The sequence below is a fragment of the Physcomitrium patens genome, chromosome 16, assembly GCF_059467195.1.
Source record: "Physcomitrium patens ecotype Gransden chromosome 16, ASM5946719v1, whole genome shotgun sequence".
Lineage (NCBI taxonomy): Eukaryota > Viridiplantae > Streptophyta > Bryopsida > Funariales > Funariaceae > Physcomitrium > Physcomitrium patens.
In genome coordinates this window covers 3,346,983-3,411,457 of record NC_143425.1, presented here as the reverse complement: position 1 = coordinate 3,411,457, position 64,475 = coordinate 3,346,983, and the positions used below count along the sequence as shown (strand labels likewise).

General features: G+C 36.6%; 7 protein-coding genes across 11 annotated transcripts in view; 2 read left to right on the top strand and 5 right to left on the bottom strand.

The window, feature by feature from the left end:
• LOC112293161 (THO complex subunit 4A) overlaps nucleotides 1-1,207 on the bottom strand; it is a 3,017-nt gene extending 1,810 nt beyond the window's left edge. Inside the window, exons 1-2 of one of the 3 annotated variants that reach the window (XM_024542315.3) lie at nucleotides 724-1,207; nucleotides 323-573 (exon numbers count right to left, since the gene is read on the bottom strand). In XM_024542315.3, coding sequence (XP_024398083.1) covers nucleotides 323-568 — 246 coding nt within the window. In that variant the 5' untranslated portion in view covers nucleotides 569-573; nucleotides 724-1,207. Of the gene's footprint in view, nucleotides 1-322; nucleotides 597-723 lie in introns of all 3 variants that reach the window. The other 2 variants (XM_024542316.3, XM_024542314.3) reach the window with 2 other exon arrangements.
• A 7,494-nt stretch (nucleotides 1,208-8,701) lies between these two features.
• On the top strand, nucleotides 8,702-11,967 carry LOC112293263 (uncharacterized). 2 transcript variants are annotated; one of them, XM_090256727.1, is made up of 4 exons: nucleotides 8,702-9,027; nucleotides 9,752-9,890; nucleotides 10,273-10,673; nucleotides 11,065-11,967. In XM_090256727.1, the coding sequence occupies exons 2-4, from the start codon at nucleotides 9,773-9,775 to the stop codon at nucleotides 11,569-11,571; spliced, it is 1,026 nt and encodes a 341-aa protein (XP_090112853.1). In that variant the 5' UTR covers nucleotides 8,702-9,027; nucleotides 9,752-9,772; the 3' UTR covers nucleotides 11,572-11,967. The 2 variants fall into 2 exon arrangements, with proteins under 2 accessions (XP_090112853.1, XP_090112852.1); XM_090256726.1 differs by lacking the exon at nucleotides 8,702-9,027 and having other exon boundaries at nucleotides 9,038-9,890.
• A 2,702-nt stretch (nucleotides 11,968-14,669) lies between these two features.
• On the bottom strand, nucleotides 14,670-19,109 carry LOC112293616 (ruvB-like protein 1). Its single transcript, XM_024543263.3, has 13 exons — nucleotides 19,013-19,109; nucleotides 18,635-18,770; nucleotides 18,228-18,416; nucleotides 17,838-17,969; nucleotides 17,328-17,477; nucleotides 17,040-17,195; nucleotides 16,787-16,921; nucleotides 16,576-16,641; nucleotides 16,111-16,217; nucleotides 15,782-15,881; nucleotides 15,424-15,515; nucleotides 15,172-15,241; nucleotides 14,670-15,003 (listed from the first exon to the last, which is right to left on the bottom strand). The coding sequence occupies exons 2-13, from the start codon at nucleotides 18,713-18,715 to the stop codon at nucleotides 14,911-14,913; spliced, it is 1,371 nt and encodes a 456-aa protein (XP_024399031.1). The 5' UTR covers nucleotides 18,716-18,770; nucleotides 19,013-19,109; the 3' UTR covers nucleotides 14,670-14,910.
• A 290-nt stretch (nucleotides 19,110-19,399) lies between these two features.
• On the top strand, nucleotides 19,400-21,307 carry LOC112293617 (putative pterin-4-alpha-carbinolamine dehydratase, chloroplastic). The gene is made up of 4 exons (XM_024543264.3): nucleotides 19,400-19,666; nucleotides 19,975-20,144; nucleotides 20,566-20,770; nucleotides 20,959-21,307. Exons 1-4 carry the CDS (start codon nucleotides 19,468-19,470, stop codon nucleotides 21,048-21,050), a joined length of 666 nt encoding a protein of 221 aa, XP_024399032.1. The 5' UTR covers nucleotides 19,400-19,467; the 3' UTR covers nucleotides 21,051-21,307.
• A 5,241-nt stretch (nucleotides 21,308-26,548) lies between these two features.
• Nucleotides 26,549-27,653, bottom strand: LOC112293798 (uncharacterized). The gene is made up of 2 exons (XM_024543644.3): nucleotides 27,010-27,653; nucleotides 26,549-26,795 (listed from the first exon to the last, which is right to left on the bottom strand). The coding sequence occupies exon 1, from the start codon at nucleotides 27,519-27,521 to the stop codon at nucleotides 27,024-27,026; it is 498 nt and encodes a 165-aa protein (XP_024399412.1). The 5' UTR covers nucleotides 27,522-27,653; the 3' UTR covers nucleotides 26,549-26,795; nucleotides 27,010-27,023.
• A 1,316-nt stretch (nucleotides 27,654-28,969) lies between these two features.
• Nucleotides 28,970-32,610, bottom strand: LOC112293350 (uncharacterized). 2 transcript variants are annotated; one of them, XM_073539562.2, is made up of 5 exons: nucleotides 31,608-32,610; nucleotides 31,039-31,233; nucleotides 30,453-30,763; nucleotides 30,204-30,311; nucleotides 28,970-30,080 (listed from the first exon to the last, which is right to left on the bottom strand). In XM_073539562.2, the coding sequence occupies exons 1-5, from the start codon at nucleotides 31,725-31,727 to the stop codon at nucleotides 30,008-30,010; spliced, it is 807 nt and encodes a 268-aa protein (XP_073395663.1). In that variant the 5' UTR covers nucleotides 31,728-32,610; the 3' UTR covers nucleotides 28,970-30,007. The 2 variants fall into 2 exon arrangements, with proteins under 2 accessions (XP_073395663.1, XP_024398414.1); XM_024542646.3 differs by having other exon boundaries at nucleotides 30,174-30,311; nucleotides 31,608-32,608.
• Nucleotides 32,611-37,028: 4,418 nt separating this feature from the next.
• Nucleotides 37,029-39,913, bottom strand: LOC112293917 (phosphatidylinositol transfer protein CSR1). The gene is made up of 7 exons (XM_024543895.3): nucleotides 39,636-39,913; nucleotides 38,987-39,087; nucleotides 38,487-38,639; nucleotides 38,110-38,256; nucleotides 37,740-37,892; nucleotides 37,471-37,593; nucleotides 37,029-37,351 (listed from the first exon to the last, which is right to left on the bottom strand). Exons 1-7 carry the CDS (start codon nucleotides 39,835-39,837, stop codon nucleotides 37,274-37,276), a joined length of 957 nt encoding a protein of 318 aa, XP_024399663.1. The 5' UTR covers nucleotides 39,838-39,913; the 3' UTR covers nucleotides 37,029-37,273.
• Nucleotides 39,914-64,475: the final 24,562 nt, after the last annotated feature.

Sequence of the window (64,475 nt, the reverse complement as noted above, 5' to 3'; positions counted from 1 at the left end):
AGCGTTGATTGAACGAAATTCATCAGAGGAGGCCCCCCCCCCAGCATTGCAGCCGAAGATGAACAGGCACTGCACGTCCGTACGATCTCCACCCTTCATTTTGACATCCAAAATACCAAACCCTGCTCCCTTGAAACGGCATATGTCTTCCTTATGAAACCCCGGTCTGTTGATTATATCAAACTAAAACGCTTCCTCACTCAACAGTGTTTTGTACCTGATAAATCTTTTGTCCTCTTTTTTCCCCTTATCCCTACTGACTCTCTCGATGTCTGCCATTTCCACTAAAGAGAAGTAAATATGGGATTGCCGCTTTGCTTGCCTTTGCGCTCGCGTAAGGCGTTGGCCGGACGGCGGGCCGGCTCACTTGTCTGCGGGTTGGCCCTGACGTTTTACTCCCAGGGTAACCCCCATCTGCAGCAGCGGTCGCTCCCCCTCGTCGAGACGCAGGAGCTGCACCTCGACCACCACCACCGCCACCGCCACCGCCACCGCCCCTCCCACCGCGAGTAGCGGTCTTGTTCGTCTTAATAAGGTCGTCCAATGACATATCCAACGCACTCGTCATGGCTCCTGTGACAGGACCGCCTCAAAACCTTCACAAACCCTCCAATACGCCGAGACACAACTCCTCAAAAAAAAAAAAAAAAAACAAACAAACAAACAAACAAACAAACAAACAAACAAAACAAAACAAAACCCTATTCTTCGTTGCCGTCGCACCAGTTCCCTTCCGCACTCTTCAATACTCTCCGTAACCAACGAACACCGTCAAAAACACCAATACAAGTAACCTTCCCGAAATAATCCAACCACCGTAACGAACCTCGACCACCGACGCCCGCGCACCAAACTCCAGATACCGTCCGCCAATAGCACTCGCCTGCAATACTCTGGCGTCGAAATCCTCCCAGCCGCAAAAACCTGACCCGCCACACTACGCCCTAATTCCAAAATACGTTGTCGATAGCTGATGGCTCACGCAGTCGAAAGCAACAAGTAAGCTCGCAGATGAAACGCGCAGGGAGGATTAAAAAAAAAAAAGGCACGCACGCTCACTCGGAGAATAAAACAAGACGCGGCAGAGCACCACGCTTGCAACAACGCCTCCGGAGAAACAAAGGGGAGTGTTAGATGAGATGAGACGAGGCGAAGCTCAACAACACAGAGTGTGAAGCGCAGGAGCTATGGCGAGACGGAAAGCTTCACACGGCGAGGAGAGTGGAGCGGGGCATCGGAGCCGAGGAAGCGCAAACCCCGGGATTAGGTCCCCTTCTCCTCTCTCCGCGGCGACGGGGTCTCCTCTAGTCCTTGGATGACGACAACGCGGCCCTACCTCCGCCTTTCATTCATCCATCAATGTGTGGATGGATGGTGAATCGCCCCCTTTAATATCTATCCGCATAGGGCGGGGGTATGTTCATTTTTCTAAATATAAAGTGGACTATATACCACATGGTGGACTCCAAATTGAACTTTTCTTGTGAATAGTGTTTGTGGGGTCTTGGTTAGTGATTTTGGTTTCATTACTTGCATTTATGGTAGTTCCTTGTGGATCTTCATTGGTCTTATTCAATATATCTCGACAAACATGAGATAGTCTGCTCGTGTTTTTATGTGATAAAGTTTACGTCTTTTGTTTAGGACAGTATCTGTATTTCAATATCTTAAAATAAGAAAATATGTATATATATACACACAATTTTTTTTGTGTTTTATTTATTTCTTCTTAAAAAACTGAGGCTTTCCGGGAATGCTTCTCTGTTGACAGGATTTGCATTGGAATAAAGTTCAACAATTTAAAAGGAAAAAAATAAATTCTAAAATGATATGAAGAAGTTATTATTATTATTATTATTATTTATGGAATAGAAAAAAGGAAACAAGAGACTGTGACATCCAAAAACAATTACCATGAAATCCCTCTGCGACCTTTTTAAATATTTAGTATCACATACTCTGCATAATTAAAGAGATCCTTGTAAAATACTTCATAACTTGATTCTTATATGGTTTTACATAAATGCAGTTTAAAACAATGAATTAAATTAATCTAGAAACTCTCGTAATTTCAATTAAATATATTTTTTAAAATTATCATATGGAATAAGTGTATTTAATTTGTATTCTTTATTAAAATGATGTGTTTAGCCTTTCCACTGAAGCAATATATCTGGCATGCAATGTACATTATTTACACTATCTTGTCTATATGTAATTGCAAAAAACCATGTATGTATGTATGTATGTATGTTCATATATATGAATACTCATGCATGTGTATATATACATATATACATATATATATACAACTATGTATATAGTTATTAATTTATTATATTGTTAACTATATTACAATATCTATGTGTACATAAATCTTGGATATTGCTAACACCATCACAAAATTTCCTATTAATATCACATCTCAACACCTATTGGATATGTATCTTTAGTTTCTTTTATTCCAATCCATTAAATTGTTCAATCAAATGATTTGAAAAATATTTAATAAATATGGCATAAGGTGGATTGAAGGTTGTGTTGGCAGTAGCAAAAGTTATGTACATTTTTACTTTTTACTTTTTACTTTTTTTTGTTTCTTCATGGATATGCTAAAGAATGCAAGAAACTTTGTGCAAAAATAATGCTTACAGTGGTTTATAACTTTATTTTTTTCTTTCTTCTATTCTGTTTCTCTTTTTCTCTATTTTTACTTTGTGTATGAGTCTTAGCTATACATCATGTCAACTAACGTAATCCTAGTGTCTACAACCATATTACCACTTTAAGCTACTTCACAGAAAGCAGTTAGCTTGTACAAAGTTACAACTATTTACAAAGCTAAGATCATAATCTTATTTATTATTCAACTTCTAAGACTCAATACATCTATCTAAAAGATTCAGTCTATATTATGATTTCCAAAGATAAATAAAAAATACTTATTATTTCTTTTATTTTTAGAATTTATAAAAAAAATCATAACTAAAAACAACAAATCCTTGCATGAAATACATATTTTTTAAATTTTGAATCAAATTCATCCATATCTAGTGTAGAGGCCATTTTTTTGCAATTCTTTTCAGTGTTCTGTGTATGTGTGCATACAGTTTAGAAAGACCTTTGAAAAAAGGATCTGTAATGACGAGTGGGCTATTGAGACTATCACATAAGGCTGCACAACTGAACTTATTGCTGACCTGCCAAAGGAGCCCCAGGCATTGTGTGCTCCAAAGCTTGAAAATGAATCTGGAGGTCATGGGAGATAGCTTTGTATCTGACAAGCATCAAAATGATGGATATTCAATGATAGAATAAAGCTCATAAATATAAATAGTACTCACTGCATTGAGTAGAATTACTAGTCTCATCGCTTGGCAAATGTCTATTAAAAGAGATTATTACTTATCACGCGGGGAAAATATACATATATATATATATATATATATATACACACACAGAGTCACACACATGCAAGAACACACACTTGTTTTTCAATTGGGATACGAAGAATATAGTCACCGATAAGTAATCGGTGTCGTGAGAATAACCAACTCGGGATGAAGATCTTGAATGAACTCTTGTGATTTGTGCTAATTTACTTCAATGGAGAGAGGGATGAAAAGTATTAAACAGAATTGGAAACACATAGGGGCAAAAAAAAAAAAAAAAAAAAAAAATCTTGTAATAGAAAGTTAATTCTGAATATAATAAATAAGAAATAAAAAAGAGACGCTTTGAAATAATAATTACCATTATAGAAAATAATGAGTAAATAGATCATTTAACATAGATATGTAGTTTTTGTGTTGCGGTCTGTAAGCTTCTTAAACCAGTTGTTGTGACACAACACAAACCCGGGTTAAAACCGAATCTGATCGTTCAAACAAAACAAGATCCAGGCGCTGGCAGACGGGTCGAGCGAAGTTGACAGACTGGTTTAAAAGATAGCATGTGTCCAGCGCTGGCGAGAGAGGTATTGGAACAAATCAGTCGATCTCGTGGCTACATGGAATCTCACGATCTGCAAGCTCCAACAACTCTGCAGGAAAGATCGACACTAATCTCGCTCTCAGAAACGTATCCAACACATCATCAACAAGACTAAGGGGGCAGCCTCGCAACGTGGCTTCGTCGATGCGCTTGCTTAATCCACAGCGCCGCTCATCAAAAGAGCTCCAAATTCCAGCAGCACACTGGCGTGTTGTACTCCGGTGAACTGAACCTCCTCAGTGCGACCGAGGCTGGAAGAAGAAGAAGCCATTGTGAGGATGAAGTGTTGGCTTGGCCTGTTGAATTGCAACCAGTCTCGGAGCATCGATGCCATAGCCGCCCGCTCAACACAAGCTCAACACAAGCACGCAGAATCTAAACTCAAAAACAGGCTTACTCTCTGGCGCCACGCACTCATTCACCGCTGACATGTACGGCTGACACTGAGTGCGTCCTTTTGTGTAGTATGAAAATTGAATATGAAGTATTCAAGTGAATAGAAGAAGGGTTCACACTATAATCACATCCCAAATTGTTATACACACAACCATTATGTCCACACATCCAAGGCTTCTAATTGCATGTTTTAGACCCTTCTTACTTGTCCCAACCCAGGTCATGGACCTCCTCCCTCTCTTCCTTGTGTTGGCATGGGTCCCCAACTTCTTTACTCTCTTCCTTGTCCTAGCATAGGTCTTGGGATTCTTCCACATTTTTTAGTCCTGCCATTGGGACAAAGAAGATGGAGAGGAGGGGATTTGGACTCATGCTTGGACAAGGAAGATGATGTCTAGAGCAACCAATGGGAGGTCTTGAGTGTGTCTGTAAACATAATATGTTTGCATATAGCAATTTGAAATGAGCTTGAAAAAAGTTCATGTTTGAATGTATTAATTTTAGAATTTTTTATTTGGTATTATTTTGAAACAATTGGAGAAATTCTTGTGTTTAGGTCTATCATCCATGGTTGAGATTTCATAACCAAGGTTTGAACTATTGATCTTGTTAATATTTTTTTGTGTTTTTTTTGTGCAATCTGCTATTCTTCAATAATTTAAGATAAAATTTTGTATTGAATATCATATTTCAAAGTTGTGGATGAAAAGAATTGGGTTAATACTAGTCATTTGATTGGTTGTGAATTTGTGTGGTAAGTGGATGATAACTTGATAGCTATGTTTTGTTGTTGGCATATCTATATTCATATATAAAAATATACACATTCATACATTAGATATATATTTAGTTAAAATAATGTAGATCACTTAATATTTATCAAAAAAAATAAATTAGATTATCAATACTAAAATGTAACTATTTTAACTTATTTTAGATTTAAAATTATTATAAAATAATTTCGTTTGCTTTATTTTTAAAAAAATAATATAATTTAATTCTTTAATTTGAAAAAATTCTTAATATTTATAAATAAATATGTATATACAAATATATTATTATTATTATTTAAATGCATATTATATATATTTTTAAAAAAATTAGTATTAAAACTATACATATATATATATATATATAGAGAGAGAGAGAGAGAGAGAGAAAGAGAGAGAGAGTTGTTTAAGCCACATCTCATATTACCATCATATGATCAATTTCGTCCATCTTCATCCCTGTCCTTTGTTCCATATCTCCCATCCCCTATTCCCATCATTTGTTCCCTATCCTTATCTCTTGTTTCCAATCCTCCAAAAATAATCATTGCATGGTTCAGGAGGTGTGGCTTTAATAACATTGGGATGTGGCTTCAACAACTCCGTATATATATATATATATATATATACCAACAATAATGAAAATATCTTTCAGATTTCAAATAGATCATATGTTAATTAATTAGATTTGTGTTTTTTTAGGTTTATGTTAATATATTATTTTATTTTATTTTTATAGTTGTTTCATTAAAATACAAATTACCATATAACATTAAAGTATTAAGTCTATCTTAGGAGGTCTTTATGCCTAAAAGCTTGCTTTGAAAGCCATAATACAAAGCTTAGAAGCTTTGCATATCAAATAAAGTGTATAGAAGTCATAAAAATATGCCAAATTATTTTTAATTATAAAACTAAGTATGGCACCCTAATTATTACTTTTTATTTTAATTACAAATATAAAAAATAAAAATGATTTAGTTATTAATTATTAATCTTTTTACCAGTTTTTAAGTTTTTATAAAGACAGTTTTTTTGACATAAATTTTCTTCAAATTTTAAGAAACAATATTATTTATGCTATCTAGAAGAAGAAAAAGAAAATATTGTATCTCATCTTTTTCTATCATAACCTCCTCATTGTTTTTTCTAAATATAAGACCTCTTATATAAAATGTTGTCAAAATATATATATATATTTTATTGTTTATACACAATCCGAAAATAAAATAAAATAAAAATTGGATTTCAAAAACATGATTTCAATATATATATATCATTAATAGCATCAGATGTCTTTAAAGTATTTCACTATATATATTTAACTAAAAATTAATACGTTATTGCTAGAACTCATTATCTATAACAGTAAAAATAAGGTCTTGCAACAAAACTCAAAATGTCAAGGTTTACTACAACCTTCTTAATTGACCCACCACTACCACGCTCTTAAAGCTTATAGTGGATGAAATGAGGTTTCTCAAACCGGCATATCCAACAGTTACATTCATCCAGAATAATATTTAAATAATTGGCATGGTAGAAGAACCAGTTAGTCAATGAATCAGTCCACAATAAAAATCCAGAACCTGAACTCGAAAAATTATTGTTGGAAAAGCTCATGAATTGTTTTAATAAGCCTCTGCAAGGTATATTACTTGCACCTGGGGAGCTGCCACGTGTCCAATGAAATAAAGACACATTTATGGATGATAATCATCCACTTAATTGGAATGTACCAAAATCAGCTTTGCAAATTTCCTCGAGGCTATTTCAATTCGAGGCTCTGCAATACTTTTACTTTTTGCACAGGGAGAGTGTGGCCTGTCGCAAACTGATTGGTTGTTGGCCCTTGTTGAAAAACTGACACTATTCCTGGCAATATTATTTGGTGGATAATGGATGAATGAAATACGGATGCACGGATAGATAAGAACGATGATTCTAGAACAAGCTTAATGAACCAAATTGTGTGTGATATTTGTTTTTCTGCTTATATTGGATGAAAAGAATTGGATGAGATTGTTGAAACCAGCTTTTAGATAACAAACAATATCTAAATTTCTTAAAAATCAGAAATTCACATTTTGATATTTGAAATTTTTTTATCAAATTTTGTGGAATTAATTAAATAAATAAATAATCAACTCAAAAGTTATCTTTAAACATAAAGATTCTAACTTTTGAATAGAAAAAAACCTTTGATTTATACACATAAAAACATTATAAATAAATAACTAATTTCAATTTAAAATTTAAAGTTTTACTTTTGGCTTTATATCTTGCCTTTATTTTTTGATTTTATGTCTTTATATAATAAATGTGTGCATAGAATTAAATTAGATCACAAGCTTATTAATCTCGTAAATATAATGTTGTTTATTTATATATTTTTAAATATTACATGTAAAGGAATATTTAAAAGTAATTTTTACATTCACAAAAATTGATAAATATGATTTTAATCTCTTTTTAATATTTATAATTGATATAATTTATTGTCAAATATGCATTTAATTTCTTAGTCTACCAATTTTGATAATTCCATTAAAAGAGATCATGGAATTTTTTATTATATGATCATTTGTTTATAATATTATACAAAATAATACCATATATATATATATATATATATACATAGCAAAAACTATTGAAAATCCATCTAACGATAACATCTTTTAGATCATAATTATTATAAAGGATGTTCCATCAAAGTGCATAGCTAAGGCAAGTTGGAACATGTTGTTTACTATCATAAGCAAATTTTATATTTGTACACTTAAAAATAAAAAATTAGTGAAATATATTTAAATCATATAAAATAGAGAATTGCTAAAGCTACATCCCCACATTGTTAAAGTTACATTCCAAAAGTTGTTGTGCTTGCTTGCATTATGATTTCATTTGAAATTGTACTTTACAATTCCTTTTGGGATACTTTGGAGAAGATTGACAAGTGAAGCAACTCACATTTGGATAAAGGAAGCATTAGAAGTGAGATAATAATATATATGTATAAGTAGAGAGCAACAGAAGAAAGTACAATTAGACACAAGTAAAGACTTGCAGCGGAGAACTAGACTAGACACAAGTAGAAAACGATATGAAAGAGCTGGAGTAGATACAAATAGAGAGCAACAATAGAGGAGAGTGGCAAGGGAGAATACTCAAAGACAAAGAGTTGAGGAAAGAGCAAGAGTTGAAGGGGGAGCAGTAGTGTACCCTCGTGAGGTGTGGCTTTAACAATGTGGGGGTGTCCCTTTAACAACTCCCTATAAAATATGACAGAAAAAAAGTACTAAGTGAAATTCTTTGTTGTACTTGTTGCTTTTTCCTAATATAATGACAAGACGGATGAACTTCACGGAAACTCAGAAAACTACCAACCAATCCTATCTACAAAAAACGCATAGAATGTATAGACTTCGAAGGAGCGCATGGGCGTAAGTGAAATATGACTTGAATAGGCCGGGTATCAATCTGCAAGGGACTGGCGGGATTCGGCCCTGAGTTGCGAGTGCATGGCCGGCGACGATCGGAGGCCTTAATGCAGATATGGAAACTATTCGAAGCGAATCGTCGGCTCGAAGTTTGCGATGTCGCTCACGACAACGGCCGTGCGGCACCACGCGGGGGTGAATGGCAGCATTGCATTGGTGGTCCCCCCCCCCCCCCCCCCCCAGCTACAAAGTGCCCAGCGGCGTGAGGTACGAGGGGGCAGGCGGAGGGTGCAGTAATGGCGCACGGGATTTGGTCAAAGCGCTCTGTTAGCTAGTGTCGGTGGTAATACGAAGGATTGTGGAGTGGATTAGAGGGAGACTATGGATGTCAGAATGGGTATCGCACTCACAGCTGCGTTTAATCGCGGGTAAGGTGACAAAGAGGGGCATCAATGATGAAATTTGTTTGTACGTGTATGTTTGTGTGTGTTTTTTTCCCTTTTTCTTTTTCTTTTTTTTGGCTGAGTGGGGGATTATGACGGAAGAGAGAAGCTGCAGTCGGGTGAGGGGGGTAGTGAGGGATGGAATGAGCATTGCAAGGAGGAGAGCGCGGTCCACCTTGAAGGACACGAAATCAAGTGATGGTGGCGATTGTCTTTTTCTTGAGACAGTGCTATAGTGAAGCTTTGATAACATAAAGAGAGACGATTGTCTTGTCTGGATGGCATATTTGAGTTCAGCACTGCAATTAAGGCAGTTGATTTCAGGGACGAACGTCGTGTACTTTCGCTTTGTGCTCGCCATGTTTGAGGCGATTAGATTTTCCACTTCGAGTTTCTGTGTGTCTTTTCATGGAAGGAAGGGGAGGAGAGAGCGGTGGAGAGTTTCAAAGATTGTTCAAGGGGACATTGTAGAGGGAGAAACCGAGAGAGGAGGATCGGGAGGGTGACGAGTGTGTTGGTAGAGGTTTTCGGTTGAGAGGTGGATAGAAAACGGAGATGAGATCTGAGGATTGGAGTGTGGAGGTGGAGTGGTGTAGCTAAGGCAAGTTTAATGGGGGGAGCTGAGACGGTATTTTTTGGGATAACTGGACGTGTTGATCACTGTTAGACAACTGAAATCCGTGCGTGAGCTTGGCTGGTGTATCTCCAGAGTGGCACTGCTTGGTTTGAGATGACCAATACTGGCAGAGGTTGTGTCCTTGGTTCCAATGTCATGTTTGTGCGAAACGATACCGCGAGCGACAGCGGAATTGCAATGGTGGCCTCATGCTCTCCTGCCGCATTTCAAGGTTCGTTGATGAGCGCATAATCCTGTGTTGATTTATACCATTTTGTTCTCGTCGCAAGTGTCATTTTCGAAGAAACTTGCGAAGATGGGCTTTGAGAAATCTAAATACAGTACTAGCTTGTCACGCTCCGTGAAACAGATTCTAACATTCATCATACAGCATGGATTTGCCAGTTCATTAAGAGCGTTAATTAGCTGGAAATGTCACTGGCGTCAGAGCAAGTGTTTGCTTCATTATACTCAAAATTTGTTCTTTCGTCGAGATCGAGTGCTTATGATTATCCAAAAAAATTGTGCCAGATGATGTGGCTATTGCAGATCATGCAGGCTTGAAATGTCGTGTGTCTCTCATCTAACTCTTTTTCTGGTAATGCATTGTGCAGTAAAGCATGGAGCTGTAGGCTTGGAGGATACTTCTGTTAGTTGTGGGAAAAATCGCTCCCACTATCCTACGTTTGACGCGTCGGGTGAAGATCTAGGAGAAGAAGATCACGGTGACGACTGCAGTCAGCCATCCAAGAAGAGAAGGCTAACCTTTGATCAAGTCAGGTTCCTAGAGAAAAACTTCGACATTGAGAACAAACTGGAGCCTGAGAGAAAATTACTGCTTGCCAAAGAACTTGGACTTCGGCCTAGGCAAGTGGCAGTATGGTTCCAAAATCGTCGTGCACGTTGGAGAACAAAGCAGTTAGAGCGGGATTACGAGTCTCTCACCTCTGGTTACAAACAGCTTAAAAGCGAATTCGAGGCTATGCTTCAAGAAAAGCAAGATCTGCAGGGCGAGGTGAATCTTCAATCTAAACTTGTCTATCCACCTTGAACCACTGAGAAGTGGAAATATCTCCTAATCTTCATAGTTTAGTATTTTTTCGAATTTAAAATTACTCCCTTTTAAAAGAGTGCTATTGACCAGTCGATTTCCGTCTTCAGTTCTTTTTAAAAATTCTGTTACGACATGGCGATTTTTAGCTGATTCTAGCAGCAAATGTATCATTTTATGTATTCTGAGAATTCTTGGTCGCACTGACATTTATATCTCTTTCTCTCTCTCTCTCTCTCTCTCTCTCTCTCTCTCTCTCTCTCTCTATATATATATATATATATATCTATATATATTAATATGCGATGTTTAAACAATTAGAACTGTTTGTTTGCTTACTTGGTTTTCGTGTCAGGTGGAGCGTTTAACGGAAAAGTTGCAGACCGTGCAACCGGGTCCCGCGGATCCATCTTTGGAGAAAAGCAAAAAACATATTTCAATGTCTCATCCTTCTCCTCAATGGGCTTGCGAAGGTTCCGTAAAGTCGGAAAGAATACCCGAGATTGAAGCCAACAACGATGGCCTGTCTCCATGCAAGGAGGAGGGTTCGAAGGAAACATTCTCCGACAGCTTCTCCAGTGAATTATTTAACTCAGACAGCCCATGCACTATGAACAGCGGCTCACTTCTCCCAGTGCCGGATGATACCAACATGTGCTCGCTTGTTTCTACAGAGCTCGTGGGATCCAGCATCGTTCACATGACTGATGGCCTCTACGAACAAATGCTTTCTCCCAAGGCGTGCCAACGTATTTCGGTGAAGTCTGAGCATGATTCATGTCAAAATAATTCTTGTAATTACATACTGGCACAATTGGATTTAATCGAGGAAAAGGGCTTACCATGGTGGGACTGGCCTTAACCCCTGCTATGTTAAAGCGTCAGGAGGAGATTTTTTTTGAAATGGCACCCATTTCCATCGACCCAACTTTGATGTGTTAAGATCTGCAACTCTCGCTGTCTAATCTGTAGAGCACACTTTCTCTGCGAGCGTTCCCCACTTTTTGTTTTGATTACGATCTTCCCAATGAGAGAGTACCGATGTAGACAATAATTTTTTTCTAAACCACCAGCCTTACATTTAGAAATGAAATACGTGGACTATAGCTGCAAGATGCGAGCTCAGATATGATCGATGGTAGTATCGATTTATGACGAGCTCATTTATTCGAGCTAAGATGGACTCGACTGACGTTCATCACTGTAAGTAACTTGTGGAACAAGCTATTCGTCTGTGAGCCTTAAAAAGACCCACGTACTTGTTCATTGCATGTGCTCTGTGCGTCGGTGCAGCTTTCTTTAGCTTTTCACATTTTGCAAGACGGTAATCGAAGGAAGGTCAACATTTGTCGGCATGGTTACTGATTTGGCGTTGTTGGGAAGATATTGCGTTATTTATTGCCACTGCATATTTGAGATTGCGAGAGGTAGATGTGCATGCACGAGCTCTACCACTTGGTCGTGCTTAATTACGTAAAAACCATCGAGATTTTTGACGCAAGAAAGAGAATGAAGACTGCAAAGTTTGAGGAGCTACTCTTTGAACCCTGTCTGCTGTGCTATCTTCACACACGAAGCTACACTAGTTAGAAGTTTGTCTACACACCGCATACTTGACTGTGATTTGTAAAGGTTAATAAGAGCACAGAAGCTCTAAATACTTTGACGTCAGTAAGAAGTTCCAAGAAAAGTCAGGGAAACGGTTCCAAAGCTTTATGAGGTGATGTTTTAATATCCAAGGCATCACGAGCCATGGCAGGGTCGGAAGGGAACTGGACAAGGACCATCTGCAATTCCTGTTCATCTCAGTAAAAGAAACTGTAAATGTTCCTGTGGTTGCTTACGAGCTTTTAGGAGAGAATCCGTCTCGTTGCGGCTGTCTGACGCGTTTTTTTTTGTGCGTTTGCCAGCTGCATAAACATCTTACCAGTTTTCTTTTCACCTCCAACTGATGATCCGGACCTATATCATCCAGATACGCGACAAAGATTGGCAGACAGATAAGTACCTGGTTAGAAGCTTCTCTACTAGTATCTAATTCTCAAGAAAAAATCGACGATGACGGCTGTTGCCTGTACTCCTAACCACGTTTTCTTGAACGGAGGACAAGCCGCCTTGGAACCGACTACACACTGAGACAGTTATTGCCGAGAAAGAACTCGTTTTCATCGTCCAACCATAAGCCCCAGCGTCTGAACTCGCGTACCTATTTCGTATGGTTGATGATGACAAAAATTTCCCATATGTGCCACACCTTTGACTAACCCACGAGTTTCTACAAACCTTCATCGTTTTCCGTTTCCCTGTCCCTCTGCCTGTCCGTCTGTACCGAGTTACAGCAAACGACCTGCCTGTCAACACAGCCGGCTCTCACCACTTCTGCATCCCTCCTGACAATCACAGTCTCTGAATCTCGGTTTCTGCGCGTTAATCGGTCTCAGATTTCATCATCATGATGTGGAAGGCCCGGGGAATGGGGGCTTGGTCCTTACTAACCAGGGCCATCTCGCCGACCACAAAAGTAACCAGCCAGTTCATGTTTCTTCTTGTTGTTTCCTTTTGTCTTTAATGCACAAACTTCGAGAATTATATGCAGATGCCAGTCCGCAGCTCCACGCTACCCACCCACAACCTGGCCAACTCCGCACGTAAAAACTGTCCTGGAAGCGACGCTGAACATTACCTGGCATTGCCCAGACACAAATCACGCACCACCCCACAAACAATGCGCACTTGAATTGAATCCTTCGCAACCAGCAGAAGAAGAGGTCTGTGTTTGTGTGTCGTTCAAACAGGACGATGCATGAGCTCTCTCACGCGGATAATTGGAGGATCAGTGTAATGCTCGTACCCATTTCCCTGGTAGTATGCAATCGTGCGTGATCCATTCTTCTCCAGGCACGCCACTGTGGATATCCCTGCCCTGGCTACGAAAGATTGTGGACCAGTGAAGATTGCTTCTCAAACAGAAGAAAGAGAGCGAACCTTCGCTGCGCCTTCCTGTCCCTTTCCGAGACTCCACATGAGTCACGTGCAATTTCTAACGTGCTACCGCGAGTGAGCAATCCACGTCTCAGTCCAGCTCATTGAACTCATGCGCCTAGGCACTTTCCCGCCATCTGCTTCCCGCTTTGTACCCCAGCTCCACGTTTTTCCCGCCACAATGAACTCAATTGCTGTTACTTTATTCTTTATTTTCGAACTTTAAAGTTGCGTGGTTTTGCTTTGGCTTTTAATTATAATTGAAGTGGGTTTTACATTATTAACTAAATTGAATGTTGATAACGTTTGTTCACTCTCAAGAATTAGATGTTTGCATTGATGGCAAGTTTTCGGTTTCAGGCTTTGGAAATTATTCTTTTGATTATGTGTTTCTAGTTTAGCTTTAAGTGATAATTTATCAAAGCACTGAACAGTAAACCTCCATTTACTATCCTATTCCATATTCCCGCATGATATTGAAGTCTATGGAAAGCTCTTGAATGCACACATGAATGAATCATATACTCTTTAATCATGCAAATTGAGTTAATATACTTATTTTTTTCATTTTCAAAGCTTCGATTATTGCCAACAAAAACCACGTATGATTATCAACCCATGGCACTCCCTAAATTCAGACCAGGTTGAAGCAGACGTGACTAGGTTCTGCTACCTTTTGGCAGCTAAAAGCTTCTGCAGTGCAACAAGTAGAATCGCCATGAGGGTGAAACTGGCCAACCTAGTCCTAATGGACGATCTGTAAGCATCCTCTGGGCGGCCTCAGTCATAAAGGGAGTCAGGTTTCAATCACAGAAGACACCCTTCCACGAACTAATCAGAGAGCAACACACTTAAACCCTGTGAACATGTTCTATGGTAGTGTTGAAATAGTAAAAGCAGCAATTTTTGTCTAAAACCCAGTGAGCACTTACAGATAAGCATTCAAACCATCCATATGCATCCAACGTCTAGAGTCGGTTATGAGATGAAATTAATTCACATGGAAACATAATAGCGAACAAAATTGTAGAACCCAGTTCATTTACTTCCTCTCAAATCTAGGTAGAACATCTCCGTGATGAAAATATATGGACCTTGAATACCCGTCTGCTTGATGAAGAGAGTTGAAAATCAGGTACTGCTCAGAACGTTTAATATGAAATAAAAATCATACAATTACGCTCTTTACTGTATTGATTAGCAGGACTATGCTTTCAACCTATTGTGAAACGTATTTATCAGGCTGCTCTTGCAAAAGTCGAGCAGAGGCTTTGGCGTCCAGGAAAAGCGTTGCAATATCCTCCAAATCTCCCTGCAAGAAAGAAGTTTGGTTCAGAATAAAATAACGGAACTCTCTATCAGAGACTGTGTGATGCCAGCTCTCTATCAGAAATCGGGGATTCTTAGCAGCGAGCCAATGGTAAAACACCAAGCAATATAACAAATTCATTTTTACTCTGCGGCAGGAATAGAAGCAAACCTTGCTAATCTGCTCGCGGCCATTAGTTTTCGCCACAATACTTGCTGGTGTTAACAGCTGAACAGCGTGCCTGAAAAGTCAAACAAAACATTGTAAGTTAGCTACACTACTTGAGCCATACCCCTACCTATGATTCTCAAGAGACAGCACCATTCGCCTTCGACTTGAATTGACCAATCTAATACGGCCTCAATCACAAATATCTTTCCAAATTAAAAACTATCTGAAATAGAGGTAAGAATGGAGATTCACCTAAGTGATGTACGCTCTCCTATTTCTCCCAGATAAGCAAGAGACTCTTCATCCACAGACAAGCTTTCCACAGTAGCTCGAATAGCTAAAATCTGCAATGCAAAATCGACGGACGTTAGTAACCTCAAACTTTGTTAAGGAGGTGATTGGGAATTACATGTTGTGAAAGGCAATAACCAAACAAAGTTCTGCTGAACTACGCTACACATGAATTGATAAAAGATCAACTCGTGTCAGAAATCAATGCATACTAATCGATCATAGATAAGCAGTGGCGAAGGAACAAAACATATGCTGCGAAGAAGTAATAGCTCATGCATGTGCTTGATTAGAATAAATGAAATACATAACAGCATACCTGAATCATTTCTGCTGGGGTATAAGGTAGTGTTCTGATAATAACTAGGCGATCTAACAAGTCAACAGGAATACCATGTGGACTGCTAATATCAGTTCCCCTGCATATTTTAAGACGAAAAATCCTTTAGTAGAGCATGACAGCAGATTATCAACTTGCGTGCATCGTTCAATACTATTGTTTACAAAGGAGGTCACCCATGAAAAGAAGGTAAAGAAACAATCCCAACCTATACATCAAGCGTGAAAAATCTTTCTCACCAATGAGCACTACTAAGTTGAGACATGGTGAAGTTAGAAAGAACAGAAGTCTACAACATTAGGACATACTTTATGTGGCAAATGCCTCGATTAGTGGCAAATACGACAATGGGTGCCAATGAACTTTCGAGAGCACGATTCAAATACGTGAAACATTCCATGTCTAGCATATGCACCTGCAGTACGCCATAAATCCACGTCAGTATTTTTCCAGCCGTTAGTTTGAGGAGAACATACAAATGGCCAACGAAGCAGGCACTTCTTGAAATAAATCAAAATCAAGCATCATTTAAATCGGTGGTTTATCTCTCTCAATGCAATGTTCACTTCAAACAACTCACACAAAGAAGTTAAACAACAAATAAGAGAATTCAGGACACTGTCTCCACGGTTTGAGGCTAAGTCAATTAATTTGGTCTACTCATCCAATATTCAGCATTAAATTGAATGGCATGGTTTCCCATCAATAAAGTTTACGAATTAAGGAAACACGTCATGCAAGCCCAGCTAACTAGACTGAAAGAATTGGTTTACCTCATCCACGAAAAGAACACCTGGAACAAGCTCTGCCACACCTTGATCAATATATCTGTTAACAACCTGCACCACAAATGAACGAGAAACCATCTCAAACTCGTTGCCCTTCTGACTCAGCATTACCTCTTGATTAATAATATAATGTTACAACACGACTTTGTACGAGGTTTCTTGTCCATACTCACAGCACAGCGTCAAGAAAAATTACCTTGTTAATCTCTTGTCGTAATTTATCAGTAATTTCAGTCTTACGAGGTTTCATCATCTGGCCCATCATGGACAATATATCTTGGCCTCCTTGAGGGCGAGCATTTGCAGCATCTAGATCATGGAGCGTGACATCCTATGTACCATAACACATAGAAATGGGCATAAGATTACAAGCATAAAATATACAAAGGATACTGTATAAAGAATCAAGAGGGCTACACTGCAACGAGCATAATAATCATAGCACTAACCTGAACAATCTCTTTCTTTTTGTGAACTTCTCCTTTTGGTAAAGGCACATACTCCTCTGCTTCCAAGTCAAACTCTGTGGCAAAGGCATCACTTCTCCCAACCCTCTTCACTGCTCCGCTGTTGGCTTCAATGTAAATCACATCACCAACCAGCACCTTCACAACCATGCGTTACATTAGAATGTTTGGGATTGAAACGTGAAGAAAAACCGTTCTTGAAAGCATGTCAATATTTCTCGATAAGTTTCCTACTCATTCAGTTCTGACTGTGAACAGAACAACGCTTACCTTCTCTTTCATGAGAGCGTCGTAAATAGTTGGGTCCAGTTTCAACTGCTTGGTTCCTTTCACAGTCTTCAGCCCTATTACAACGTGGCTAATGCTCTTACCATACCCTCCTGTAGTGCTTTCTGTTTCTTCAGGGGAGAGCTCTGTCACCTGCATAGGTTTCAGACATAAATTACACACAAAAAATGAATAAATTGTATCCAGGAGATTGCAATCAAATTGCTTAAAAAGAGACGGACCATGACCTTGAAGAGGCTGTCAACACATAGTAAGCATTTGAACCCAACTCACATTCGATTTTGACATTCGACATCACTTTATCTTATTCGAAAAATATCAGCATTAGACTATCTTAGTCGATTACCTCATGATATTAAGTCAATCTAATTTCGTCAATTGTTTGAGATTTGTCGCAAGAATCTTTTATTGATTTCATGGCTATTGCTACAAAAATCTACCATTAAATATGAATCGTAATATCCTATAGAGCCGGAAAACTTGTTGCCTTACCTCGCCCTCGTAAACCTCTTTGTTCTCTTTAATACGAAGCCCAATTGCACGGCGGAAATTCTCCATAAGAACTTCCGTCTTCTTAACTTCTGATGAGTAAACTTCGGACCCTACCATTGGGCAGAATGGAACCTGAAAAGGGAATACAAACCATGGCTCGATGAAACAATAGGAATGCCCAGAGAAGGAGGCTTTCAAATCATTTTCAAAGCATTCAATCAATACTTTCAAAGACTTAACAATTGAATTAGGAGTTCGAAATACAGCTCAAAATGTCCTATACTCGCAGGATATGTGCTCCAAAAGTTCTAATATCCCATAAATGCAGAACTCGTAGGAGCATTGACATGAGCCTTGACACGTTTTCAATTGAAGAAGCATTGCCGTTACCTTACTACCGAGTTCCTGGGCAATTCCAAGAGCCAGAGCAGTCTTCCCCGTTCCAGGAGCCCCGGCGAGGAGAAGTGCGCGGCCGGCCATCTTCTTCTGCCGGATCATGTCCACAACCAGCCCAGCAGCTTCTCGAGCTTGTTCCTGGCCAACGAATCCAGCGGCCACATCCATCGCTGTGCCATCCTCCTGGAACCCGAAATGTGAAAAAAAAGAGAATGCACATCATTCAAACCGTGCGATAGTCAGACATCCCTCCGCCAACATATCGATGCTCTCATGCTCCTTCGCACCCAATACACGATTTAACCCCTCAATCCGAACATAAAACCACAATTCCAACAACAGGTCCTAATAAAATACCACTCAAAACACGATAAACTTCAAAACTGGCGGGAAATACTAACCTTGAGGCCCAAGCCTTTGATGTGCGTGTGAGAAGCAACTCTCTGCTTTTTCGTAGTGGATTGCACCTCCTCGATCTTCATCCTAACCAAACCCTATTCCAATATTCTCCCTATACTCGCGTCTCCAGACGGATTCCTTCGCACAACCAAAATACACAAACCAATAGCGCGAATTCGCTTAAACAAAGAAACAAATAATAACAAAACAAGGAATGAGGAAAAAAATAAACAAACACACAGTCAAAAGCAACCGTCCATGTCCATTTGCGATGACAAAACTGACGAACCCGACTCAAAAATACGCTCACAGTTCATAACCTCGCCAAGCCACTCCGAAACCCTAACTTATTTTCGCCACAGCAATGTTCATAGCCTCACCTTACAATCACTTGCAGAAGCAAAACGATGAAGAATTCGAAGGATCGTGACCACCTTCGACGTCCACTCACGCCAATCTGAAGTCCTCTCGCAATTCAAGCTTCGATACAACGCCGAAGAATCGAGCCGCCAGAAACAAATTCGGGTGTTCGTTACAGTTGGCGATGGCTGATACCCGTTAAAGTTGAGACCCTAGTCTCATAACTGGGCGGAGCTTTGGGAAGCGGATCCTTGGATGGTTCTCTGGCGGTTGTCAAGCAAACTCCAGAGCATTTCACTGGTGAGAACTGTTCTGGAACGTTCTGGCCGAGGCGCCAGTTACGCATAGAAACAACCTCCAGGATAGATAAGGTGTGGTGCTGGAGCTTCTTCTTGCGGGTGATGAGCTGCTGAAGGAAACAGTTCATGAGGCGGAGGATTTGGTGAAGATTGCTGCAGATTCAGATCCAGCGACCATGGCGATGGCGTTCTCCACCACGCACCGCGCGCTTGTTAACGTAGGTCAGCTCCAGCTCCTCGCAGGCCCCTGTAGCAGCTGCAAGTTTGGCGTAGTCGCTGTTGCTGTTGGGAGGAAGAGATGCGCTGGGGAGAGGTTGATGGTGCGAGCCAACGGCGACATGTTGGGTGATTTCGGAGCTCGTGACCCTACCGCAGGTCAGAAATCGAGGAGGATTCTGTGGTGACTGTGGTTTATTTCTAGGAAGGATTGAGCTAGCGCTACAGGGTTTTGTGGGATTGGTTCTCGGTTCGAAGTGCGTAGGATATCATGCAGATTTTGTCGACATCTTTCGTGAATTGGGGTATCGAAGGTGGCTTGTGTGTTATGAGAGTTTATATTTGAAACCGCTTGTTGTACGCCATGTAATTGGATTTTTCTCCTATTTCGAGTGATCTCACTGATTGAGAAAGATGTGAAGGGGGTAAGCATTGTTGACAATTGTGACTTGTTTTCAAATCCTCAGGAGAACTAGGAAGCAACTTTGGGGAGAAGACGTTAGGTAATGCGTCTACCGAGCACCAAATTTTAGTTCCGACATTGTCTGTCCTGAAACTTTCTGAGAGGACAATTAAACCTCTCGCAGAGAATACAGCTCCCATGACTGAGGGTGAGGCGAAGGCTTTACTCCGCAAGGTAGTTTGATCATACTTCTCCGAACCCTCCCAGTGTATCTCCATGATTGCATATAGAATAGAATCCATGAAAATTCCAGTAGAATTTCTCTTTCGCTCTCACTTGTGTAATTTTACATCTATCGTGTAGCTTGATACTCAACCCACATACTTTACCTCAAAATGCTAGTTCATGGGGACTGAGAACGGCGAAAGGGAACTTAGTCTCCCGAATGGAGATTGATCAGTATCTTCTTAAAGAGCTACAGTAAGGGAGAATTGCAATGCTTTTGATGTCGGAATAATTCCTCCACTTCTCCATTTTAGTAATTCCATCAGTAACAGTGTGTATTGAATATTCCAAGACAAAAAAAATATCGCGTTCTTGAACCCTTGAACTTAAGAGTGCAGAATAACAGCCATTGTCTGTGTGATTTGAACAGGTTGTAGGTTGGAGGCTTGTGAATCTGGGCTCAAGCGAAGCAGGGCTTAAGCTCCAGTGCGATTGGCTTTTGAAAGATGCGGTTTCCGTGACTGAATTGAGCGCCCGCATTAGTAAGGTAGCAGAAGAGGCTGAGAACTACCCTTACGAGATTCAAACGCTGGATAGCAACAAAGTTAGGGTCGAGATCTGGACTGCTTCGATAGGTGAGCCCTTCTTTCCTTTTGCTCTTTGCTAACTAAGACATACTCCAGCTCAAATATTGGATTCTGTTTCAGATGAACTCTCGACTGAGGGTCTCTCAGCTTTCTTTTCTAGTCCCACTGTCAGGATTGCCTTTCCTTGCCACTGTAGTTAGATGTCATAAACCTAATGATCTGTAATTGGGTAACAGGAGGCTTGAGCGAGAATGACTTCATCTTCGCGTCAAAGATAGATCAAGTTGAAACTAAAGATCTGACCAGAAGGCTTCGGACATGGTTCTAGAAGTGTACGCGTGCTAGGTATACAATTCTTAATGATCTATAGCATAAATAGGACTGTTGACAAGACCTTTACCTTGTTCCCGATTTTAATCATTCTATTAGCATATCCGAAACAGTGAAGGCAGACAATGGGCCTTGATTACACCCAGTCTAGTCTCATACAGAAGATTGAACATTCCTTGCTCATCGATAGTTGCAATACCAAGCTATGTGTGTCGCATTCTCTCTTTTCAATCAGAAGCTGTTGTTGCTAAGACCTATCGTGATTCATCCCATCTAAGAAACTCGTAAATGTATCTGTCCTTCTCCACACATGCAACAAATTATGCATAGGTTGGCACAGATCCTTAAACAAGTTGGAACGCATTATGATACTAGTTATCACTGGTATTCTTTAAGGATTATTCTCCACTTCAGGTGAAGGCTGTTAAATTTTTCAACAAATGTGACGTTATTTTCTAGAAAAATATTAGACCTTTGTTAAGATGAAGCTCAATTCATTGCTCTGTGAAGAATGATTAGGGTAGAGTGTTGTAATCTTCATCAACGACTCTAAATTCTGAGAGGCCATGCAAGTTTCTGAGTTTGTTAAATAGAGGATCTCAGCAAATGTAACTCACAGTCTATCATACAACAGTCTCCAAGGAGTGCATGGATGTGTAGTCATTGTAAGTCTTCACACCTTGAACTCAACACAAGTGATAATATACAAGAAATCAACCAAAATGTTAATCTTTTGCACTGACAACAGTAGGATGAAATGTGAAAGAATATTTGGCGTTAACAGAAAAGGCTTCAAATCATGATAAGAATATCAATTATAATAATAATAAAACAGAAGATACCTCTAGACATGAATATCTTGAATAATCTTTCCTCATTTATTCGCTCACGTATGTAATAGGTACATGTATGCCTTCTAGAAAATGAAATGTATGTAATCATGAGAAATATGTTGTCCTCTACTCTTGTTTTAAGAGCATTTTTGTTTGTGTTGTGTCTCTTTTCAATGGTAATGCTTAATTTGGAGTTGTAGACTCTTTAATTTTTTAATGATGGTTTAAAAAAATGTTCCATCAATTATTTGATAATATTTTTGCATTATTTTTCAAATTTTTGTTAAGGCATAAATTTGTATTTCAAGTGATGTTGATATGTGTCTTTATGTTATTGTCAATAGATCAAGAAATTAAGTTTTTATTGGACACATGACTTTTGAATTCTCAAATCAACCAACTATTTCTTTGTCTTTTTAAAATAAGTTTTAAAAAAGACTAGCATATTGACCCATCAAATTAATGGGAGGAGTGAACTTTGTTTTGTATTTTAAATCAATAGCTCTTAAAGAAATGCAAATCCAAAAACAATATGAAAAAACGAAAAAAATCAAATCACATTAGAATCTTTTTTGATTGTTTGATATTATTAGCAAAGATAATTCTTATGTACTGCAACAGATAAAATAGCTAGATTAAATATTTTTAGAAAAGACTGTGGAAATTGTGGTTTTTTTGCCTTGCTGTTTTTGAGATAAATAATCTTAATTGTATTTGGAGAAGTATATTATAAAAGTGTAACAAACACAAAAAAGCAACATATGTAAAAGTGCAACATATTTCTTTACATTGTAAAACAACATAATATTATTACCCTTTAGTGTATTGAATAATAGAAATATCATTGTATATGTGGAAATATCAAAATTAATTTTTATTATAAAATATTATTTGTATATTATCATATTAAATATTTGATTTCAAATTTAAACAAAAATTTAAATACACATCAAATATAAAAATCATTATCTTTGAATGTTATTTAGATGTTTTAAGTAAGAGAATATATATATATATATATAACATATTTTCTAATATTTTTTATTTTATTTTATTTTATAATATTTTATAAAATTTAAATATTAATCTAACTACACATATAAATAAAAGTAATTACACATACAAATTTTGCTAACTTAAAATTAATATTATGTTTTTTTAAATCAAGAACATAATTTTCATGGACATATATATTTGCATAGATTAAAAGAGTTAAATAGTAGTAAATAAAAATAAATAGAAATAAATAGATTTGATGATATTTTATAGATAAACTTCTTGGAAGCTTTATAGATGTGGATGTGACTTTATATATGTTTGCAGATGATTGATATGTTAAAAACTTGGCCAACAAGTTGGCCATGTGGCAAACATATAAGAAACTTATCTTGTAAGCTAGACATGTATCTTGTAAGTTGGACATGTATTGAAGGTCTTATAGATCATTGTTGCATAGCTACCAGTTAGATAACATATATGAAGGAGAGAGTGAAGCCTTCTTCACTATTGTCAAAGCCTTTTTTTGTTCTTAGTCTTGTTTTAATAGTCTCTAGTCTTCTTAACTTTGGCAATAGGTATTCTAGTTCTAATATTAAAATATCTTTGAATAAATATCTAGTCTTTTCTAGTCACACAAGGATGTATTGAAGTTTTTATTATCTATAATTTAATCCTTCACAATAATTTATTATAAATAATCATAATTGGACAAGAAACAAAAGATTTAAAATGTGAATAAAATGAAATAAAATTACCAACTTAATAACAAACTTTTAAAATATTTGAAATATTTTTGAAATATTTATTAAAATAAAAGCTTGTAACAATATCTAAAAAAATAAAATGCAATAATATATAATTTTTAATATTATATAATATAATTATATTATATATTAAAATCTAATAAATGTAATTTTTAATATTATAGAATATAATTATATTATATATTAAAATCTAATATATATAATTTTTAATATTTTTTATATTTTAAAAATAAATGAAAAAAAATTATAAGATTTTTATATAAATTTAAGATAACATAATAAATATTTAAAGCTATAAAAAATACTAAATTTATATTTTAAAAAATTATAACTTATTAAATTTTTATTTTTATCATATCTTGAGATTTATTGTATCTCTTGCACATTTAATTATTTAATTATTTTTTAATTAAATATATGATTTTGATACATCTAAAGAATGTGAAACAAAACACAACTATGTACATATGGCTTTAAATTATAATTTATTTTATATTTTTATTTAATCTTATTTAAATTTTTTAAATAATTGAAGATAAATAATAATTTTGAAAATTAGATGAGATTGATTGTCTTAAAATTCTTTTGGTTAATAAATAACCACTATTATATTATATATTCAAATTGGATCAATGTTAATATGTAAAAATATTATTTCTTAAATATACAAAAATATTAATAAAGATGAATTAATATGTATGTTTAAGAAAATACGATATTTATATTTCTTGTGAAGTAATGTATAAAATGGTATTACACATCTTCAATGTAGGAAACAAAAAATTAAAACAAAATTAATTTTTAGTAGAAAATTTTGGCTATTCCATTCTTAAATGTTTTAAACAATCAATTTGAATATACATTTTTAGTATTTTGGTCATAATATTGAAGATTTTTAAAGAAATAATTTATGGATTTTAAAATAAAATCATTTAAACTTTGTATTGAAGATAAGAAAGATTTTTTTTTTTTTTTTTCGATTGTATTCAAAAAAAGCCTTTTTGTTACATTGATTTTAATTAAATATTATAATTTATTACATTTAAATTATATATATATATATATAATCAAGAAATTTATAAAACTTACATAGTGAACAAAAATAACTTTTGTACTTAAAAATGAATGTAATTTAAACTTACAAAAAAAATACAAAATATTGTAAAGAATTTGTAAATTTTCTACATGCCTACAGTGTGCAACTCCAGATCTAATATTAGAAATTTATATAAAATAAAAATTTTATCCAAAGCCACTACAATAAGATAGTATAACTTTTTTATATTTAATATAAGCATCCAAAATTCTTATTTAATAAATTCTAAAGAGGCTTACAATTATAATATGTTTAAAATGTATAACTCTTTGCAATAATATAATAAGAAAAATGTTTTGACAAAATTTACTACCATGTCACACAAAACTCTTATTATGAAATTTTCACATCCCATATTAGATATTAATATCTACATAAATTGTATTAGTTTTTTAAAAATATTAAATTTATCTTTTCTTATTCTTTAAATTTATCTTTAGCTTGATATCATTGCATCCAAAAAGTAAACAAAGAAATTAATCACTCAATCTAATTGAAAATATTATATTTAAAAAATCATAAAACAATTGAATCTACTTTAATATATATATATATATATATATATGTGCGTGTGTGTGTGTGAGAAAATATTTAAAAAATCATAAAAAAATTGATTTTACATGGTTAATATGTCTTTAATACTAAAATTACACATATTATATAGTTGACTTTTGAGATAGATTGATGCTTGAAAATGTGTATTTTTAAATATTTTCATATTAAATAATATGTAAATTACATTACATGTTTTACAATACTAGTGTCAATTTAAATTATTGCATGTTTCTATTAAAATTCGAGCTATTCAGATAATTATCTAGCATATTGTTCATAAGTTCTGAAAAACAAATACCAATTTATTGTACATCCTCTTGAAAACCACAGTTTTGCTTACACAATGATAGTATGTTACATTGCTACTTCAACTATCTTTATTATTTCATACAAACACAATTGGACCATCTTGGTTTTGAAATATGATTTACTATTTTAAATTCACATTGATGAATTAAAAAGAGAAAATGAAGTAAAAATAATAATTGCATCTACAAATTAGTAATATATTAATGATTTAAGAACAAATAAGATACAAATGATAAATTTGTTTTCACATATTCGAATATGCATTATCCATGTGTGAATATGCATTACCTTTGTGTGAACCAAAATAAATAAATAAATAAAAAAATAAAAATTGCAAACAGTCATAAGGGAAAAGCTGTAATCCAAAACTCCAAATGTATACAAAACTATACTCACAATTATTTTAGTCTATGTATGTGTTTTTGAATGAATGAACTAATGAATGAATATATATATATATATATATATCACAATTCACCAACTCCAGCTCTGCCAAGCACAAACTGTGAACACGCGGGAGGGGTGCTCACAGGATTGCCTGTGCAATTGGTGATCCAGTTCACACAATGAACGACGTCTAGCACCTTCACATTTCTACGCAAAGGTTTGATGAGGAGGCAGGCACATCAGTCACAAAGATGCACATAGTGCGCTTGGTGTTTCTACACTCAAAGAGTATAATGGAACTAGAAGCATGAGATTAAGGCCCCACCCTGCTTCACGTACAATACCTGCAGAAATGATAATGTTAGTCATATGAAGATGATTCTAGTTGCAAGCAATTTTCTGTTCAAATGTTTGCGATTCACCATCGACTGACAGAGAAAAGATTGATTCCTGGTAGTGCATGCCAACGAATAAGTAGAATAGAAACAACACGATTGTAGACACCAAATGCAGTTCTGGATCATTTGATTAAAAATGCAGTAGAAACCGTGTCTGCCTTGAAGGTCGGGACCCGCTTAAGGTAGGATTTTTTTTTTTTTTTTTTTTTTTTTTTTCTTGTTTTTTATGTCATGGAAACTTCTGGTTTTTTATTCAATAATAAGTGGTAAAACAATCGACCAGCCAATCATGCTGGGTAAGCATCAAGTCGCCCTCAAACAATACTAGTTGGATTCCACACAATGCAGAGTTCTTCACCCGATTGCGCATCCCTCTAAAAAAACCTCGCGATTCAGAAATCCCTGCGACAAATAGACAAAAATAAATAATTAATTAAATAAGTAGGATTTCAACTCGTGTATGTTGGTGGAAAACAAAGTATTATCAACTGCGAAGGACGATCGGCAAGTGTGGGTTTTTTTATCAGCAGATACGAAGACATACGCAGTGTGAGTAAATCGATAACAGTCCGGACTAAACTTTATTGGAATAAAATGGGAGGGTTTCGTGTCGCACCTGGGATTGTGAGTTTAGAGCTTGATCGACAGGATGACCACTTCACCAATGGTGACGAGGAGGTACTTGGACTTCCAGCTCCAGCTCTCCACAGCGGTGAGCACCAAAAACTTGTCACCCTTGAGCTCCTTGTGCCCGAAGTGCTGCAGCAAGTTGATCTTTAAGTTCTTGGTCACAGTCTTGTAGGTCTTATTCTCCACGATGACGACGACTTCAATGCTGGGGTACTTGGGGGTGAAGGGCGCGATCGAGCTCCATTTGTGGGGCGGGACAACCACCGCCCTCGAGATCAGGGGCTTCACCAACTTGAAGGTCACGGCCCGCTTGGCGACGTTGTGGAGGATAAGCTTCAGGGAGAAGTCATGGTCGTGGTGGTAGTGGTGGTGAGGAGCAGGTGCCGGAGCTGGTGAAGTAACTGGTGTAGTAGCTGGTGGAGGAGCTGGTAAAGAATTGGCTTGAGCCGCAACAGCCAAAGTCACCAGAAGCGCGACGAAAAGCAGCGACTTAGCCATGGTCTTAGGTGCTGAGAAGCACTGTGATCGTTGCACAAGCAAACGGCAGTAAGTACAATCTGATCGGACTCGGGTGCTCGTCAGTACTGATCAAGGAGGAAGCGGCTAGCAACGCATGTTTCGAGCGGAGGACTGAGGAAATATATACAGTTTGCATGAGCATATGTTGCGGCGACGATTCTCCTCTCCCTACCAACTCGCTTATTATTATTAGACCTAGTGCATGCAACCTACAGTTTACGTAACCAAGTGCTGCCATATCCAGATGTGTATTTTAAACTAGTGGGAATGGGTATCATTCGATATCCGTAGTAATGGGTTCAATGGTGTTACGGTTCGCGGCACCCGTGACACCGCGAGTTACGTCATGCACTTGCAGCTGCTTGTTTGCCGTGCCAGCACATGAACTTACACAAGAATATGCATAAAACTAGGCTTCCGCCAAAAATTAGTCGGCACTGAAGGCGCTGTCTGGTACCGGCAATAGTGCCTGGTCGTAAGCCCGGGAAGGCTGATCCACCTGCTTAGTTTAGAGCACGTAGGCGGGAACCCCCGGCGCAGACGACTGCCTGCGCAACTGACACCGCACAGCGAGAATCTCTCTTCCCGGAAAGTCTGAATTGATCCAGTTGCTTCTGACGCCGTTCGTTGAAACCATTCGTCGATTTTCAAAATTGAAGCACCAGAGCAAGAAATCGAACTCAAGCTCAATGTGTCAGAAATTGTGATTCAAGCTCAAGCTCGATGAATGCTTTTGAGAGTAAGCAAATTCAGTATGATTAGCCGAGTCACACCGTGGCTCGGTCGCATAGTATTAAGTCCTTGTGCTTGGTGGGCATGTGAAAAGCCACTGCGTGTTCCACTCGGTAAAAACGTCCGCCGCATCGGTGCGGTGGAAAAACATAGTACATCTTCGTCAAGCTCAACGGCGACGTCGTTCTACCCATCAAACTGTGGGCTAGTGTGTGTTTGATAGGCCTCCAGATCTTCTCACTCATCATTCCAATGTAGAGTAATTCATTCAAAGTTTTGCAATCGCATTTCGTTTTATCCTTGTTGCAACATGCCTGCAGCACTGACAGTAAAAGCACATTCGTAAGACAGGCAGCTGCCTGTATAATACAAGTTTGTTGTTAATATCCCCCCCCCCCTCCTCTTCAGCGCTTCGAGTACTCGCACCTAAGAGCATCGACCGCCAAAATATTTACTAAAATTACGCTACACCGAACTTGTCGCTAGGCGCGCAATGCAGAGCTGAGAATCCAGTTCCCTAAACGATGCAGTTCTAGCGCTGACAAGGATTTACAACAGCCACAACCATCATTCGTTGTGAACGACATGTTCAGAACTCATATTTATGGATCTACCAATCAGAATTTAGCTTCCAAAACCTAAGGGATTCGAAACACGCGGCGAAATGAAAACTATTTGAGAAAGACAGAAAGAAAGAAAGCAAGAAGATTACCATTCAAGACTGCAAGGCGCAGTCAGAAAGTAAAATGGCTCACCCATATCGTAATCACATGAAATATGATAGCGAAAGACAAGCCAAAGATAGCATGGTGAAGTGAGCACAGACAGGATAAGTTGAGTTCACTCAGCTCCACAAACGCACTTCAAGAGCTCTGCTTGTATGCACAGACCTAAATAGGAATTCATTACAGACCTTCTGGAGAAGCAGATCACAAAGCCAACGTGGCTATAAAATGAATTCCTAATCCTAACTAGAGTACATCTGATCCTTACACTCGTCTACCGACCAATTATTACAGCGCAATGGCACAGAGTAGATTACTGTACGCCCCGACCATCTTTGCAGAACGACAAAATTTTCATTAAGGCTTATTGGGGTTCCTCCAATTTGGCTTGGCCGCACATTCCTTCCGCAGACGGATCTGTCTCCTTCACACGGTCTCTGTCTCTCGGATACGTGTAGTACAAGAAAGTGATGACCAGGAAGCTTATGAAGAATGGGCATGCAATCAGCACACACAAGCCGTGAGCTAGGGCCTTCGCATTATGAAAATCTGGAGTAAAGTTTCCCTTCTGTGAATGATAATGGAATAAACTTTGCGCTAGTATTCCCACTAATGGTGCCCCAGCAGCTGCCAATGATTTCTCAATAGCCTGATCGATCGAGTACACTGTGGTGTGGAGTTCAGTTGGGACAATTTCAGCAAATAGCGGTCAGTTTGTTGCTGGCGAATTCCACGACATCAAAAAGCTCATGAAGAAGAAAATCAAGCCATATGCCCACGCAAACCTGACGATCAGCGGTAGTCCCAACAAGAGGATCGCTGAGAGAGGTATACCGACAAAAGTTGAAAATTGAGAACACATGATACGCCAAACATTTGGGAATCGTCTGGCGGCTGTGTCACCTAACCAACCACCAAAAATAGACCCAAGCATGTTGCCGATTGAGAGGAGAGCCACCAGAAAAGCAGCCCGAGTGTGACCAAATCCAAGTAGCTCTAGCCACAGTGTCATGAAAGACATGGCTTGCCACGGGACTTGTCCTGCCAGGCCCTGAGCCAAAATAACTTGGAAAGTAGGAACCTGCAGTCGGAATCAGTTTCTTAGAGATGTAAGGCATAAATAGGAAATAGGTGTTCATGAAAGGTGTTATTGAAGTAATGCAGAGAGCAACACCTCATGGGAGAGAACCATAGAGCAGATAACCTCATCTTCAACACTTTCTTTGTCCCTTTCCAGAGCGTTTTGACCCGCCTTTCCTTCTGTGGACATGTTGGAATTGTTGCGTTGCCATTTTGATCAAGTGACCCATGACTGAACAAGGGAAATGCCACTAATCAGAAATGATTTGGTATGTAAATAACTATCTTGTCGGAGTTTTATCATAAAATAAGGATAGAAAATGGAGAATTTCATACACAAACGCCATCTGACATGACGAAAGCGTTTACTAACCTGGGTATCCCTGCTGTCCGAGAAGGCGGTTTTGAATCTTCGGCAAATAGATAAATTGCAACTGCTAGGATCAAGATTACGATCGCAATAAAAAAGAATGCAAAACGCCATCCAGCTAAAACCCCTACAGTCCTCGCAGCCAAAAATGTCGCAAAAACACCACCCAAGAGTGTTCCAACTTGGCCGGCTCCATGAAGCCAGCCGAACCCCATTCCTCGTTGGCTCTCTTCATGCATGTCAGCAACAAGCGATTGTATTGCAGGAACCACCATCGCCAGACCAATGCCATTGAAAGCTTTCACAATAGCCACCTGCAATACATGGATCTCAACCTTAAAAAAAATTCAATCAATAGCTTTGATATTCAAAAACCAAGTCGTTCAGGCATAAAAACTGAGATCTTCCAGCAAATCAAACCCGCTTGCACACTTGCACATGACCGATCATTAGAAACTTGCTTGTCATGAATTCAGGGCTGTACTCTACATGTTATGTGTTCATCAGTAGCACGTTGTTCTGGAAACAGGACAACGTATTTCAAGCAGGAGAACTGCACACAAGATTAGTAAGATGGTTTCATCGTTACCTGCCAATAAGCAGTGCACACCCCAACAGCTGCATTGGCAATAGCCCACGCCAGTGCACCACTCGCAATGATAATAATTCGATCATGGTTAATTGCCAAATAGGCAGCCAAAGGAGATGACAGTGCTTGAACAAGTGACCTTATAAATGTTAACGTTCCTAACGCTGCAGATGTTACTCCAAAGGATTTTCCGACCTGCACACGTTGTCTCTCATTGACATTGATTAGTGCACTTGGTACATAGTTCATTGCAAGACTAAGAAACAATAAATAAATAAATAAATAAAAGTATCAGCACGGAGACTTAAGGATGGGGTATTGTAATTGTGTGTCTAATTCAGTAATCTCAGTCATTGCTATCAAGTATTCTTACACTGTCAGAATTTGTGTCTAAGTAAAGAGGACTCACGTGGAACATTCCAAAAACTTGTGCATAACTACAGACAGCCTCTGAAGCCATAATACGTAACCAGGCAGAAACTTGACAACATGGAGTCCAATCTCATCACATGAAACAGTCACCAAGATTAGTCAAAAGATTAACGTTGAATCTTAGGAAGAGTGAACACCTGATCGTAGACAGGTCGAAGGAGGGCCTCACCGGCTCGCTCCAAAACAGCAGCCAAGTTGATAAGAATTAAGGTGAACCTGCGACGTTCTCTTCCCCCTTGCCCTGCTGCATTACCCATGGCACCAACCCTAATCCAGGTGTTGTAGAAAAAAATTCCGGTGCAACTCAGGTCGACATCTGATGCAGGGAATCTCGAAGACTTGCCTCAGGCTCTTACAGAGAATCCATCGCACAAGCAGTATATCGATGTGCTGCCAAGGCGTCCGCAGCTCATTCAAGGAATCCTTCGCAACCTTTCTAATGTATGCAACTATCATGTCACCCATTGCGCCCCACTTGGGGCACTCGGCCTTATAATTCCACACTTGACACTTTACACTGTCCTCACGGTCAGCTTGAAACATGTCAGCTGCAACCAACGCTAGCAGAGTGACACCTCCATCACCCTGCACTGATTCTATTCATGAAACAACATGAGAAAAAACAAGAAAAACAAAAACCAGAGACAAAAATGCGATTCCTCTGATTCGCTTGGAAAAATCTACATGGGCAGCACTTACGACGACGACACCTGGTCTGCAAAGTATGGTAGAAACGTGAAATTGCAGTAAAGGTTCGGCAGTTCACGCGATGTGCTTCGTTTTTATCGATCTTTCGAGCTGATAGTTGTTGGGTTCGCTTGTGACAGCGATGCGGGCGTTCAGTTTCATGGTGGCGTCGATTCAAGGAAGACGATTGTGTGATGTTGGCTAGCAAAGAGGTCTGCCTTCAGCGTCTTTTGCTGCTTCGGAAACTCAACTGAGCTACACGGTATCTTCATGCTTTTTCCAAGTGAAGGCTGATTCAAGGCTCATGCAGCGATTGCACACAAGATTCTTACGGCTCAACGCCAAGGTCGCGAGCTGCAGATTCCGGCAAGCAGCGACCATTGTCGCGGGAGCTAAAAGTGTCGCTTGTAGGGTTAACGCCGCCACCGCCGCGATTCTAGAATTTATCATGTCTTATCTATAATATTCAAATTTTACATTTTTTTTTTTTTTTTTTTTTTTTTTTCACATAGGGGTTTTTCATTAGGGAATATGATCTTCTAATTTTAAAAACAAATGTTCTAGTTCTGATGCTTTGTTTGACGGTGTTGTTCATGTAAAATTTTAATGGATAAGAACTTAAACTAATTTATATTATACATAATATTTTTTTATTTATAATTTTGGTTGATAAATGGAATTTAGGCTGCACTTCTAATAGTTTATTTATTTATTTATTTTCATTCTAAACTTGAAGTCAGGTATCTTTTGATTTCTCAGTCACTTTATTACTGAAGAAAATAATAAGATAATACTACCTTTAATTCAAAGACATCTAAACAACATCATTTTTGAACTATTAGTAGTTAAAAAATATTGACAATACCTTACAAATTTTCCTCAACAAAAGTATTTCATTTATGAGCATTTAGTATTCTAATGTTAATTTATCAAGTATTCAACATAAATTCAACATTTCAAGAAGTAAAAAAATAAAAAAATAAAAAAATAAATAACGGACCAAATCTGGATTCTTTTAAAATTACAAAAAATTGTACTTTACAAGAAGAACCTTCCATCACATTGTATTTATAAACTTTAAGCATTATTTATTTGAAACTTTACACAAGGAAAATACTTGATTTTCAAAATTAAGAACACACAAGTGTTGTAACCATATTATTGAATTTATTAGAAATAAGGTTTGTCCAGAGTACAAATTAATTACCTGAGAAGTTTGATTATATCAAGATGTGATTTTTTGGTTTTGATGATGTGATATATTACCACCTTTGTCATGAAAGACATGATTCTTGTTACATCTTCACAAACAAAACCAAAAAAAAGAAAAAAAAAATTGATACTTGTGAAAAGGCAATTTTTCAAATATTTATACTCCACCTCTTTGTATGAATCATAGACAGGGTTTAAAGTGAAAAATTAAACACTAAGGAAAGTTTTTACATAAAAAGAATTTATGATTGTTGACAAATCTAATATTTTTGAAATGATTGTTCTTTGTTATAAGAAATAATTACACTGAAGTAAGTTTGTAACAATCTTTCCTAGGATATTTAAATAATTTCTCATACATTAAGTGATATAAATTGAAGCTTATCCAGTTCAAAATACATTTGAGAGATTTAGATTTTACTATTTTGTCTCCATGTTTATTGAATGATAACAAAAACAAAACACAAAATACAAAAGTTATAAATAATAATTTGATTGTCACACACTAAAAAAAACAGGTCAAAGAGATCGTTGTGAGATAATTTGAAGCATTATTTTATGATTATCATAATTATAGTTGACTCCTCATGCATTCAATGCCATCTACGTTTACGAAGCCTTGCCTCCCTCCTCAATATAACTGAGATTTTCCTTTGAATGAAGGTGCTCTCAAAATGGCGGGATTGATGTCTGAAGTGTCACAAAAGGGGTTGGCCCAATAGAAGAGCGACTATTTGCTAATCTACGTGGCAAGAATGTGGTCTGTTCCAATGCCCACGGTCATGGGGTGAGCCAGAAATGGCCAAGTAAGGATGGGAATTGTTAAATCAACCCTTTTTTTTTTTGCTAAATTGACCCATTTAAATAAGAATCACACCCTTTTGCAAATCAAGCAAAGATACAAAAGTAGAGCCCACAAAGCTCCTCCATCACTACAAACTCCCAAAGTATAGTCAGGCCAATAAAAAAACATAGTCGTAAAAAATGAAGAATACAAACATTAAGAAATGATGGGTTAATTTGCTAAAAAGGTGGGTTAATTTAGATTTTTCTTAAAAGAATTATTGTGTAATTTTTTTAAGGATACTTGATGTAAAAGAAATATCTGTAGTATGTGTGTATACATATATATATATATATATGACACTGCTAATACTACTACAATTTTTTAGATTGCCACAACTTATTTATATTAATTGTGTAATTATTTTTATTAAAATTAAATTAAACTTCTATATAATTTGAAAAAAATAAAAATTGAAATATCAACAAAGTATTTGATTGAAAAAGTAAAGATATACATTTAGGTGGTGACATCTCTAGTTACAAGAATCACAAATTTATTAAGAAAAAAGTTGATATGCTTAAAACAAACTCATTGATTATCCTTGAATAAGACTCTCATATCAAAGCAATCATCTTTAGTTACAAGAGTCACATATTTGGCATCTTTTATTTGGATACATTTTTTTATGTATATAATTTTTAATTTAATTTTTTTTTCAAGATTTAATTGATTTGATTTGATTGGATATATATATATATATATATATATGTATTTTCAGATTATGGACTAATTCTAATTAACAACATATTCTCTTTGATTCATAAAGACGGTTTGTCAACATTTCAACTAATATTAATAAAATGGTTTATAAAAGATAAAAAAGAAATGGATTTTATTTATTTATTCATTTATTAAGAACCACAATTAAAAATATGTAAAACTTATCTAAGAGAAATTAATAATAAAATAATTTAAAATCTAATCCACTCTAAAATAATAATTTTTTTTTAACAATAGTTGAATTCTTGCATTACAAAATCTTAAATTGACAGACTTTTTATGTTCACATCAAATATATATATATATATATATATATAACCAATGATTCTAATACTATTATTTTTTAAATTCAAAAAATCACAATAGATATAAAATTTCTATTTTAATATTATTTAAAATAGTAATAAAAATTCTATTTGAAATAAATTACATATATATATATATATATATATGTATATATATTGTGTAATTTATTTGTATAAAAGAATCATTTCTATTTTTAAAATTTTCTTGTAAGTACATAATATCTTATTTATTTATTTATTTATTTTAGATTAATAAATCATAAACGTTTGATATCTTAATTAATCTTTATATTTTTTAGTGTCATAATTGATACTTGAATTTTTTCTAAGTTTTTTGAATCGACTTTTTGTATGTGATTTTAAAAGATGATTTATTTTTGGTCAATCAATTCAAAAGCTTATATATTACAGCTTATTTATGTACTATCTTTAAAACTTTAAATATTATTTTAGTTTATTTTAATTTTAAAAGTTAAGTAGATTTTATCATGTTATTTTTACACCAAAATTATTATTATTATTTATTAAAACCCAAAATCCATGTCAATAACAAAGAAGGCTAGTATCTTGCCCCTTATTAAGGTCTTATTAAGATCCAAAGAAAAATCTATAGGTACAGAGGCAAACCAATAGAACAAAAATAAACCAAGTATGTAATACCCAAATAGAATCCATTTTTACATAGATAGAATCCATTTTGACCAACCTCAATTTAGGTCCCAATTTTCCTGGTTTGTTCAACATAAATGTTAAGATTATATATAAAAAGGGATAACACAATTTCTAAAACACATAATTGTGTTGTAAATAATTGCTTTATTAAAGGACGTTAAAGTATAAGACCAAAGTAGAGGAAAATGTTTGGAGACTAAAGAAGCCAGTGAGAAAGTGCCAACATAGAATTCATTGTAGAATATTGCTTCTCATGAGATTCAAATAAAGATGAACCAAAATTTTAGAAGACATAATTTTTGAAGACATGAAGAATGGGCCCGAAAGTTATGAGTTCCACCTAAAGTTGTCCTCTTTGGTTATCTTCTTTCAATTTTAAGCGATTTTTTTTTTTTTTTTTTTTTTTTAATTTTTTATTGTGAACAAAGTGGAAGATAAGAAAAGTAATTATATATTTCTATTAAATGAATTCATCTTCATTTATTTTAATCGGACTAATAGAAACATCAACAACTCTTTGATTTATTATTTAACCATTCATCTGCATGTATTTTCTTGGAAAGTTTCTTCTATATGATTCTCCTATTCTAAGACCCACAATTGAAGATACAACCGTGCAACAATGAAATAGATCAGACAACATCCAGATCAAGTTCTCTAAATCGCACAATTTTTACCCATTTGACTGCATTAGACATTAGAAATGGAATGAAAAATACACCATTCAATGAAATACTTAATCCATTCCTCCCCTTATGGACTAAGAGGCAATGATGTTTTTTTTTTTTTTTTTTATTTTTATTTTTTATATTGAATTGAAAAAGACGAGAAGGTTAGAACTTGCACCTGAGAGTAAGGAAGTTTCCTTACTCATCAAGTGGGGGAAAATTTGATTTTGTTCCATTGAAGGAGAGAACTTCGATTTTTCCAAAAATTATTCAACATGGAACAGCATGATTCACAAGGTTCACTGTTGGTTACATTCACGCTCTATTGTCTTCACACACCAGCATCTACTTAGCCATTAAAGTGGAAGTGATCTCCAAACTTTTTCAATCCCAAGAGTCAAAGATAAGAGCAATTTTCACGACTGGTGCACGGAGGGTGCTGGCAGATTTGTTGGTCAAGAAACAGAGGCATTGGCGCTCGATATTGATGCAATAGTGCGCACGAAGAACAACAAGAATGGTTGATCATTCTGTTGCCACCGAGACATTCTTTAAACTTCTCATCACTAACTATTAGCAAAAACATTATTACATAGAAGATATACATAACTGATCAGAATCCGACCCGTAAAACCCAGATATCACCTCTTTCTGAGAAATGCCATCCTTCTAATCCTGCAATATTAATTCTGTTATTGCTTAAAACTCTCAGGAATCGTATCAAGAGTAAAGTAATCGTTTCGCACTTCATCTGCGGAGCAAAACCGAACCTGCAAGGTCCACAAGCAACAGCAAAAGTTTTCAGTTCATTGCTCAGTCTCACAGTGCAATTTGCGTTTGCGACACTTGGTGTTCAAAATTGGGGCTTGAGAGTAGGGAAGAAACGTACCAAGGCAGCATACTTGCCCACCAATGGCTTAATCATAGCCCACCCTGGTTGGAATATAAACGGCGCATCTACGAACAGCACTTGCCCAAGTCTCTTTGGATAGTATTTGAAGAATGCATCAATCTGTGCAGACGTCATACGAAAGGTAAGCTCCTTACCTCAGACAAAAAGAAGGTTGACATTACGTAACGTCGTGAATTAAACTGAGACGCATCGTACGGTAACGAAGTTCAAGCCAAATTGAAGTCCCCTCCTTGAGCTGTTCTTACCAGAAACTTAGTGAATTTCAAATCTCCATTCTTTTGTTTGAAGCCTCTCAGGTCAAAGATACCAAGGAATGTCTCACAACCAGGTGGCAGTTGCGAGAGAGCCTTTTCTATCAAATACACGCAATGTCTCTGGCTTTCCGGTAACTCTGCATCCTGTACACAAATACATACAATAATTATTGGACTGAATGAGCAAAGCAGGAATGTCCCCAATCCAGCTCATAAAATCACCACTGGCTCTGGCATCATTGCAAAGTGACAGGTTCAAAGGATCCTGTGAATTGAGATGTATGTAATCTCTCACAACAAAGAGTATTAATAGGTAATAACAAGATGGGGACTATCAAGGTATTTATGTTGAAAAGCGTACATTTGGGAAATGTTTAGCTGATGTGACAACGATCACTGGCTTCCCATCCTTGGAAAGAGAAGTATGCAGATAAGCTTCCCCTGAGGCCGCAGCCCTGCTTATAGAATCCTTTGTAATCTCATCTACACCAAACTCCTTTCGCCACACCTATTCATTGACACAATGCCCCAATATTCTCATTTCAGAATCAAATTGAATTGAAGGTAGTGATCACGGCCACTACCAGCTCAAGTTGTTGAACTCGAGACTTTCAAGGCTTGTAGAAAAATTACTACATATTCAAGTATTCGTACAAATTGGAAGTGAAGATTAGGGTAGGTCAATAAGGAACATGAGGTGGTGTTCATAGATCAGCATATTTTAGATTAGGCAGTTACCAAGGCTGTGGTGATTTTCTCCACAGCTGCGTCAACGTCAAACTTTCGATCACGAAGAAACCACAGAAGGAGATCTTCGTCGTCCCGGCCGTTCTTCCCAACTGGTAGGTCTGGACGCTCGGCCTCAAGACGAGACTTCACCTGGTCCACGAACTGAAGGAAAAAATAAAATAAAATAAAATAAAATAAATTGCAGTTGTAAAGCAATCATAAAAGACTGACCTAGCTCACAAACTTATCATCCAATGAACCCAACTCATTCAAACTTTCATAGTTGTGGGATAAAAATTATTGCTAATTGCAGCTCCGAAGCATGGATAAAACATAATATTCTTCATAGGCTAGATCGATGAAAATGTAGAGTTAATTATCAAGATACTAATATATGTGTTGTTGACAAAGTTGAGTTCCCGAATAACGAATACTTCAATCTTAGAGGCCATTGATAGTGCAGCGTACATCTTGTGGTGAGTTTAGTTCAAGTGCGATGGAAGAATTACCGTTTGATATCCTGCAGGGACCGGGACAGCCTCGAGACTTGGCTGAGAGGCTCGAACTCTCACGGAACAGTGACTACGATATCCGTTGCAACCCGGAAGGTCTGCAGATATGGACATAGGATGGATTACTAAACTCAGCAGGGCGAAGCAAAACCACATGCACGTGAACTAATCAAATTGCCCAAAGGACTGTAATCATCAGGATCAATGCAAGTCGCCGATGGGCTACCATGTAAAGATCCAGCAGATTCACGAATCATCTATTAAAACAGGGCATCGCGTTTGAGGATTCTGTCCTTACTACTTATTTTGATACTCTGATTCTTTACGACGACCTAATTCAGTCACCTTCTTGACCATATGCACAAGTACCCGTCTGGCGGTCGATAATCCGCTACAAACCTCGACCACTTCACTCTAAGATTCTCAAAAGTATAGTATACATTGCTTCATAAACAGAGTCTTGCGAATCAAAGTCCCTCCATCCTCAACGAAAGCCCGTGAATACTTTCAGGTATGCAAGAATTGAAGTTGGATCAACCCAGTGCAACCCGCATTGACAAAGGTCCCTCGGTATCTACATCCAGCTTCCGTAAAATCACCCTCAATCCACAAAGGCCAAAGGAAGCTTGGTATGCTTACCACTTACCCCTGCCGAATGCCAATTTTCCCGCACCTCGGACGCTCTCAAGCCTTGAAAACGAGGTTGAGACCGGCACAAGCACAGAAACCGGCTCTGCTCCGTTCCGGATCTGCGTCGCTCCTCGACACAGAGCGCGAGCAGTGGCGGGTACCACAGGATGCGCAGCGACAGCGACCGCCATCTTGTTGGACAATGCGAAAGTCCTCATTGACTCCCACAGATAAGCTTATGCACACGAGAAGGAAACCTCAATGCAGCGCTAGTGAGATGGACGTGGGAGTTCCACTATCCAACCTCGACGACGTTGCGGCATGGGAAGGATATCTGCCTGCGTGTTCCAGATAAGAGGAGAATCATTAGCACACAGGCCTCGACCTGTAATTTGAGGGTCGTAGATTGTGAGCTTGCGAATGAATCGACAGCTAGTGAAATCGTCTGGCAGCTCCATACGTCTATTTTGGCTTTTCTAAAGGCTCTGCTTGCAAATGCCGGATTCTCTTGTGGGAACGGGGGCTGTGCAATTCGGTGACGATGATAAACTGACTTGTTGAACGATTTCCATTATCTGAAATGCGCCGATCATCCCGCCTTGGTCTTCATTTGTTGACCAAGTTCACAGAGAAACTTTTAGGTTTACCCTCCGCTGAAGTCACTCAACTTTTTGCCATTCGACACATGTGTAATCCTTCGTCTCAACCTTGCAAGGACAATCAACTTTGTGTCTTCTGTATACTGTGGTTGTCAACGGCAAACAAATCCTTCGCAGATGTCATACTCTAACTCGGACACTCACCATCACTACCAGTGCGAAACTCTTAGTGATTTTGCCATTTCAATCGTGAACCGACGCTCGCAAGAATCATCAGCAGGCTTTTTCTTTCACCCCTTAAGCTGCTTTCATTAAGATAGTTGATAAACGACGTCGAACTGCACGTCGAAATCCTACGGCATAGTAACAAAAACCTTGGCTGCGATCAATGCAGTTCTGAGAATCCCCTCGTTATGTTACCCTCTGGTCGCTGCCTAAACAAACTTTTGTGGCTGGGTCAAAACGACTCAAATGTCACGAGGAAGAGTTGGCGTGAAGACATCAATGTTCTCAACTTGGAAGGTCAGACATGGTGGGCCGACCAGCAGTTGGCAATCTCGTTTTGACATTGTTTTTTTGGTCCTCGAGATCGACCAGCTCTTTTCAACACATTTTGTATCTCACATTTGCGAGGGGACTGCTTTCTTGAGCCTGATCTCCCCTTCATTTAAGCAAAGCCTATGTACCCGGAGCTCTCCGCATCATTCTGCACTCTCTATGATTGCTTTTTATCGTCCATCTAGGGTGTGGGGCTTGATTATTTCCGTCATTTTTGTGAAGAAGTTTGAATCTCCATCTTCGCATTCTTCGGTCTTGATCAGAGTGTTTCGAATTATTTCGTTTGTGAGCTGTTATCTTAGCAATTCTGCAAGCAAATCCTCGCGAACAAGGTTATGTTTTAGATCACATTTGAGGGCCGCTGCAAAGAGTCTGGACGTAAAAATCCTGATGCTTCTAAACAGAGTAGGAAAGTTAACCTGGACGAGGAATTAGTGGATCGGTTGTCATTCATAGCCACAGGTTGAACGATCATTTTGCTTTTGTTGCTGCTCTTTCTTTTACGAAGCTTGTGATGTACGTTGTGCATTCAGAATGAACCGTTTGTAGCAGACACCGACTAAATTAATGATGTCAGAACACAGTGAGTTCACGATGGCAGATGCGGCTCATCGAATTGCTAAGACGAGCGTTGGTAATCAAGCACGAGTGGGTGCAAGGTTGCCACCGGATTCGGCGTTCCCTTCTTTGCCTTACGCTTCCCCTCGCATTCAAAGCATGATTGAGCGCAGGCACGAGTTCGCTTGCCAGAGCGAGTTCGAGATTGAAGCATCTAAAGACCATTGGAGCGAGTTGGAATCGAATGTTACTGCAAATCACGATGCACACATGGATGCCAGAGTATCCAATACTGATGAGAAGCAACAGCCCGGAAGATTTGGCCGCTTTCGAAAGAAGCTTGGGAGATGGCTCCAGTGTTTGCAGCTAGGAAGAATATTCTCGTGCAACTTGCAGTGTGCAAGCTGTAGAGCTCTTGGAAGTCATCAGCATCAAGGGCGTCACCTGCAGTCTTTAGAATCTATAGAGCTGGAAGAAGCTTCGGCCTCCGAGATCGAAGAGACTAACCGAGAAATCCTTGACAGGATCAACGAGCAGTGGGGCGGCCATTTTTCGAAGAAATGGGGCGATAACCTAGTGCTGGGTCCCAAAATTGCAGAGGGAGGGCAGGCAGAGATCTTTGAAGTGGAAGGCGGCATAGACGTTCTTCGAATGGAATTTGTTGTGAAATTGTTCAAAATTGGCTATTCTCTGCGATCTTTACAAGCGCAATGGCCGTATGGAATACTTCAGAGCACGCCTGAGGGCCATCTGGGTCTCATCAACTCGCCCATCGTCTTCGCCGGAACGGTAATGGAGGACGACAGGTTTGCATTTGTGATGTACAAATGCTGGGGTGACCTGCGCAAGCTGATTGACATCAAAATGGAGCAACGCAACAACCAGGGGCCTCCTTTCCAAGACCACCAGGCCTTATCCATCATGTCTCAGATCGCGCCTGGGATGAAGCAGCTGCACAGGAAGAAGATCCTCCACAAAGGCCTCAAAGCATCCAACGTGCTCATCAAGTTGGATGCGAGGAAGCGGCATCTTCCCGATCCAAGTCATGCTTCGAAGTTTTCTTGTTTAGTAGCGGATTATGAATGCTCCGTTGGCGTCACGGGGACAGGCTTCTGGAGAGCGCCGGAGGTTTTGGTTGCTGTAAGAGATTGTAACCACGATCCAAGCGCTTTCACAGAGAAGGTAGACGTATAAAGCTTCGGTATGACGTCCTATGAAATTCTGACAGGATGCATACCCTTCGAAGACTTGGATGGCAGCAACTACGATGCCATTCTCAGTGGTCGGAGACCGCAGCTGCTGCATCCCATGAATTCACGACTCACGGAATTGCTGTGCAGATGCTGGCATTCTAATCCTTTCGAACGGCCTTCCTTCGAAGAAATAGGGGTTGTACTAGAAATGCTACAACGAAGCTCCGCTGTAATCGCAGAGACTTCTTTATCGGATTCTTGTTTTTTTAAAAAAGAATCGGGTTGATGTGTTTGAGGGACCAATCCATAGTCTTTCGAAGTCCTGTCGAAAGCAAGAACTATCATAGGTTTTAGCTTCGTTATTGCAAGCTGTAGGCATCCAGAATGAACCTGTCTGGGTTAGCAAGGCGCAAATGAGAGGAGCTTCCAGTATTGCCATATGCGATTTACTGTTATAAGTGGGTTGCTGGGTTGCAAATATCATCACATGGTAACGGATTAGAGGAGGGATCAAATTTCTGACCTGAGAAACGCTTCACGGCTTCTGTCAAACTATATGTTCATGGGCTCAAAGCATTGCCTCTAGTTCAACTGCGGAACCCATCCTTGTACTCATTGTTTACACTTGTGTGACAATGCCTAACCAAGCAAAGCATCAGTACCAAAGCCGAAAAAACAAAACCAGGAAACCCATAAAAGAAGTAGAAGACAAGGGCACCATGGCCACGGCCTTGCACGATGTACAGTCCTGAGTCGTGAAGCCAGTGTGCACGAGAATACCAGCTTCGCAGTTCCTGAGCAGTGGTCAAAGTAAAATGTTTGACTCTGCGATCATCAGTGCAAGCGGCGATTGACAAGGAGATTTACGTGACTCACTCGAGTGTAGACAGGTACTCCTGAAGTTATCCCGTGGTAGTGTACAACAGTCACACGTTACAATCCCGTGATGTGGTACCGTTTCTCGCGAGGTGTGCTTATCATCTTTGCTGCTTCCACCTGAGCTTCGATTAGAAATGCAACAGTCAAAACCTAGTGTATTACTGCAGGACAATTTTGTCTAAACGATCTCACTAGGCGGCGCAGCGGAGGGGGTAATCGGTTCGTGTGTGGGACAGGACCAATTGCAATTACAAGACAGAAGTCAAAATCTGGTGTAACTCCATCAATCATTTCCAGCTTTTTGAGATCTTTTGGGCTACCTCAGTGAAGAATTGCACTGGAAGCTGAACCCCATCAAAGAATTCAGCTCCATTTTTAATTTGCGAAAGAGGACGACTCGTACACCCAAAAGCGGAAATCGACAGTGATGCGGTTTATGGTACTAGAGACATGTCACGAATGATTGAAGACTTAGGACAAAGCTGCCGAGAATGCGATCGAGTGAAACAACAGTTCCGGTGATAATATTCGCGTGACAATTGGGCAAGGTTATCTCCATTTACTTTTGTGGCAAGTCTGTCAAAGACTGAATCGATTCTTCCTAAAAATTTGCTCACGGAACTCTCCGCCTGTTGCGAAAAGCTTTACGTAACGTCCGTGAAGTGGGACCGTCTTGTATATTTTATGCTCTTATCTTAACCAAATCCAGAGTTACACCCAGGTTTCTAGCTCATATGGGAAATCCCCAGATCAGTCAAAGGACCTGTCGAATCTCTGGGCTGTAATGAGAATTCGCAACAATTGGCAAGAATCTGTGCAAGGAGGCTTCAAAGTGCAAGAGATGATCTCGGTCCAATACCCACAAACATCTCAAAGATTAACATGCAAGCGAGGCGATCACCCTAAACTCCGAGTAATCGAAATGAACTCAATGGCAACTCCTACATACTACACAGTGTCCTGTTCGTGGCTTAGAAGAGCCGAGTCTAGCACAAGAGGGGATTTGTGGGAAACCTCATGTTGAAATGAAAATGTATTACTAAGAATAGTCTGCTCTGACGGCACTTTTCGCATTTGTGTTCTTCTGTTCAACTTGAACAAATCGGGCTTGTGTCTCCGCACTGAGACTGCTATGCTAAAACTTTCGAAGTAGTGAGGAGTCCATTTTAAGTACTATCAGAATCTCTCGCTTAGGGTCTTAGGGTATCAAACACGATAACGAAGTGATCTGTTCGTTCGTCAATGATCTCAGTGCATCCAGTCATTAGACTGAGTATATGTAGAGCTTCTGCATCGTGGAATAACATCTTTTTGATCCATTACGATTGATATGTATGTATTCGATACTTTATCTATGTCGTCCAACATGGTATCAGAGCGTCGTCAGATCTTGTTCTCTTTGTTTCTTTCTCTTGTGTGTCTACTAGTAGTGCAAACCATGCCAAAAGATAATGTGGTCCCTAATGAGATAAAACTCAAAGGATCTTCGAACATCCACTTATAGAAGTACATAATCACTAGAGTGGCAAAACAAGAGAGATTGTGGGATATCCTCTCCTCCCTCAACCGCATCATCTTCTACAGGCAAGGAGAAACGGTATTCCAAGGACCTTACAGATGAGGAATACAAAGATGACAAATCTGAACGTTTGATGTACATACTCAGAATGTCGATCAAGCTCAGCTTGCTGACCGTCCTCACTGACTTTCACGAACCAAAAAAACTGTGGGATTTTTTACTTGACTCCTTTGAAAGCGCAGATGACAGCAGAAAATTTGACTTGAAGAACAGACTTGGTCTCATCGTATTTTCGAAGCACAATGGAGTTGAAAGTTACTTTTCACAATTTCGACACATTCTCGCAGAGCTATCTGCCATAGGAGTCAAAGTAGATGACTCAGATCTCGTATAGATTGTCGTCAAAGCTCAACGTGACTCCTACGACAACTTCTTGAGTCACTACACAAGCGGCGGAGGGTACCCCACTCTGGACAAGCTTCAGTCTCGGTTCATAGGCGAAACACTGCCAGCAAAGCTCTCTACTTCCGCCTGAATCACAAAAGCAGTCAACCTCAGTGTCACTATGGCACATTCGGCTCTCACCACTGCTATTCTAGCATGCAGAGACAATCGTACACAACCTAGTATACATATTGTGGGAGACATGGTCATCCGGAACATATGTTCGCTGAAAGACTCAACAACATAAGAAAACTTGAAGCAGATAGAATGTCAAAGCTAGGATTACGCTTTCAATCCGCGAACATAGTCCATGAAGAGACCTTGGCCAAAACCCAATGACAACATTAACACCATTTCTTTCAAAGAAACTAGCAATGACTAGCTATTTGAAGCAACGATTTCTTCGCTAATTACTCACGACCACAATGCAAGTTGGTATCATGACTTCGGGGCAACAACACATGTCTTCGGAGGGCGACTCAACTTTGATAGCCTAAAAGGGTTTAGTGGCGATGTGAAAATAGCAGGAGGTCACAGCCACCAGATAACCGGTCGTGGCACTGTACATCTGAAGTTCCCATCAAGAGGAATAAAAGAGGTCTCTGATGTTCTGTACGTTCATGGCTTTCGAAAGAATATCTTGTCTATTGGTTCCTTCACCGATAGAGACCTCATAGCATGTTTTAACAACAAAAAATGCATATTGTACAACGGATCTCACGGTCCCATAGTGTCCGAAGGTATTCAAAACAGACGGAACGGACTCTATCAACTCAACACAAGCAACTCGGAGATCTCAGCCAATCTAGCTCAAATGGATCTACACACAGGTAGGCTATGGCATTATAGGCTATGGCACATTAGCTACCCGAGATGATCTATTAGATTAGATGGAAACGTGGTTCATGGAATTCAATACATTTCTGTACACAAAGAAATATGTGAACAAGAAACATCAAGAACCATTTCTTAGAATTAATATTACAAAGACAGCTGTAATTTCGGAATTGCTACACATAGACTTGTCTGGTCCCTTCTTGGTCACATCCCTAGGTGGTTTCAATTATATGCTAGTCATAGTTGATGACAATAGTTGATACATATGGATGCACTTTCTTCAGTATAAATGACAAGAGACTCATTTATTCAAGATCTTTAAAACTTTAACAAAAATTCAACACCAAAGATTGATTTTGTTTGTAAAAAGTGATAGGGGTGGTGAATTTCTCTTGTAAGAATTCACAACCATGTATGAGCAATCAAGCATCAGTAGACAAATAACTAATGCAAGAATACTAGAACAAAAAGAGTCATTGAAAAGATAAAGTACAAACTTCTTATTATGGTGCATAGTATGACCACTTAAGCCAACACATCTAATTTTCTCTAGAGAGAAGCTATCAACACCACAATACTTATTCTCAATCACCATCCATCAATGCTTTTTCTAAGGTAATACCATATTAACGCTTCTATTATAAAAAAAATGTGATATTTTTTTTATGCAGATTTTTGGATCTAATGTATATGTTTAGATAGAAAAAGAACACCACAACAAACTATAGTCACACTTTAAAAAAAACCTCTTTGTTGGCTATAACCAATATATTAAGGGCTATTGCATTTGGATGCCATTAAAAAAATAAGTTGATTATCTTGAAGAATGTTGTTTGATAAATTTAGTATTTTAAATCAAATCCAATCATCTCACCTCAAAAAAATTGAAGTTCCAGTTACTTCATAATCTTTGAAAATCTTGGCCCTTGATTCAAGTCATTAGTCAATGTTTACAAAAAATACCAAATATTGAGTAAACACTAAATCTTGAGCAAATGTTGCTACCACCAATAAAAAATGCAATCAATCACAACCCCGTTTATTTTGCCAAAAGTCCTTACTAATAGGACCACCATCAACTGATTATATTGCACGATTCACCTATATAGTGCCACTTGGCAAAATTGCCAAATTGAATTTGACAACTGTTATTCTCCCTTCATGATAACGTCACTTTTGTTATAGAATCAAAAAATTACTACCTTAACATTTCAATTGATTTCATTGAACTCTCATATCCAACCAATATTGACTATTTTTTTTGGAATAATCTCTAAACCATCAAAACCAATTACCTTCATAAGGACAAATCTTCTTCTTGGATGGTAAGAAGCAATGGACTAAGAAAAAACTACCATATTGAAAAAAAAAACTTAAAAATTTTGTAATTTATCTCTAGAAGCTTCTACCATCTATGCAAAATAAATATACCAAACAAAAATAGGAGTCGATGGAAAGCCTAGGAAATTAAAAGCCATACTAGTTGTATAGAATTTTTAATATAAAAAAGATATCAATTTTGACAAAGTTTTTGCCCTTGTTGCCAAGTAGAAAGCCTTTCATTCTATTGTTACATTTGTTTTAAGTTATCAATGGTCGATCTTCTATTTAGATATTAAGACTGCATTCTTACATGATGACCTTAAGGAGTTTATTTATATAGAAGTCTCAAAGGGCTTCTAAGACTCTATTACACAAATAAAAATTTGTTGATTAAAGAAATCTCTCTATGGTCTCATATAAGCTTCTTAAGTGTAACTTGTATTTTGGATATTTATATTTACTTACATAAGAAGTATTAGATAGAAGATAAATATAGATAGATTTGATATTATCTTATGAAAAAGCTTCTTAGAAGCTTTATAGACATGTATTTGACTTCATAAGTATTTGTAGTTGATTGGTAGGTTAAAAACTTAGCTTATAAATTATCCACATATTGCACATATTAATAGTTTGTAGAAGAAGTTAACTACGTGGCATACATATAAGAAACTTATCTTGTAAATTAGACATATGTCTCACAAGTTAGATATATATTGGAGATCCTATAGAATGCTGCTATGTAACTCTTAATTAGATAGTATATATAGAGGCAAGATTAAAACCTTCTTCTCTCTTGGCAATGCCTTTCCAATTCATAATCTTATTTCAAGACTTTTTAATCTTCTTGTCTTTGATTATAGCCATTCTAGTTTAATATTATACCATCTTTGAGTGATTTTTTAGTTTTTATGAGTGACACAAGAATATGTTGAACTTTTAGTTCTTTGATATTCATGTCCTTGATAATTTGACATATAATAACTCACTATTTTTGTTTTTTTAAGAAGTGAATGAATTACCTTATTTCTATTTTTGTGTTTTAAATGTTGCAAATTATCTACCTTGAAATTAAAATTTTAATTTTCTAATATATATATATATATATATATATATATTTCTCAAAAAGAGTAGACTATTATTTTTTATAAAAATTTTCATTTGATATTAGAAGTTGTGGATTATCCTCCTCTAATTAGAATTGTAGATTTGTTTGAATTGTATATAAAAGGAAAAATTATGGATGCTACTCTTAACAGAAGTGAAAATAGATTTTTAATTATTATATATATTCACAAGCTTATCAACATCTTTAGGATGAAAATTTCATGTATTTTAATATTAACTTTGGAGATAGTATTTTGATGCCTATAGAAGAGGCTAGTAATAATATTCAAAATCTATGCCAAAAAGTTGTGCAATTGGAAGAAGCAAGTTGATTAAATTCACAACTAAATCCAAGAAGACTTGCTACTATAAGTATAAAAGAGGCAAAGATAAGTATGCCAAAGAAGTTTGATGGAATAAGATCAAAGTTTTGAAGATTCTTATAATAAGTAAAGTCTATCCAAAGTTGCATCTTTTTCAATATCTTGATGGATTTATTCATGTTGGATTCATATGTGTACTTCTTTCTAAGAGTGCTCTCTCTTAATTTTTATCTTTGATATAAAAAGATTTATGTCTTTTTCTATGATCTAAATTCTTTTTTAAAAGTATTTATAGCCTTATTTAGAAAAAGTAACCTAAAAAAATAGTAAAGACCAAATTTTTATTTTTACAATAAAAATCACATTTAGCCACCATATATATTATTGAATTTCAAAACCTTGCTTGCAATGTAGATTGAAATGACAAGGCTCTTATTAATCAATTTTTGTATGAAGTACTGAGCAAAAAAATACTTAATGCCATTAAGAAGGTTTATGCTTATATTATAGAAGACCTAAGTATACTTCTCAATATTTTCTAAAGAAACAACAAAATCAAAAAATGATGAGTATTATTGCTTAGAAAGATAATGTATCAAAAAACCAATTTTTTCTACTATAATAAAGATTATGTAGTTAAAATCTTATACAATATCTAATAAAGGTCCTATCTTATTAAAGATATGAATTTCAAAAAATGAAAAGATCAATATACTCATGTGTTATTAAAAAAGACTAAAAAAATCACTCAAAGATGGTATAATATTAAACTAGAATATCTATTGCCAAAGATAAGAAGACTAAAAAGTCTTGAAATAAGACTAAAAATTAGAAAGGCATTGACAAGAGTGAAGAAGGCTTCACTCTTACTTCTATATATACTATCTAACTAACAGCTATGTAGCGACATCCTATAGGATTTTCAATATATGTCTAACTTACAAGACACATGTCTTAATTTATAAGACAAGTTCTTTACATGCATGCAATGTTGTTCACTTGTTTTATAAGCTATCTAGATATGCAATATATGATTAGTTTGTTGGCCAAGTTTCTAATCTACTAATTAACTATAAATATGTATAAAATCAAATACATGTCTATGAAGCTTCTAAGAAGCTATACCATAAGATAATATCAAATCTATTTATATTTATCTTCTATTTAGGACTACTTATCTAAATAAATATATATGTCTATGACATTTTTTTTAGAAAAAAATTCCACAAGAAATAGTCATTATATATTTAAGAAGTCTAACATGCGACAAATTATGTTTGTCACATACTTTAATCTTTGTTCTCTTAAAAGATAATTAATAGGTTTTTTTAGCGATTGATAGTATTTTATATTAGGATAAGAAGACCACTCTATTACTTGATCATTATTGAGGCTATGGTAACTCTCTTCAAATAAAATATTTGAAACACCATCAAAATTCATTCATATTTCTAATAAAATCATCCAATATTGGGAGATTCTTTTAAAGTTATGATATCAAATGCATTGTATTTTACCATTGTATTTATTTTATAGCAAAGATTTTCTATTCTTTATCTTAATTTTGATGGATGTTGTTGACAAAAAGTATCAACCTTCTTTGCTATATTTGTAAGATTCTTAAAAGACTCTCATATACATTGACTAATATCATATCTTTGCTAATGAATAAGATATTTCAACATATTTTGGCATTATCATGAGTCTATAACTTCTTCAACCTCATATTCTTGATTATTGTCCACTTCTATAAAAAGAAGTGGTATTTGACTTTTATTTGAGATATTCATTTTTTTATGTGGTTAAAAAAAAATATGTGGAATAAACAATGAATCTTTGTAAAATTTATTAAATATAATTAATAAACAACATGATTTATTTTTTATATATAAAAAATAATTTAAGCCTATGTCAAGGATAAGAACATGATAAAGACAAATAAACAAGTGAGACTTTTCTCAAAGAAAGATGATAAAATAAAAATAACTTGATATGTATATTAAGAAAGAAACTGAAATGGCTATTGCCAAAACCCAAGAAAACTAGAGACCCTTGAAATTAGACTAGAAGCAAGAAAGAAATTGACAAAAGTGAATAAGGCTTCACTCTTGTCTCTATATATACTATCTTACTAGAGGCTACATGGCGACATTCTATAGGACCTCCAATATGACTTTGTAGGACACATGCCTTGACTTACAAGGTAAGTTTTTCTACATGTGGGCCATATAGTTAGCTTAGTCTTCAAGCTAACAACATGTGTGGTACATGGCAAATTTATTGATCACGTTTCTAATCCAAAAAGTCAATTAAAGATACCTATAAAGTCAAAGCATTGTCTAAATAGTATACCAAATACTGTAGAATTAATTTACTTTTATCTACTTTTACTTACTTCTACATATTTATATATGTAATTATTGGCTTACATGCGTATGTCTATGACATTATCCCCTCTTTTAGGGACGAGTTCCATGAGAAGCGGTCATCATATGTTGAAGAAATCTATGATGCAACAAATTGTATTTGCTACATACTCTGATCTTTGTTCTCTTTGAAGATGATTGATAGGGCCTCTCAACCATCGATAGTGTCCAATACCTAGGCTGAAAGACCACCCAGTTATTTGATCATTGTTGAGGCCTTCATAACTTCCTTCAAATAAATATTTGAAACACCATCAAGAATTGTTCCTACTTCTAGTAAAATCACCAAACACTGCGAATCCCTTCTAAGGTCGTGATACCAAATACGTTGTATCTCGCCATCTATTTGAAGAAGAATATGTTATTCTTCAAGATCTTCATCTTGATTGCATCGTCTTGAAGGTTGTAACAATTATAATGTCTTGTCTGACAGGTCAGCAAATGAAGGTTCTTGAGTCAAATCCTTTGGTTGTTGATTCTCCATCTCCTTTGCGTCACAACTACAAAGAAGCTACAAATAAAGATTAAAAATAGAATGTTATCTTGTCAAGATCTTGTTTCTTTTATAAAGAAGGTTTTCATCTTGATTTTGATGGATTTCGTCAATAAAAAGCCTCCACCACCTTTGTTACATTTGTAAGATTCTTTACTAGCTCCTATGTGTATTTACTAATATCATATCCATGCCAATGGACAAGATATTCCAATTTATTTTGGCACCGCCTTGAATCTAAGACTTCTTCCACTTCAAATTCTTCATTATTGTCCACTTCTATAGGAGGACGTGGAACTTGTCTTCTTCTTGGTATGTCCACTGTCTTGTATGGTTCAAGAAGAGACATGTGGAATACTGGATAGATTTTCTTTGACTTTGATAGGTGTAAACAATATACAATTGGATTGATTTGTGTAGAAGTAGAAAATGGTCCAAGCCTTTAATAGTCCAATTTGTCTAAAGGACGAATAGTCTTGATATTGCGACGAAATAACCATACCTTATTATCTATTTGGAATGGTGATTGTTCCTTTCGATAGACATCTGCATTGACCTTTTGTTGTTCTTGAGCTTCTTTTAACTGTGCCTTCATCGTTGCATGTAGCTTTGACAAATGAATTGCCAAATCTTTTGCATGAGGATTATCAACTTTTGAAAAGATAAAAGTATCAAGTCGTGGATGATAACCATAATTGGCAAAGAAATGTATTTATTTTGTAGAAGAATGTATTGTGTTATTATAAGTAAACTGTGTCATTGGTAAAAGTGTTGTCGAATCATCTTGTTGGTAGTTAATGGTACATCTTAAATACTGCTCTGAAACTTGATTAATACACTCCATTTGTTCATCAATTTGAGGATGGAATGCCAAAGATAGTTTTATATATTTTTTTAAAATCTTAAAAAGAGTCCGCCAAAATCTTGATACAAATGGAGTTTCTCTATTTGATATAATATTCTTGGGTAATCCATAATAGCAATAGATAATATGAAGAAAGAACTTAGCTATTTCTTCACATGTGATAGATTTTGTACATGGTACAAAATATGCCATCTTGGTAAAACGATCTACTATCACAAATATAGAGTCATAAGAACTTGAAATTGGAAGATCCATGATGAAATCTATAGAAATAGAAGACCATGGTTGTTCTGGAATGGATAATGGCTGAAGAAGTTCGTAAGGTCGATGACGAGGAGTTTTTGATCTCGAGCAAACATCACAAGTTTGTACAAAATCTTTGACTGCTTTCCATATTTGTCGCCACCAAAATCCTTGGATATTAATTCCAAAGTTTTATTGTATCCAAAATATGCTGCTGTTGAAAAGTCATGACGAGCTTGAAGAACACATAATCGAACTTCACCTTCTGGAACATATAGGCGTTCCTCAAAATATAGTTGATTCTTCTTGAATTCAAACTTAGCAGTATCATGAGACTTTGAAGGATTTCCCTTAATATCACGAATAAGAGGATCAGAAGACATACTTGAGTGAATTTGCTTAATAAAAGTTGAATCAACAGTTAGTGTTGATTTCATTGCTCGAAGATGAAGATACTCTAGCTTCAAGAGAATTATTTGTTGTTGATCAAAAGCAACATCTTCTTCTTTTGGTACAAGGTAAGATCGTCTAGAGAGTGCATATGTCAAACCTTGTTATTTTTCTGTTCAATAAGTGATCTTGAATTCGAATCTTGACAAAGACATACTCCAACGGGCTTGGTGATAATTCAAAACACATGCTGACATAAAATATTCAAGGTTCATGTGATCCATATATACTTTGATTAGGCTAGAAGCACCTTCTAGATAATGGCACCATTCTTGAAACGAATCCATGATTGCAAGAAGTTCTTTGTCGTGGATCTCGTAGTTGATCTCGGTTGTTGAAAATTTTCTGGAATGAAAAGCTATTGGATGAAGTTTATTATCTATTCCCATTTGTGACAATACGGTACTCAAAGCAAAGTTTGATGCATCTATTTTCATAAAAAATGGCTTAGAAAAATCGATGCAATACAAGATTGGTGCATAAACAAAGACTGTCTTCAAAGCTTCAAATGCTACTTCTGCTTCTTGATTCTATTGAAGTTTGTCTTTGCAAGTCAAACGTGTAATTGGAGCTGCAAGTGGAGTGAAGTCTTTGATGAAGATCTGATAGTAGTTGGCAAATCTCAAAAAGCATTAGACATCTCTTACCGTTTCTGGGATCTTCCAATCCATAATAGTTTGAACTTTCTTGGGATCTATCATAAGTCTATTATTTGAAATGATGTATGCTAAGAAGTCAACTTGAGTAGTCTGAAATACACACTTTTCTATCTTGGCATAGAGTCATGCATCTCTTAGTTTTTGTAATACTTGGCGAATATGAAGTTCATATTCTTTTGAGTTCTTAGAATAGATTAAGATGTCGTCTAGGTAATAGACAATAAAATCATCTAAAAACTCCCGAAAGACATCATTCATTAGATGTTGGAATGCTGTTGGTACATTTGTAAGTCCAAAAGGCATGACGTTGTATTCAAAATGTCCATACCTTGTTCGAAATGCAGTCTTCCATTCATCTCCTTCTTTCATGCGTACTAGATTGTATACTCCTTGTAGATCTATTTTTGTATAGATCTTAGCTTGATTCAACTGATCAAGAAGTCCAGATATCAAAGGTAGTGGGTACTTATTTTTAATAGTGATTTTATTGAGTCCTCGATAATCAACACACATGTGCAATGATCCATCTGTTTTCTTCACAAATAAAATTGAAGCTCCTGTTGGACATTTGGAATGGCTTATGAAGTTCTTGGCCAAATTCTCTTCAATATACTCCTTGACTTCAGCCAACTCATTTTGAGATAAATTATAGATTGGTCCAAATGGCAATTGTGTTCTTTCTTGAAGGTCAATTGAGCAGTCATAGGGACGATGTTCTGGAAGAGAATCCACATTTTTTTTCTCAAATACATCTTCAAAATCTTGATATTAGCTTAGAATGCCACTTGAAGTCTTTCCACTAGTAGAAACAAGTATGGCATAAATGATACAAGGTGATCCTTCTATTGTAGCATGCAAGAAAGTACTTGCATCTACAAATATAGATTTAATTATACTAGACTTATGACTTTCTATTTGATTAACTATACTCTTAGTTATACTTTCAGAAAAGTCAAGACTACAAGAAGTCTGATCTATTTTAGGATTATATTTTTCTAGCCATGATAAATCTAAAATGATTGGATTAAAAGGAGATCTAATGATATTAAATATTACAAAGCTACTATGATCATTAGTTGCTATTTCTATAGGAAGGATTTCATAAGTAATATCTCTTGAAGACAACGGTCAATCATCTATGACTATTACATGAACATGTTTAGTTTTTTTTATTAAAAATATGCTATGTCTTTTAGTAAATTTTTCATCCAAGAAACATGCTGAGGCTCCTAAATCTAGCAAGGCAAAGGCTTTGAGATGTTTAGGTCTTAGAATAACATTTATTGTAAAACATGGAGAAGGTTCTGAGGAGAGGATAGGACCTTAACTAGGCATTGTGTAAGGTTCCAACTGCATAGTCTCTATTATAGCTGGACAAATTTGTTTTCCAACATGCTATCTCCTTTGATCGTCGTATTCCTCATTTTATGGTTGTGTCGCTTCTTTGGGTAATGTTGAGTAGTGTGTTTAGATTCTCCACAATATAAGTACAATCTTTCCTGATAATGACGAGGCTTTTCTTGTTAAATATGAGATTTGAAATGTACTACATCAATTTACATATTCTCTACTTCCAAATATATGTGTTCAAGAGATGTTGGTGTTGCTATTGAATTATAGTAATGTTGAGGTTCACTTGTAGGGTTCTCAAATCGAAATTCAAAAAGGTGATTGTCATACTTCACAGCAAAGTCAATTGCTTGACTCAATGTTTGAGGATCAAGTAAGTTGAGCATTAATTTTTTTACCTCATATTGTAATCTATAGAAAAATTGGTTAATATATGCAGTATCATCCCACTTGATACCACTTACAAGTTGTCAAAATTTTAAAGCATACAACGTTACTCATCGATTGCGTTGTCGTAAAATATAGATCTTATTGATTGCAACATGAATTGCATCATGTTCTCCATACATGGATCAAAACTTTGACAAAATAGCCTCCAAATTATCCAATATTGGATCTCATCATTTAAGAAAAGATAAAAATCATGATAATACTGAATCTAAAAGAAGTGTACCAATGAATCTAACTTGCGATCTTAGAGTTGAATAGCTTTGGGATTGAAGTTCAAAGACAAGTTGTACTTGATTGATAAATCTTGTAAACTTTGATCTAGTTCCATCAAACTTCTCAAATAGGACAATTCTTCGTTCTCTAATATTGGAAGGATGTTCTATTATAGGAGAAGGGATATGATTTGGTGCAGATGTTGAAGCAGCTCCAATCATTTCTATATCTTCACTTCCTGCCAATCTTGTTGCTCCTTGTGGTGGTAAATTGAGTTGATGCATTCCAAGCATTAATTCCATCAATTACTCTTGCATTTGTGCCATTGCATTCTTTATTTCAGCAAGTTCTGCCATGATAACACTTAAAAAAGAAAAGATATCTAATATCGCTCAAGATAAATAGAAGAAAGGATTTGAGAACAAAGAAAATACTAAGGACAATATCAGTTTAGAAGAAGGTAATCCGCAACTTCTAATATACTTATGTCTTATAAAAAAAAAGGGGAAATCCACTCTTAATCAAGATTAGACAAAGCTCTGATATTGAAAGTGTACTCTTGTCAATCTGTCAAGAACAAGAACATGATAAAGACAAATAAACAAGTGAGACTTTTTTCAAAGAAAGATGACAAAATAGAAATAACTTGATATGTATATTAAGAAAGAAACTGAAATGGCTATTGCCAAAACCCAAGAAAAGTAGAGACCCTTGAAACTAGACTAGAAGCAAGAAAGAAATTGACAAGAGTGAAGAAGACTTCACTTTTGTCTTTATATATACTATCTTACTAGGGACTATGTGGCGACATTCTATAGGATCTCTAATATGTGTTGACTTTGTAGGATACATGCCTTGACTTACAAAGCAAGTTTTTCTATGTGTAGGCCACATAATTAGCTTGGTCTTCAAGCTAACAACATGTGTGGTACATGGCCAACTTGTTTACCATGTTTCTAATCCAAAAAGTCAATTAAAGACACCTATAAGTCAAAGCAACATCTAAATAATATACCAAATACTATAGAATTAACTTACTTTTACCTACTTTTACTTATTTTTATATATTTATATATGTAATTACTGGCTTATATGCATATGTCTGTGACAGCCTATAGTAATCAAAGTTTTAATGAAAGTAACTAATCTTGATATTATAGCAAAGTAATCATATTTTATTGTAAATATAAAATTGAAGTTACTCTTTATGATAGGCATCCATGTTGATCTTTTGTCATTTTTGAACTTCTTTTAATTGTACCTTCATTGTTGTATGTATCTTAAATTAATAATTATTTAAATCTATTGTCATAAGATAATCAACTTTTGAGAAATTCAAAGCATTAAGACATGGATGATAATCATAATTAATAAAAAAAGGTATTTATTATATAGAAGAATATATTGTATTATTACAAGAAAATATTATCAATGATAAAAAAAATTGACCAATCATCTTATTGGTAGTTGATGATATACTTCAAATACTACTCTAAAACTTAATTCATCTACTTTATTTGTCTGTTGGTTTGAGAATAAAAAAAAGCTTTATATCTAATTTTAGATTTTTTTTTTTTTTTTTTTTTTTTTTTTCTAAAATCTTGATATAAATTTAATTCTTCTATTTGATATAATATCCTTGAATATTCTATGATAGCAATAAATATTGCCAATGAAAAGTTTAGTTGTTTTTTCATATATGATAGATTTTGTAAATGGTATAAAATATGCCATTTTGATAAAATAATCTACTTTCACAAATATAAAATTATAAAAACCTCAAATTGAAATATCCATGATAAAATTTATAAAATAAAAGACCATAGTTATTTTTAAATAGATAATAGCTGAAGAATTCTATAATGTTAATGATAATTTTTTTTTTAATCTTAAATAAATATCACATGATTGTATAAAGTCTTTAATTACCTTCTATATTTGATGCCACTAAAAATCTTTAGATATTAATTCTAAAGTCTTGTTGTATTTAAAATGTCTAACTGTTAAAAATTTATGATGAGCTTGAAGAACACATTATTATGCTTTATTTTTTAAAGTATATAATTATCCTTCAAAATATTAGATTATTTTTAAATTCAAAATTAAAAGTATCATAAAAATTAAAAGAATTATTCTAATATCCTAAATAAGATAATTTGAGGACATACGGTCACGGACATAATCATGTAAGCTAGTAATTACATATACAAATAGGTAAAAGCAAGTAAAAATAGGTAAAAGTAAGTTAATTCTATAGTATTTAATATGGAAGCTTCCTAGAAGCTTCATAGACGCTACTTTGACTTCATAGGTGTCTTTAATTGACTTTTTGGATTAGAAACATGGTCAATAAGTTGGCCATGTGCCACACATGTTGTTAGCTTGAAGATCAAGCTAACTATGTGGCCCACATGTAGAAAAACTTACCTTGTAAGTCAAGGCATGTGTTCTACAAAGTCAACACATATTGGAGGTCCTATAGAACGTCGCCATGTAGCCCCTAGTTAGATAGTATATATAGAGACAAGAGTGAAGGCTTCTTCACTCTTGTCAACTCCTTTCTTGCTTCCAGCCTAGTTTCAAGGGTCTCTAGTTTTCTTGTCTTTTGGCAATAGCCATTCCAGTTTCTCTTTCAATATACGTACTTGTTTATTTATATTTTGTTACATTTCTTTGAGTGAAGGCTCACTTGTCTGAATTATTTTTTCATCGAGTTCTTGTCCTTGACAGATTGACAAGAGTACACCTACAATATCAGAGCTTTGTCTAATCTTGATTAAGAGTGGATTACCCCTTTTTCTTGATAAGATATAAGCATATTAGAAGTTGCAGATTACCTTCTTCTAAACTGATATTGTCCTTAGTATTTTCTTTATTTTCAAGTCCTCTCTTCTATTTGTCTTGAGCGATATTAGACATCTTCTCTCTTCTAAGTGTTATCATGGCAAAACTTGTTGAAATGAAGAATGCAATGGCACAAATACAAGAGAAATTGAGGGAGTTAATGCTTGCAATGCATCAACTCAATTTACCACCACAAAAAGCAACAAGATTGACAGGAAGTGAAGATATAGAAATGGTTGGAGCTGCTTCAACATCTGCATCAAACCATGTCCTTTCTCCTATGGTGAAACGCCCTTCAAATGTTAGAGAACCAAGAATTGTCCTACCTGAGAAGTTTGATGACACCAGATCCAAGTTTCGAGGATTTATCAATCAAGTGTAACTTGTGATTGAACTTCAACCCCAAAGCTATTCAACTCCAGAATCGCAAGTTAGATTCATTGGTACGCTTCTTTCAGGTTCAGCACTATCATAGTTTTCATCTTTTCTTGAACGAAGAGATCCAATATTAGATAATCTAGAGGCTTTTTTGGTGAAGTTTCTATCCATATATGGAGAACATGATGCAATTTGTGTTACAACCAATAAGATCCATATTTTACGACAAGGCAATCGATCAGTAACGTTATATGCTTTCATGTTGTAATACGATTATACTGTGAAAATATAAAGAAAGAGGACTTTTATTAATGTTCAGTTACCTCAAATATTGAGAGCAACAACCAATTCCAGTGCAAATACTGAGAGGTTAGGTTCAGTCACCCCGTTACAATCAGCCGGGGCATACTGAAATGCTCCATTCGATTCCAATAACGGGAGTCAGCAGGAAGGAAAAGGACCAATTCACACGATGGATGAGCCTGGTTCGAAGAGCCAATTGGATCCAATTTCAAGAATCCAATCCGGGTCCTCTTATCCAATATGAGACCTGAATTGGTCGGGCAACCCAATGCAGTCTAATTACGGGAAAATCCAGGTTTTACTACGGGCCTCAGCCAATCTAATGCGAAGGACCAATTTGATCCAATTACGGGAACATCCGGGTCTTACTACTGGACTCTTAGCCGATATGAGACCTGAATTGGTCGGGCGACTCAATGAGGTCCCGATTACGGGGTTTCGATTCTATTTCAGGCTATCCTGTTCTCTATGCTGTTTCAGAGAACGTTGTTTTCGATAAAAGGATCTCTTAAAGGTAAAAACGAAGGAGAAAGCTCTGACGACGAGAGCCAAATCCGGATCCAAGTCTGAAGGAGCCAATTCCGGATCCAAGACGAAAGATTGAAGAAATTCAGAGGCTAGGGTTTGAAAAAGGAGAGAATTAGGGTTAAAGGGGAGGAAGGTTAAGAAATGAGGAGTTTTTTCAGATCGGGTTTTTGGATCGAAGAGCTAGCTTTAAGCTCTTTTCAAGGTCACTAGGTTGGTTTCATTAGGGGGTTTTTGGATCGAAGAGCTAGCTTCAAGCTCTTTTCAAGGTCACTAGGTTGGTTTCATTAGGAGGTTTTTGGATCAAAGAGCTAGCTTCAAGCTCTTTTCAAGGTCACTAGTTTGGTTTCATTAGGGTTTGTGAGGGGAGAGCAATCGCTGCTCAAAATCAGTGTTTATTTTGGTGTTTCGGATTTTATATAAAACATTGATGGTTTGCATTCTCAATCGGTTTGTGCAAGTCGTGTAGCATCTATGGATCAAAATTTGGTATTGTCTGGATAGTTGGGTGTGCTAAATGTATACAAAAATTTGTGTTAATCTAACGATGCAATCAAGAGATATCTGGGTTTTAGTACAAAGGATTGTCGAAAGTTGGCAGTCTAGGGTTGAATAGGGTTTCTGTGATATCTGAAGATCTATTAGTTCGATCGACGTAATTTTTGGCTTGGTAATAGAAGATTTGGAGATCAAGCGGCTATTCAATTTTGAGCTGGAGTTAACGGTTGACAAAGGAGAAATCACTTCTGGAGTTTCTACATCAAATTTCAAGGTTACGGCCGAGTGTCATCAGTGCGGTTTTTGGGCGTTTTCTTGCAATCTGTAAGTTGGGTTGGACTGAAATTTTCTGAGCATATAGAAGGCTTATACTGGTATTTGGGTGCAAAATTTCACACTAAGTGGACGGTTGGATCAAAAGTTACAGCTTGTCAAAGCTCACTGGCTAGGATTAGGGCTTGTTAAGAAAAACAAAAACAACTTAATTATAAAAGAAATAAAGCAATTGGAATATTGTATGGTTAAAATGACTATGAAGAGTGTTTTTAAATACTTGGAAATTGATATTTCAATTATATTCTTCTTACATGGATAAAATCTATTAGGGTTTCTTTGTTATTTGTAAAAACAACTATACCTTCCACAGCCAGATACCCAGTGTATTCCCGAACAAGACAACATGTAATACGACAACGCTTCACAATTTTGACAACTTGCAACTGATATCAAGTAGGATGATGCTGCACTTATTAGTCAATTTCTCTACAGATTACAATATGAGGTAAAAAAATTAATGCTCAACTTACCTGATCCTCAAACATTGAGTCAAGCAATTGACTTTGCTGTGAAGTGCGACAATCACCTTTTTGAATTCCGATCTGAGAATCGTACAAGTGAACCTCAACGTTACTATAATTCAATGGCAACACTAACACCTCTTCAACATATACATTCGGAAGTAGAGGATATGCAAATTGATGCAGTACGTTTCAAACCTCTTACTGAGTAAGAAAAGTCTCGTCGTTGTCAAGAAGGATTATGTTTATATTATGGAGAACCAAAGCACACTACTCAACATTGTCCAAAGAAACGACACAATCACAAAATGAGGAGTATGGCTGTGAAAGAAGATAATATGTCGAAAAATAAGTTTGTCCAGCTACAATAGGGACCGTGCGGCTGGAACCTTGTACAACATCTAGTAAAGGTCCTATTATTTCCTGAGAGCCCTCTCCTTATTTTACATTAAATGTTATTTTAGGACCTAAACATTACAAAGTCTCTGCCTTGTTAGATTCAGGAGCCTCAGCATATTTTTTAGATGAAGAATTTACTAAAAGACAAAGCATATCTTTAATAAAAAAAACTAAACCTGTTCATGTAGAAGTCATAGATGGTTGTGTTAGGGACATAGTCCTTAGACCTTTCTAGAGACAAGTTTCTAGAACCTTCTAGAAAGAAGTCTCTAGAAACTTCCAGAAGATTCCTTGAATATTCTCTTAAAATATTCTTTAAAGATTCCCTAAAGATTCCTTTAGAAGGCTCTAGAAGATTCTTAGAATATTCTAGTAGATTCTAGGAAGTTACTTGAGAAGCTTCCTAGCTCTTGGGTAGTTGCTCGAGAAGCTTCATAGTTCTCGGGAAGCTTCTTGATGCGCTTCTTTAGAACCATAGGCCAGTAGTATATATAAGAGTCGAGGCTGAAGAGTTCTTCAGTCTCGACAACGCATCTCTTGAAGCTCCAGCTCAATTCTCCTAGCGTTATTCTTGTACTCATCTGATAATCTAGTTCTTGTCATTTCTTCTTGAACTTCTTGTTTAGATTTCTTGTTTGTATTTTTGGTCCGTGACAGTTTGTTGAGACTACCTTTATCTTAATATCAGAGCTGAATCCTTCTTGTTTTGAGAGCGGATTACGCCTCTTCTTGAAGGTATTCTAGCGCTTTAGGGGTTGCGGATTATCTTCCTCTAAACTGATATTTTCTCAATCACAATATCAGAGCTTAGTTCTTTGAGGCAGAGAGTGGACTACCCCTTTCCTTGGAGATACTTGAGCGTTCTAAGGGTTGCGGATTACCCTCTCTTGGACTGATATTAATTCCTTCTTTTTGTGTAGCATAGCTAGTAGAAAAGACTGTTAACATCGATTTCAGAGCTTTGCCTTCTTGATAGAGTGCGGATTACCCCTCTTCTCGAAAGCATTGAGGCATTTTTAGAGGTTGCGGATTACCCTCCTCTAAAACTGAAATCGTTTAGTGTTTTTTTTTTTTTTTTTTTTTTTTTTTTACTTTTTTTTTCTCCGAGTAGGTTTTAGTGACAGGTAGTGCTACAATTTTCTCCAAGAGACTTAGCAATTTTTTCTTCTCTCAAAATTTTAATCCATCTATTCTCTAAATATGGAAGTAGACTAGGTCATAGACAGTGCATCTCCACAAGTAGACAATAGAGTGGCAACTCTTGCAGATCTTCAAGCTCTTATGAATAGTGTACAAAAGGAGATTGCATTTCTTCGCAATCCAAGTAAAGAACCTCAAATTGATCTAGTGACCGAAGAAGCTAGACGCGAAATTCATAGCCTACAACAAGAGATTATTCGACTGAGAGAAGCAAGACATGTGTCACATACGACCCCTATAGATACTTCAAGGATTAGTATGAAAGAACCAAAAGCGAGTATGCCAGACAAGTTTGACGGAACAAGAGCCAACTTTTGAGGTTTTGTGCAACAAGTACGGCTTTACCTACGCCTATACCCTTCTCGTTATTCGAATGGATTTACCCAGGTTGCTTTCATAGGTACTCTTCTATCAGGAAATGCTCGCTCTTGGTTTGCTCCACTATTGGAGAAGGATTCTCCAATACTGTACGACCTAGAGACTTTCATAGAGAGACTTACTGCTGCGTTTGGAGATAGCGATCGAGAAAGAGTGGCTGAAAGAAAGATACAAAATCTACGACAAGGATCACGTTCTGCTGCAATCTATGCTGCAGAATTTCAACAACTTACATGTGATCTTGATTGGAATGATAAGGCGTTCATGACACGATTTCGATATGGACTGAGAGATGATGTCAAGAACTTATTGATCACCATGTCTAAGGCGGATACTTTAGAAGAACTTATATCTCAGGCAATTATTTGTGACAACCGCCTCTTTGAATTACGACAAGAAAGACGATCAGGCTGGAGAAATGATGGAGCATTTGCTACATTTTCAAAAGGTCCAAAGAATCACTCCACAGATCCTGAACCCATGCAAATTGATGCTGTACGTTTCACACCCCTCACAACTGAGGAAAAGAAGCGACGGTTTGAACAAAACTTGTGTTTATATTGCGGAGAAGCGGGCCATAAAGCTGTAGATTGTCGGAAGAAACAGAAGCCTCAAACAACAAGACTCAGGAGTACAAGCATGCAGGAAAACAAGGACGCCCAGCCACAATAGGGACCGTGCGGCTGGACATCTCAACATCCAAAATTAATCAAGGTCCCTTTCTCTCAGCTCAACCTTCAGATTGTTTTATGGTACCTTTACATCTGGGTATTCAAGAACTACAAGTCGATGCTTTATTAGACTTGGGTGCATCCGCTTGCTTTATAGATGAAGAGTTTGCCAAGCTTCACAATATTTCTCTTGTAAAGAAACTTAAGCCTGTCTATGTAGAAGTCATAGATGGACGACCATTGTCTTCGGGCAATGTTATCCATGAAACTAAACCATTGAAGATACATCTTGAAAACCATGAGAGCAATATTGTGTTTAATGTTATCAAGACCTCTTCATGTCCTATCATTTTGGGACTATCTTGGCTTGATAG

Bases quoted from the DNA above. Each gene is read 5' to 3' on its own strand.
- LOC112293616 (XM_024543263.3), bottom strand. From the start codon at position 18,715: ATGAAGATCGAGGAGGTGCAATCCACTACGAAAAAGCAGAGAGTTGCT. The intron at 16,642-16,786 runs GTAATTTTTCTT...TTTGTGGTGCAG, and splicing joins TACGACAAGAGATTAACAAG to GTTGTTAACAGATATATTGA. The intron at 16,218-16,575 runs GTAAACCAATTC...GGCGTACTGCAG, and splicing joins GTGTTCTTTTCGTGGATGAG to GTGCATATGCTAGACATGGA.
- LOC112293350 (XM_024542646.3), bottom strand. From the start codon at position 31,727: ATGGGTAATGCAGCAGGGCAAGGGGGAAGAGAACGTCGCAGGTTCACC. The intron at 31,234-31,607 runs GTGTTCACTCTT...CAACGTGTGCAG, and splicing joins TTCGACCTGTCTACGATCAG to GTCGGAAAATCCTTTGGAGT. The intron at 30,312-30,452 runs GTTAGTAAACGC...TCCCTTGTTCAG, and splicing joins CGGACAGCAGGGATACCCAG to TCATGGGTCACTTGATCAAA.
- LOC112293617 (XM_024543264.3), top strand. From the start codon at position 19,468: ATGGCGATGGCGTTCTCCACCACGCACCGCGCGCTTGTTAACGTAGGT. The intron at 20,145-20,565 runs GTAGTTTGATCA...TGATTTGAACAG, and splicing joins CGAAGGCTTTACTCCGCAAG to GTTGTAGGTTGGAGGCTTGT. The intron at 20,771-20,958 runs GTGAGCCCTTCT...ATTGGGTAACAG, and splicing joins GATCTGGACTGCTTCGATAG to GAGGCTTGAGCGAGAATGAC.
- LOC112293917 (XM_024543895.3), bottom strand. From the start codon at position 39,837: ATGAGGACTTTCGCATTGTCCAACAAGATGGCGGTCGCTGTCGCTGCG. The intron at 38,640-38,986 runs GTAATTCTTCCA...TTTTTCCTTCAG, and splicing joins TCCCTGCAGGATATCAAACG to TTCGTGGACCAGGTGAAGTC. The intron at 37,352-37,470 runs GTACGTTTCTTC...TGGACCTTGCAG, and splicing joins TGGGCAAGTATGCTGCCTTG to GTTCGGTTTTGCTCCGCAGA.
- LOC112293798 (XM_024543644.3), bottom strand. From the start codon at position 27,521: ATGGCTAAGTCGCTGCTTTTCGTCGCGCTTCTGGTGACTTTGGCTGTT.
- LOC112293263 (XM_090256727.1), top strand. From the start codon at position 9,773: ATGACCAATACTGGCAGAGGTTGTGTCCTTGGTTCCAATGTCATGTTT. The intron at 9,891-10,272 runs GTTCGTTGATGA...TGCATTGTGCAG, and splicing joins CTCTCCTGCCGCATTTCAAG to TAAAGCATGGAGCTGTAGGC. The intron at 10,674-11,064 runs GTGAATCTTCAA...TTTTCGTGTCAG, and splicing joins AGCAAGATCTGCAGGGCGAG to GTGGAGCGTTTAACGGAAAA.